This window comes from Engystomops pustulosus, chromosome 3, assembly GCF_040894005.1.
Source record: "Engystomops pustulosus chromosome 3, aEngPut4.maternal, whole genome shotgun sequence".
Taxonomy (NCBI): domain Eukaryota; kingdom Metazoa; phylum Chordata; class Amphibia; order Anura; family Leptodactylidae; genus Engystomops; species Engystomops pustulosus.
In genome coordinates this window covers 34,939,899-35,011,987 of record NC_092413.1, presented here as the reverse complement: position 1 = coordinate 35,011,987, position 72,089 = coordinate 34,939,899, and the positions used below count along the sequence as shown (strand labels likewise).

Here is a 72,089-nt window from a genome sequence, read left to right as displayed (position 1 = left end):
CCCAGCTTGAAGTTCACCCGACAGGACTCAAAGACGCTTCCTACAGAATCTTCCTACAATGATAGGCGAATTTGCCCTCTTCCTTTCAACTGCGTTAGTGTCTTTAGGAGGCTGAACGACTGAAAGTTGTCAAAGAACAAGGAGAAATACATTACTGCTGAAATTGCTGCGCTGGCACTTTGCAATAAATAAGCGGCTTTTGGTTGAAGTTTGGGCACTGAAGCACTAAAAGGTTCGCCATCACTGCCCTAGTGATGTTAACACAATAAAGATCATTTTAACCCTTTACTTCACAACTCAGTTTTATTGCTGTATTAGTTTCTATCACTCAGTGATGGTCAGTGTAAGATTCCAGAGTGTGGGCAGGGACTCTCTAAGCAGACACATTATAATCTCTCTAGTTCGGTGAGTTGACAATGTAGTTAGATTATGAGGGTACAGGTTTATATACACTTTCATTTATCTTCTAAACATAGTATTAGTGTCTGACACATAAAGAGAGAGATGAGACAGATCAGAGATGAGATGATGAGATCCATTAGATGCCTATTGCAAACAATGACACAGTCATCTCTCCTACATCTCTGCTATTTCACAACACACTTGATCTGTTGTGCCTTCCTGCTGTATCTCTCCAGATAAACAACTTATCTGTCGGTAGCTTGTAGACCTCCCCACACTGCTACTGCTGTTGGCAGGAACTCAGTGTCTGTGTATCAGTGTGCATCAGTGAGTGAACTCCGTGCTGTACTGCAGGGTCGGGGCTAGAGGAGGAGAACAGAGAGAGAGAGAGAAACTCCACAGCACGGCTGTTACACAGAAATGCATGATGGCTTCCCCAACCCAGTCAGAAGTTACAGGGTTGTGTCTAAAGGCAACTGAAATTGTGTACACCAGGACTGATAGAGACAGGTTGGAATTATCTATTTGAAATTCTGTATTTTTGTTAATAACAGTGCATTAGAGAATGTGTTATTTTGTTATCCTGAGTATATTTAAGAAACTTGTCATTGTGGGAAAACCCTTAAATATAACCTTCTTAGTGCTTTTAGTTAATCTTCCCATGCATGTTATTGAAGTCTATACCCCTATGCGCATAGTCTAGGCCTAAATTTGAATAGACAGTCACATATCTGGGGTAGCAGCTAGCAGATAATGTACCCCGGGTCTCTCTGCCTTTGCTTAGCCATCTAGTATAAGAGAATACAAAAGCAAGATTGCACTCCTCTAAGGTAGATAAATAAGAATCAAATGATAGAGACCCCTATTTATCCCTATTAGGGTGGGGGTTTACCTTTTAAAAGGATTGGTTCAAGCCTTTCATTAAAGGGGTATTGCAGGAATAATTATAATTCATATACAAATGGGTCCTTAAAATATAAGCTAATATGTAATTAGTTGTTATTTAAAATTTTGCTTCCCTTAGCAGAAAAATGCCATGGACATACACTGTAATGAAGAATTAAGACGCTACCGGCCCTTTAATCAGTCCAATGATTTCCTCCGCTCAGAGCAGACACAGGACAGAAGATGGCCGCTGGTCACATGTCCCCATCACATGTGCTGCACCTGCCTGGGCAGGTCATGTGATCACCATTAGTTGGCCTGTAGTGGGTTGGTTGCAGAGCATCCAGTATGGCCAATGTTGTGGTTAGACATCATCTCAGTGAGGTAATGTGCAGTTACACACATCATTACTATGGTACCTGAGCAGGACAGTCTGTTATATCATCACTGGGAGCAGAGCATAATCAGGAGGAGGAGATCCTGAGAACTAAAGGATCATGGGTAATTTTTTAGTGGCACCCATCTTGGTGATAACTCTGCCTACAATAGAATGAAATTATTTACGTTACATTTTGTGACTAATGACATTGGGGCTTATTCACTAAGGGTCCGCGGCCGCACTTTTGTAGGATTTTCCCACGTCTTTGGGGATTGCATGGCTGTGACCGGTTTAACAGGGGTTTGTGTTGCACGCAATTGGATTTTGGTGCGGCAGCGCCGGCTTTCATACGACAGAAATCGGGGGAGGTGCCGTTGGACGATCCGACTGATTCGGACTGAGCACTGGAATGAACATTCAAATTGTGTCACAAGATCAAACACTTACATGCGCCAGGAAGAAGAAGGTGAACTCCGGGGACCTGTGAGGGGAAGCGACACATGCAGGATACAGGGTGCACGGTCTTAGTGAGTCGCAGCACAGTGCATTCTCGTTGGACAATGGACTTTCGGTGAACTCCTCCGGACGGGTAGGTAAATGTGCCCCATTGAGTTTTTATTATATTCATTTATTTATAGCATTATGGGGTTTTGTATCAGACGTTCATCACAACAGTTAGAAGCTGTTGTTGTAGGTTTTACTTCATGATTAGTACTCGGGGAGACCAGGGTGGGGTGATTGGAATGGCGCTAGCTGGATGGAAATCAGCTCCATTCATATGTACAACAGTACATTACCTACTACAACTTTCCCTACTCATTATATACCCCTGTTATTCACTGCTCCCTGTGTTTGACAAAGACCACTAGGTCAAAACACATTGCAAAAAAGTGCAATTACTTAATTCAGTTTGCATTAAAGGGGTCCTTCAGCTGTACTCTTTACACTATATCAGAGTGGCTATCCAAGTCCATGCTGCACCCGCCCTACTGGTGTGCTGCCGCACCTCTTTTAGATTAATCGATTAAGCAGCATCTCCTTCTTCAGATCAATGCGTGTAACATGTTTTGCTGAGAGGTGGACTGAGGCTTAGCCATGACTGAAAGATTTAGGCTCAATGTGAAAAAATAGCATAACCAAGATATAAAATGCATCTGTATAATTTCCAGAAAAGAAAATCCACAATTTCTATTCCTGCAAAAAAGAAGTTAATAAGAACCGATATATATTGTTCACCTAAGTAAAATATTAGTAAATGAATCCTACTCTGCTGACCGAGACAGATTAAAGTTCAGTGAGAATTAAACATTATATTGTATAGCGTTTCACAGGTTATCGCAGATTAATGATTGAACATGAAGTCCAATAAATGAGAAGCATTTTCATAGGTCTAATGTTTTATTGATCTGTTCTAAGAAGGTCAGGCAATTATAGATTATGGCGGCCTATATTAACAGCAGATTTAGCTGTAACCTCCGCCTTTCATAAACTGCTTGGCTAATGTAGATTTTTTTGGCTGTGATGATGAAGTGTGTTTCGAGAAAAGTTATTCTTAGGAAGTGTAGTATAAAGTTCATTCATGTGGTGAGCTGTACTTTAGATGTAGAAAAAAACACCAGATGCAGCAGTTTTAAAAAGTAACTGCATACATAAAAACACTCCCGATTTTGCAAGCTGGTCCAAAGAGCCACAGAACAAAATTACCTGATTCAGCTATTCTTTTACTCTGAAATAAGGAAGTTCATTACAAGCAGTCCTCGGGTTACGTACAAGATAGGGTCTGGAGGTTTGTTCTTAAGTTGAATTTGTATGTAAGTCGAAACTGTATATTTTATAATTGTAGATCCAGAAAAAAAAAAATTGGCCCCACTGACAATTGGAGTTTAAACATTTTTTGCTGTAATGGGACCAAGGATTATCAATAAAGCTTCATTACAGACACCTTACAGCTGATAATTTCAATCTGGGACTATAGTAAAGCATTCAGAAAGCTTCACCAGAGTTCAGAGGGGTCTGTCTGTAACTATGAGTTGTCTGTAAGTCGGGTGTCCTTAAGTAGGGGACCGCCTGTATTGGATCCAGAGACAACATAGGGCCAAAGTCAGCACTGGACATATTGGGCAAGCGTCGGGGCCCAGGGCTCCCGGGGGGGGGGGGGGCACATAAGGCTGTACATAAGGAACCCATGTGGGTGAAGGTGGCTGTATCTAATGAATCCGTAGGGTGTGAGAAGTGCTTTATATAAAATAACCATGAGGGGGCTATATATAAAATAACCAAGAGGGGCTGTTTGCTCTGTCGCCCAGGGGCCTACTGAAACCGGGAGCCAACCCTGCACATAGGTATAAACTTTTGGCCTATTGTACTCTAAGAACTCAACTAAATAACATTAAATTTTGGAAGACTTTGTACCAAAGCTGCTTCAATTCCCTGTCTGTTAACAATACTTCCAAAATAGGTCACAAGTAGATACATTTTTTTGTTTGAGTTCTAAATTTGTCGTAATGAATTTTACAGATTCATGTCTAGGATCCCATCTATGCTCTTTTTCATTTTGGTAGCCTAAGCTTTGATACCTGGCACAAACCATGGACTGTTTGTGTTAAAACATGTCCAATTTAAAGTGAATCTTCCAGCTCTGACATCACCCTATATAGTGTAGGACACATTATGACCTGTTAAGAGATATGTTCCTTTACATTAATGAACTGTGATTTTAGAGAAGATTCAGATGTTTATGCAAATTAGGTACATTAGTGCACTAGCAGTGGGGCCATGAATGGTTGTGTATCCAATTTGTATATCCATCTTTCCATCCATCCCTGGTGCACATAGAGGCTCATTTGCATAAATCTAAGAACTAGATTTTCTCTAAAACGGCATACAGCTGGGAAATGGGAAAAATATGTCTCAAATGGTTATAGGGAAACTATCAGAAGTTTCCACCATGCAAAGCTTCAGAGAGTATTAGGAAGCAACCCTGGTGATTTGTGTAACTATATGCTTATGGGTATTGTTAGTAGCAGCAGGACATCTACTATTTGCTTTTATGGATTATGAATCAAACATACCTTGAGAATGCTGTAGCTACACCGATGCTGAAACATATCTTGTTAAATCCCTCAACTGAGTGGTTTTATTAAAAAACAATTATAAAATTATGATAATGAGGCTCTGTTGCTCCTGTGGCTGCCCCTGCACTCTCCTTTTACCCTAATTATGCACTGCTCCTGCCTTGCCCTCCCAGCATTAGACAAGAATACGTCATCACTGTTTTGTCCCTGACAGGCAGAAGTAATCAATTGTTGCACCATCCTCCAGCTGCTTTGTACGAGTCATCCAGCTCAGGTTGATTAGTCCTGTCTGGACAGTTCAGGCAGCTCCTGTGTATGTAGAAGTAATGTGTTTATGTACCGCAACCATTCTGCACCCAGCTTTCCCAAAGTCCTGAATTTTGTGATTGTTTTTTTTAGCAAAACCACTCTATTCAGGGATTAAGCAATATATGTTTCTGCATCAGTGTAGCTACAGCATTCTAAAGGTATGCTTGGTTCACAATGCATAAAAACTAACGGTAGATTTCCTTTAAACCTGCATTAGAATTGGCATATATGGTGAACTTGGTGCACTTGGTGCTTATCTGCAGGGACAATAACTAATGCTGCCTGCAGTTTTACTTAATGAAAACATTTGATGAATTTTCCTTACAAGCTGCCCTACACAATGATAGTTTTACTTGTTGGATCTTTACTTGGATGACGAATAATTTTTTTAAAGTCTTTTTCCGATTTAAGGCCTCACTAACACCATGGTAATTGACCAAAATGGAGTGACTCAGTACTTACTTATACAACTAATAGAGTTTGAAATGGTTTCTTATCGTAGCAAAAAACATATACATTTTTGCTGATTTAATACACTTTTTCTTGCAGAAACTGGAATTATACATTATTTGCTGTTAAATATTTTCTTATTTCCCTGCATGTTTGATGGAAACTTTATTTTTCAGCAACATTGAAGGATAAATGTTGTTTCTCAGCATGCCTCTACTTAGACTTGGTTTCATTAAAATATTATTGCTTTCCACATCCTTGACCTCCATTTTAGAATGTTGTGTTTGCACTTATGCAAAAATGTTCTGATTTTGATGATATCTTACTGAGAGTTATAATTACTTGGGGGCTAAAGTAAGAAAGATTATTTTAATACTATATGTTTTCTTCTGTGCTTTACCAGAAATGTCCAGGATTAGAAAGACGTGGCTGCTTTCTGTAAAAACACATGTTGTCTCTGGTATTGCATTTTAGCCTTACTCACTAGCTAATCTAAGTTGCATAGGTTGTAGGATGCTGTGAATCACTACCTCCCTGTGGGACCATTGTTCAGTTCAGTAACCAGGTTTTCATTATGGCAGTCCAACAGGGAGACTCCGAGCATCATAAATGAATGTAATGCTGTGACTGTGAGTCCTAGACACAGAGCTATGTTTAGTCTGAAGCATACTGACATGCCCTTAGCCACGCCTTTTGCTCCACCTCTTACCACACCCCCTTTGAATTCACAAACCCATATCTCAGGTCCCAGGTGCACCTGTGTGCCTCTCTGTGCCCCTTCTTCCCTGCTGCAGCCCTGCTTACCTGTCCACGTTCCACCGACAGTCTCCTCGCTCCGGTGTGCACGTGCCGGCATTCTGAGATTTATAGGGCCAGCGCACCGATAATTGGCGCTGGACAGTCGCCCTTCCTGGATTCCTGGCCCCTTCCTGTGTCCCTTGCAGGATCTTTGTGCCTTAGAGAAAGCTTGTTCAAGATGTCTCTTGCGTTTATGGTGAATTCCCGTTGTGACCTTGGTTTTGTTCCTGACTTTGCTCCTTTGCTGCCAGCCCTGACCTTCTGCTATGTCCCCGACTGACCACAACTCCATGCCTGCAGTCTAATTCTGTACCTTGCCTTGGCCATCGCGGTGGACAAAGTCGCACCTGTGAAGTAACCTGGTGGTACTACGCTGCATCTACTCCAACCACTGGTGAAAACTGGGTGCCACTTAGACTCCACTCCCAGGTGTCATCTTACGTCATAATCTGTGGTGGTCCAGTGGGTCCACTCCCCCTGGTTCCTGACAATCCCTAGGTCCAGGATCATAGAATGCTCTCCTTCTTGTAGCATCCTCAAATACAATGCATCTTTAAATTTAGCCTCATTACAATACCCCACTGACTTTAGTTACCCTTACCGATGCCCCCTTTTTGCCGCATTAACGGCACTCTCTATTATGTTGGCCCCTAACATATTATGTTGTGTTAATTTATCCCTCTTTCCCCACTTATGTCCTCCCTTAACGTACCCCAAATTGGCCCCTACACCTTCATTTCACATGTGTCCACCTCACATTGTAGCCCCTCAACTTCTTTCACATTGTTCCACCATTACCTCCCCCGCATATTGTTCTTCCCCTGACATCTGCCCCTCACTTTAGGATAGGGGGCCTCAATGTGAAGCTCCCAGTCCTCATCTTTTGCTGTGTAAATTTAAAAAAAACAAAAGTCTTCCTCTCCCCTTCTATCTTCTCCGCAGCTGTTGTGTGTGGCTGTCAACCCGGTAGGCACAATCATGTCTTCACATCATGCCTGCTGGCTTCCGCTGTAGAGGCCAGATCCTAGAGGATTGGGAGGTATGAAATAGGATACATTTTCCATTAAGAAAATGTTCTACTAGAGGCAGATAGAGTTGAAATCTGGGACATGCCTCCCTCCACCCTGGACGGTTATGTGTGTGGTATTTTTGCTACTACTGATAGGCCTTATTGTAGATGATCCCAAAGCAGTAGCCCTTTTGGATTTCATTCTTATGATTTTTTTTTAATTTGTTGGGGGGACATTTTAATTTTTTCTTCAGGCTTTGTCCTGATTTGGCTGCCAATTCTTATTTCTCTTAAATTTTTCAGGAGGAAGGGGGGGTTGGTGCAATTTTGATTGTCTTCCTTCTGCACCAAAATGCCTCATCCCTGCCCTGCTGGGGCCCACTAAGTAACACCATTGACCTTTTATAAAAGCATCGCAGGACGTGCGCTCTGGGTGCTGCTAGCTACGCCACTGACCAAGGCTATTAATATAAACAATTATAATATCCTAGGAAATGGTGTGTACTGTACGTACAAGCAGGGGGCTAAGGGAGCTAATAGTTTCATCAACGAAAATATTTTTAAGTTCATTTAAATTTCGCTAAGAATTATTTAACTGATATTTCGGCTGAACAATTTAAGATAAAGCCATCTTCAGACAAGCATATTTAGTTTATGAAACACAGATTGTCCCTCTTTCCTGGGAGGTACCCTGTTCTCCTGCCTATTGGCTCTGAGGTTCTGTAATGCGGGTAGTGTGATGCATTTTTTTGACATCCTGGCTTGTGATGGACAGACCTGTCGAAATTCTAAAAGACTGCTTGGGTTTGGTGCCAGTAATGATTGCAGGTGTTACATGCTTAAATGCCCCTGACAGTGGCAAAGTTAACGCCCGTGATGGGGGCAAGGGTTGTTTGAGTCAAACCTGCATCCAGTTCCAAAATTCTAATTAGGTTTGGGGCCAGCAAAATTCAGTACTAGCAAGAACTTTGCGGTTCAGATCCACTCACTCACATGACTTTTACAGCTGGGTTTGGATAAAAAAAGATATGTTTACTGCCATTTATATCCCCCTTTGAATTAATGGCTACTTATTGTGATCATATCTATATCTACTGCACGGTTAATTGTGAGCCAAGCAAAGATCTAAATATAAAAATTTTATGCCTATACTAAAAAGCATCTCCTGAACAGTAAAATCTGTGTTCCAATAGAACAGTAATAACAGGGAGGAGGGAGAGACAACCAGATGATATACTTTTAGTACACTTGGTTGCTTGGAAATGTGCTTATGCTTGATGTGCTTATGCTTAAAGGGGTATTCCGGGAATATGAACGTCTGACACAAAAACCCATGATGATATAAATAAATGAATACAGCAATACTCAGTGTCATTAGTCACAAAACGGAGCTAAAATAATATGATTTTATGATTTACAAAATTTATGGTCTCTCTAAAGTAGGTGGAGTTATCACTAAGATGGCCGCCACTGGAAACTACAAGACCCATGATCCTTTAGTTCTCAGTAACTCCTCCTCCCTCTTATGCTCTGCTCCCAGTGATGATGTTATAGACTTTCTTGCTGTTACCATAGTAATGACGTGTAACTGCCATCAGCACACACCGGCCATACGGGATGCACTGCAACCAACCGACTACAGCCAAACTTAGTGGTGATCACATGACCTGCCCAGGCAGGGTGCAGGACATGTGATGTGGACATGTGACCAGCGGCCATCTTCTTTTCTGCGACGGACCGTGCGGAGGAAATTAACGGACTGATTAAAGGGCCAGTAGCATTTTAATTCTCTATTACCGTCTATGTCATCAGCATTTTCTACTAAGGGGAGCAAAATTTTAAATAACAACTAATTACACATATTTTGAGTGCCCACTTGTATATGAATTATGCTGATTCCTGGAATACCCCTTTAAGGCTGCATTCACACGAACCTCAGGAGGACATATATATGGCTGGAATTTGCATCCAGATATATGCCCCTCCCCCCCAGTCATCTATGGCTCACTGTACTATGCCCTGGCCACAAAAACGATAGAGCCTGCTCTATCGCTGGCCGTAAGAACGGCCGTATGGCTCTATTTTCTATGGAGAGGGCAGGGGTGGACAGCGACTATGTATATATGACATGTGCTAGTCAAATTTTACTCATCTATAAAACCTCCTAATGTGTTGTACACAAGTTTTGGTGTACAAGTGATCCACACATCCAGACCAGTTACTGGGTGTAGCACATGGCCAGATGAGTGTGTGCTCCTCCCCCTCCCCTCTCCATTCAAAGCCGAGTGGCTGCTTGGTGTGGTCAAGTTGCGTTGAGACACTATGGGGCTTATTTATTAACCTGTTAACGCTCAGCGTCCGATATAGCGAACCGGCATCGGGAAACACGGGGTGCCGGCTGTGACTGATAGCCGGCACCCCAGTGTAACACCCGCGATCGGAGTTGACTCCGATCGCGGGTGCTTAACCCGTTAAGTGCCGCGGTCAGCGCGACCGCGGCATCTAACATGCATCTGGGGGGTCTTTCCCCCACGATCGCCCCCCCCCGAACCGTTTTCGGGGGGCGCCGATCGTTGCTATAGCAGCTCTGGGGTCCGATCTGGACCCCAGAGTTACCTGCAAGAATTGCCGGTAAGATGGCGTCTGTGACGTCATCTTACTGGCACAGTGCCAGCCTATGCAAGTGTATAGGCTGACACTGATAATGCTCTGCAATACATGAGTATTGCAGAATATTATCACGAACAAGCAATCAGAGGATTTCTTGTTCATGTCCCATGGTATAAAAGTGAAAAAGTAAAAAAAAAAATGTTATTCAATAAAAAAAATAAAGTAATAAATCACTAAAAATGCCCAAAACCCCCAAAACATATAAAGAGACATATAACTAAAAAAAAAGTCTAAATCATAACACAAACCCCACATATATAGTATCACCGCGTCCGTAACAACCCGTAGAATAAAAGTAAATCATTATTGAACCCCCACGATAAACGCCGTAAAAAAAAACTGCTATAAACCTTCCAAAAATTATGATTTTTAGCTATTCAATCCCACAAAAAATGCTATAAAATGTGATCAAAAAACCATGTGTACTCCGACATGATACTGGTGCAAAGTACAACATGTCCCGCAAAAAATAAGCCATCAACCAGCTCCGTAGCCAAAAAAGTAACAATGTTATGCCACTTGGAAGACGGCAATACATAAATGATAGATTTTTCCCCACATTAGGGTTTTGTTTGACAAATTTAGTAAAACGTAAGAAAATATATTCATGTCTGGTCTCCCCGTAATCGTATCGACCCATAGAATAAAGATAACATGATTATTAATCTATACGGTGAACACCAAAAAAAAAAGAGTAAAAAATCCAGTACAGAATTGATGCTTTTCTACTCCTGCCCTCAAAAAAAGTTCCTAAATTTTCAACAATAGGTGATACTAACCCCAAAATGGTAACAATGGAAAAAGCATCTCATCGCGCAAAAAAAATGGCATCACATGGCCCCAATAACGAAAAAGCGAAAATTTTATAGCCTTCAAAAGGGGCCAATGAGGAAACTAAAATCCTGGCAGCTGCAGGGCTCTCCTTCCCTTCTGCGCCTCGCTGTGCGCCCATAAAACAAGTAATGGCCACATGTGGGGGGTCTTTGTACTCAGGAGAAATTGCAGAACAAATTGTATGGTGGGTTTTCTCTTTTTATATTATGGAAATGTGTAAATTTTAGTGCTAAATGAACGTATAAGGGAACAATTTGACCATTCTAAATTTCACCTCCATTTTGATTCAATTACTATGAAGATCTCAAGGGGTTAACAATCTTCGTAAAAGCGGTTTCTGATAGCTTGAGGGGTGCAGATTTGAAAATGGGTTGGTTATATAGGGGGTTTTGATGCTAAATATGTAAAATTTCATTCAAAACTGTATTTATCCCCAAAATAGTCAATTCTGAAAATCCGGAAAAGCGATATTCTTTTTGTAAGCCGCGTGACATCAAAATAAATTATCCAGACATTTCAGAAATTATGAAAATGTAAAGTAGACAAATGGGAAATGTTATTCAGCAACTTATTTAGGTAGTAAATCTATCTGCCTGAATTTCAAAAATGGCAAATTTTTCAAAAAATTTATCATATTTTCTTTTTTTTTTTAAATAAACGCAAAACTTATCTGCCAAAATTTACCCCTAAAATGAAGTACAACATGTGGGGAAAAAACAATCTCAGAATCGTTTTGATAAGTAACAGTGTTCAAAAGTTATAACCATATAAAGCGACGCAGGTCAGAATCCAAAAAATCGGGCTGAGCCTTAAGCTACAAAATGGCTGCGTCCTTAAGGGGTTAAGGGTCCGCAGATCTCATTTCTGTTCATGGTATTCAGGATTTGCTGGGACGGGTATTTAAAAGGGGATTCTGTCGCACGTGATCTCGGGGGTGGGCCATCGGACGATCCGACTGATTTGCACTGACCGCGGAATTTAAGATTAAAATTGTGTTGCAAGCAATGCACTTACATACACCGGGGAAGAAGATGGTGAACTCTGCTGTATCTCAGTGGGGAAGCGACAGATGCAGGATATCGGGTGCACAATGTTAGTGAATCGCGGCACAGTGCGTTGTCGTTGGACAATGCACTTTCGGAAACTCCTCCGGACGGGTAAGTAAATATGCCCCTATATGTTCACCAGATCGTGACTGGGTGCCATAGACCAAGTAAATTAATAGCAAACCACCAGTAATTGCGATTATTTCCCCCTTCGCACCACCTCCATGCCACGTGGAGGATAGAGCCTCCTGATGTATTCTGCAACACCGGAGGGGCGGGGACTGCATAATATTAATAATTCCTTTATTTATATAGCACACATAGATTACGCAGCGGTACATAGAGCTTGCCAAATTGGCCCCTGTCCCCAATGGGGCTCACAATCTAATCAACCTACCAATATGTTTTGGAGTGTGGGAGGAAACCGCAGGACCCGGAGAGAACATACAAACTCTTTGCAGATGTTGACCATGGGACTTGAACCCAGGACCCCAGCGCTGATAACCACTAAGCCACCGTGCTGCCCCAATCATACATCACGTTCCATTGTATGATAAATGTCCTCCACAGAAATATTTTTACCTCTTTCTGTCTGAAACAATGAAAAAACGTAGGACACATACATGACAGAAATTTGTAGTGATTTAGGGGGGCTCGGCTATTGGAAGGTGGACCTCATTAGTCTGGTTGAGAGGTGAAGATAAGTTATTCTGGTTTACTGAACTCGCTGTGAAGTTTGGGAGCCTCTACTCAAATTTGGGAACCTCTGCACAAATTCAGTCCCTGGTATCAATAGTTTTTAACTGGCAAAGTAAGGCTTCTCGTCTGGGCATTCACATTCTGTTTCATTAATCTGCCATATATAAAGATTTCTTCAATTAGATGTTATTAAAATTGTTCCTGTGTGAAGATAATTTCTCATAAATGTAGTCATATGGTCCCTTAAAAACAAGACTGTGTCCCTGGATACGACCAGCTCTGCTGGAGGGATTGCACAAAGAAACAATAGTTTTTTGTATATGAAATGTCTGAGAGTTACTGCTTAACCCACATCCGTCCTGTAGTAATGATCGCTGTAGCCAGGTGGTCAGACAGGGCTCGATAGCGCATGTCTGGCCACTGCTGCTAAAACGTGAGGTGGTCGTATCCAGGGAAGCCATCTCATTTCTAAGGGACAACATGGCGACATATATGAGAAATTATCTTCACACAGGAACACTTTTTCTAATAACATCCAATAGAAGAAATGTTTACATATAGCAAATGAATTAAATTAAATGTAAATGCCCAGATGGGAATTTAATACAGAAATTGTGGTCAGACAGGAGCCAAATACCACAGCCTACGGAATATAGTAGAGGGTGAGATGACAAAAAAAATGTAGACATAGATTGTGTAAATTACTACAATGCTAATAATTTGCAGGCTAAGAGAACGGAGCCAACATATTTTCTTCAGGGTGTGTACATTACCACAAAGTCATGGTCACTAGTCTTCTGATGCTATAAATCTAGGTATGTGCCTCCAGCTCCTGCGCTGGTGACGGGTATCATGTATTAGAGATATATATATTACATCTTCTTTCTTTACGCTTATGTTTTCAATGTGTTTTATGTGTAAACTTCCTCTTTATATAACGCTGAGTGTGAGACTTTCTGCTAGTTATGGTTCCAGAGTTCCACTTCCTTATGACTGGGCTCTATGCCAGGCTAATATTTGTAAATAACAGTGCCAGGTACTGCTCAGCCTGGGCAAACAGGCTGAATGCTGATTTGTTGAGCTACAGATGGCAGTCGCTGGTTCACTACGAGGGTGAAGACTGTTGTGATAAGTCTGGAGACTGGTAGGGATATATAAAGCCAAGATGACAGTGCCCTCAGTGTAGTACAGGAAGAAGCCAGGGTGGACTGAGAGCTGACGGCTGCGGAGCCTAAGAGGATGGCCAGGACAGAGCCATGTGTATGTAAGGTATGTAAGAAGTGGCTTTTTACTTGATTTTACAGGATTCCAGAAAGTTTTTGTTCTGTTTGAACTTGACATTTCTTTATGTATAAAAGGGTTAAGTTAAAATGTAGAAACACTTCCTACAAAACTGCACAGCGTGACCAGAGGGGGTGTTTCCTTAGAAAAAGACATCCAATGTAAACGGAAAATGAAAAGGAATGTATGATTCATACTTTTACTGCAGTTTTTCAGCATGTTTTACGTCTTATTTTACTGTATGCCATTACGTGTAGTGTACTGTAGTGTGAATGTATTATGTGTGTTATACTGTTTGTCTATTAGGGATCCACATAGAGACCCCTTGTATCTACTTTGTGGTCCACAGGGGGAGACAAGTACCCTGGGACAATGATCAGGTATCAGTGCCCCTGTACACTTAGAGATTTGCATAAGGAACAGTACAGCTACTCAGTTTCTCCCGTTAGTAAGGACTTTGGAATTTTCCCTTCTTCAGAAGGTGTGTCTTGTCTTATTTATGTATATGTGTGGGTGTTTTTATAGACGTGGGGTAAGACTGCCAAAAACAACAGAGATCAGAAGAACTATTTTACAATATTTTTTTCTGCTAAGCCCAAACCCGCAAAGAAAAGGCACAGCCAACCACTATTACAGCAGCAGTAAAAACGTCATCGTGTACAGTGAACTTTTGTACAAGGATGTGGTGGGACATGGCAAGAACGTAGAGTACCATGCAAAATGTTCCATATTCTATACACTGTGACACACATGAAACATACACATATACATACTGTAACTGTATTTATATGCAAACCAAATGGAAATGTAAAAAGAGAAACTTAAAGGGATTGTCCACTTTCAGCAAATAATTGATATTGTTTATGTAAGGAAAAGTTAAACAATTTTTCAATATACTTTCTGTATCAATTCCTATATTTTCCCAGATCTCTTTGATCTGCCCTTCAATAGAAAGCTTCTATGTTTACTGCCAGTGGATAGAAACCTGTCCATGGTCTTGCGATGGACACACACGTGCGGGTGGCTCATGCTCGTGCACCTGTGTGACGTCACATGACCATGGATAGATTTTTATCCCCTGGAAGTAAACATAGAGGGAGTGGCGTAACTTGAAGCTGAGGGACCCCAGTGCAAAGTTTGTGACAGGGCCCCGACTATAATCTGTGGTTTATAGTACTAATCTTCTCATATTGGAAAGTGAGACCTTATGGGCCCCCAAAGCCCACCTTTCACCTTCTTCCTCCCGGTGTATGTAAGTGCATGTCTTGCGACTAAATTTGCGATGTTAAATCCCGCACGTTGTCCGAATCCGTCAGATCGTCCGAAGGCCCACCCCCCGATTTGTGTCGTGTGAAAGCCGGCGCCCATGCGCCAAAATCCGATCGTGTGCCCCAAAAACTCCTGTTAAATGCGGCGCAACATGGAAATTGTCGGGAAACCCGACTAAAATGCGGTCCGGGGACACTTTGTAAATGAGCCCCATTGTCACATACCTACAGCAGCACCTGCTTACCAGCTTGACAGCAAATCAAAGAAGTAGCAGCACTCCGTGTCCAATTCGAGGGTGTTTATTCACCAGGTGAAAGTACAGCAACGTTTCAGCTAACTCAATGTAGCCATTATCAAGCTTACCAGCTTGTTTCATATCAAGCGGACACAAGCTGCAATATTTGGGTCTCTGCAGGTATGTAGATTTCAGCCAGAATTCCAGCATTTGGATTTGGCGCACCCCCTTCCCCCAACGATAACACCCACAGTCATTACCGAGTGTTAAAGAGGTTGTATGTTCTCTCCTTGTTGGCATGGGTTTCCTACGGGTCCTTCGGTTTCCTCCCACACGCCAAAACATACTGGTAGGTTGATTAGATAGTGAGCCCCATTGGGGACAGGGACTGATTTGGCAAACTGTGTGCAGTGCTGCGTAATCTGTGTGCGCTATATAAATAAAGGAATTATTATTATTGTTAAAATTAAGAACTTTCCAGCAAATAATTCAAATTGTTTGTGAAATGAACAGTTATAAAATTTTCCAATATACTATCTGTATCAATTCTTCACGGTTTCCATGATCTCTGCTTTTTGTCTCCCTGCTGTCATGCTTCATTATTTTCTTCCTGTAGAATTATTAGTATTATTATAGTAGTAGTAGTATTTTCTTCCTGGTCACTTGATTTTATATAGGTTAATGGGTCGTTATATCAGAGAGTACCGTATATACTTGAGTATAAGCCGACCCGAGTATAAGCCGAGACCCCTAATTTTACCACCAAAAACTGGGAAAAACTACTGACTCGAGTATAAGCCGAGAGTGGGAAATGCATTGGTCAAACCCCCCCAGTAGTATACAGCCTGCCAGCCCCCAGTAGTATACAGCCTGCCAGCCCCCAGAAGAATACAGCAGCCCCTAGAAGTATACAGCAGCCCCCCTGTAGTATACAGCAAGCCCCTAGTAGTATACAGCAGCCCCCATGTAGTATACAGCAAGCCCCTAGTAGTATACAGCAGCCCCTAGTAGTATACAGCAGCCCCCCTGTAGTATACAGCAGCCCCCCTGTAGTATACAGCAAGCCCCTAATATTATACAGCAGCCCCTAGAAGTATACAGCATCCCCCAGTAGTATACAGCATCCCCCCTGTAGTATACAGCAGCCCCCAGTAGTATACAGCAGCCCCCCAGTAGTATACAGAAGCCCCCCTGTAGTATATATCAGCCCCCTGTAGTATACAGCAGCCCCCATGTAGTATACAGCAGCCCCCATGTAGTATACAGCAGCCCCTAGTAGTATACAGCCTGACCCTAGTAGTATACAGCCTGCCCCTAGTAGTATACAGCCTGCCCCCATGGCCCTTAAAAAATAAACTTATATACTCACCCTCCGATGTCAGCGCGGCTCCCCGATGTCGGCGCTACTTACCGATGTCCCCGATGTCAGCGCGTCCCGTCTTCTTTCTTCTCCACGGCTCCTCTTCACTATTCCCGCACCCATGTTTTCTTCTAGCAGCCGCTGCTGACGTCATAGTATGCGCGGCCATGAAGAAAACATGGCCGCGTCGATGATAGAAGAAAGAAGAGTGGCTAATTTTTTGGGGGTAATAGACTCGTGTATAAGCCGAGGGGACGTTTTTCAGCACATTTTTTGTGCTGAAAAACTTGGCTTATACACGAGTATATAAGGTAATCATATGTGTGAAGCTAATGAGCCATACACCTGTGTGACATCACATGACCGTGGACTAGTGTTTCAGGCGGTCCGGAGCCATAAGCAAAGGGGGACATGACTTTGGCATGGGGGGACCTATAACGCTGGCATATTTATATAGTAGTATTCATTTATATAAGTGGGGCTTCCTGTAGTGGCTCTCTCTTCCTCTTTCTCTTACCAGAAGACCATGGAGAAACATGTCTGCTGCCTGGGGGAGTATAATACTGGGGTTATATCACACTGTAGTAACCACATATACCTCACACATCATGTACTAGTGTAGAATCAGCTTCTACATCATATATAGAAGGATTTTTACCTCAGAAATAGTAGTTTCCATCCATCTTATATATGGCACACATGACTGCATGTCAGCTTATTACATTATACACTGTGGCTATGGCGGTTTACATGGGAGCAATCTCTTATAACATTATGTGAACATGATTGAAGGAGTGTCACTGCACCCAGCCACCTCACACGCTACAGGCATGGCCACTGTATGTGGAGGCAGTTTGCTTCTTTTTATTATGGATTTTTATAGGAGTGTTATTATTATGGCTGTGTGCAATTAAATGGGAGTTTTCTTAAATTATTCTCACATACTGTCTGAGAGGTTACCTCATGTAATTCATGTGGTCTCCATGTCTCTTCTTATTGCAGCAATGTGGAGGCTGTTGGTATGGGTGATTACAGCAGCCATGGCTGGTACATCACATATTACAGCAGACATGGCTGGTACATCACATATTACAGCAGACATAGCTGATACATCGCATATTACAGCAAACATGGCTGATACATCACATATTACAGCAGACATGGCTGATACATCGCATATTACAGCAGACATGGCTGATACATCGCATATTACAGCAGACATGGCTGATACATCGCATATTACAGCAGACATGGCTGACATGCAACATCCCCCACCGGGGCCTAGCCCTTGAGGTGAGGCCTGGAGACAGCCGGGGCCCGCGGTACCGGAGTGGCTGGCGGTTGCGGCCTAAGCACGCTATTGTGACGGTGCTTGGTACGGGGGAACCGGAGGGCTGTCCTACAGCCTGGCAGGTCTCCAGCAGGGTGGTGTTGGCAAGAAATGATGAGGGAGAGGCTGCTATAGCGGATCTCCCTGGGGCAACCCCTTTATGTCCCGAGTGTGAGTCTCTGGGTGATGGACAGGGTGCCGGTGATGAAGGCAGCCGTATTAGCAGGGACCAGACGGAGACAGAAGTTGAAGAAAACAACTTACAGTTCTTTATTTGAACCGGCAGGAACCGCAGCAACGTGCCTTTAACAGGTAGATGGAGTGCTGAGATGTGAGTTGGAGGGAGCCTCAGGAGATAGTTCACCAGCCTGGATGTAGAGGGCAGGCTGGGAGGCAGCTGTGTCCTGGTAGGAAGCTTCAGCTTTATCCTGTAGGGCTTCAGGTATCACCTTTAAAGGTAAGATGATACCCCTTTTCCTCACTACACTAACTCTAGTCTACAAGATCTTCTCCTCTTCTCATCTGGGAGAGACTTCTCTCACTAACTCTCTACTAGAATAATCTCCAGAACATTCCTGGCCAGGGGGTTTTATTACCTTCCTTTGGTCAGGTGATGGCTGCTCCTCCAATCACATCTCAGCTTACAGAGCACAGAATGTAACACAAATCATTGGACAATAGCATCTTGCATCATACAAAATACTTAACCTCTGCCTTGCCAGGCAGGATTCACCACTGCAATACCCCGATGTCCTATCAGGACCATGTAGTGTAAGGTGATTACATGCAGGTGGGACGTATTCGCAAACACTACCTCGCCATTGCATCGGCGAGGGTGTTGCATACCCCGGGGGCAATTGAAAGAGCCGCCCTCGGCTCGACTACAGATGTATTGGGGCACAGAGGGGGCTAAGGGCACCTCTGGGAAGTGCAGGCTATGTGAGGTGTAGGGACAAACCGTCCATGGTCCTGGAGACAGGCACCTGGGTTGGTGTCGGACTAAGACAAAACATGTAGCTGTATGACAGTTGGTCGCTGACGCCATTAAACCGAACTGTACAGTAGGAAAGGTGTGGTGTCATGTCCTGTAATCCACTCCTTGCACCAAGGCCTGTATATTTGTTGTATCAACGCTTCTTCCCTGGCGGCAATTATATAGTGTGTATATCTGCATTGCGTTAGCATATGCGACACGAGTACCTCCTGACTGGCATCCTTACCCATGTATGAGTGGCATCCAGGTGCTAACTCTGTAACACCCCCGGTCCCCTAAAGACCCGCAGTTTACGGACTACCCCCATGTGCAAACCTCGGTTTGAGGGATCAGGTAGCGGTCAGTGTTTTACACAAAAAGACGGTCCGACACAGCCACACTACAACCTGTAAAGCCTATGAAAGGGTTAATGCAGACTACTGGCATATATGAAAGTGTGCAAACAGGTGGTAAATTCACATTGGCTTAGGAGCCCAATCTTAAAACGTTCTTAAAACGTTACAAACGTTACAGAGGTAGATAGGCTACTCAGGGTAGCAAGATAGCAAATGTCTCTTTTCCTGCAAAGAAAAGGCATAAAAAGTGCAAGCAGAATGTCCATACCTAAAAGGAAAGGCATTAAGTGCAAAATGATAATAAATTACATGGCAACTTTTCCTTGGAGTTGGCAAAAGTCTCACAGAAGGTCTTTAATGACAAAGTCCATCTTCTGGGTACAGCCCTTGAGGTGGGGAAAAGTGCACTGAGAAGCAAAGTGTCTCCTCTATGTATAGAGGGACAGAGTCCTTTGAAGAAATCTCTGCTGTGGCAGAGGAAGGAGTGCTATCATAGCACATGACAATAATCAGTTCAAGGTATGTCTCTTGACTGAGATAAATAGGGATGAGAGTCTCAGGAAAGTCTCTGGCTCTTTGGGGTAAGGACAGAAATATACATATGTACATAGTGCAGTACCTGAAGTGGGCTACAGCCCTTCAGGGGTTACTCTGCATCTTCGCTGGGTTCAGCAGGGACAGGATCCAAAGTCAGCAGGGAATCCTGTGCATCCTCAGCGGGAGTAGGTGCCGGCTGGGGACACCCGGTGGCAGTAGCGGGTACTGCAGGTGCAGCAACATCCTCCGGACCTTCAGGGGGAGGAGCGCTGTCGCCCGGGGTGTCGGCTGTTCCAGCCGGGGGCTCAACTGAGCCAGGGACCACGGAGGGGTCCAGAAAGAAATAAACTGGGACCTGCGGCAGCGCCGCAGCTCCTTCCAGCTCCGGTTCTTCCGGGGCCGGGTCATCACCCCATTGGTAACCGGCAAGGGGAGATGTGGGCCTAGACGGAACCTCCGGACAAGGTTCGCTAGCCGGGATGTCTTCTCCCACAAAAGAGCCGCGGGACCTGGCAATGCTCCCGGCAGGGGAGACGGTGGGGGTGGCGCCCTGGATCATGCCCGGCCCATGGATGGCAATGGGACCCGTACTCACGATTACCGTGGATGGGGCATTCACATGGGTCACCGCCCGGGGACTCGCAGCCGAGGAAGAAGAGGTGTTCGGAGATTCCGGCCACTCGTCGTCCTCATACCAGTCGTCGTACGGGAGGTAGCGGTCCTCATCGGAGTCGGGAATCCGGATTACGCCAGCCGCCCATGGTCCTCGAGGTCCTTCCTGCATGGAGAACTCGATGCACTCTCCTGGCTTCAGATTGTGCAGTCTCTCCGGCAAGTCAGGCCTCTTGACAGACCGGCGGGGAATAAATACCTCCCGTCCGGTGTAGTCCTGGGTGGCGAAGCCATAGCCACGCTGCTTATCGAAGAACCGGACCATGCCGGTGGTGCGGTTCTTTTCCACCCAAGCTCCAGCTGTAGACCGGCCGGCCATATACCGTTGGGCCTCCTTCTCTCGGCGTCGCTGTTCCGAGACAGCGTCTCGGAGTCGCCGGCGGGCGGTCTCACCTCGGCCTTGAGGCTGCGGAGGTGCCGGTGCTGGGGCTCGTGGCTCCGGTGCAGGCTCGGATCTCCTTGGGCGACAGGTAGGTGCCGGAGGATCAGGAACTGCCGGAGGATCAGGAACCATCACAGCGGGACTGGCAGGCCGCACAGCGGGAATGGTAGGCCTCGGAGCAGGTGGAGCGGCAGCAATAGGCCCTGGCGTTGGCTCGGCAGGAGTCGGGGCCTCCCCACGTGGCGCCTCCACGTGGGTCCGTGGTACCAGCATGGTAGCCGGGAGAGGCACGAGGAACCGCCCGGGTGGTACCTGGTGCTGTGTCACCGTTTGAAAACACCTCCTGGTGACGAAGGCCCGGGTCAATCCTCGGTGCAGCCGATGTCCAGCGGAGGGTCTCCGGACCGGCTGGGCAGAGACCACGACCATAGTCTCCATTACTTCGTAGAACTCCGGCTGCTCCACAGGGGGAAATGGCGGAGGACCCCACATGGTGCCGACCTCACTCTCCAAGATCAGCACGAGTACTGGCGTTTCTCTGAGGCGGGGCAGGAAGTCCGCCTCGAGCCAGTGGGAGGAGTCCAAGTCCTTCCCGCCAAGAGCTGTGGCGGGCTCTAATTTTTCCTGCGCCACAGGAGGCGGGGTTCGCGCCATTCCCGCGTGGGCGGAGTTTTGTGAGTCATCTGGGTTTCCCGCCAGTGAAGGTTTTGGCGGGCTTGAATTATTTGCTGCGCCACAGTTTCTGAGGTAAAAATCTTCAGGCGCGGCAGCGCCGGATGTAGCAGAGCTGGTAGAGTTCTTGCAGGGATTAACCTCTTAAGTGCTGGAGCGGCGCTCGACAGCACGTGGCAGCAGTATAACACAGTTCAGTCCAGAAACACACAAGTACTTGGGCCTAAACCCAGATGGCAGCAGGGTTAGGCAGCACAGTCTTTTTAATAAAGGAAAGTCTTTAATGCCGTAATAAGGCACAGAAGTATCAATCCTGTTTGTGACGCCACTTGCAACATCCCCCACCGGGGCCATGCCCTTGAGGTGAGGCCTGGAGACAGCCGGGGCCCGCGGTACCGGAGTGGCTGGCGGTTGCGGCCTAAGCACGCTATTGTGACGGTGCTTGGTACGGGGGAACCGGAGGGCTGTCCTACAGCCTGGCAGGTCTCCAGCAGGGTGGTGTTGGCAAGAAATGATGAGGGAGAGGCTGCTATAGCGGATCTCCCTGGGGCAACCCCTTTATGTCCCGAGTGTGAGTCTGGGTGATGGACAGGGTGCCGGTGATGAAGGCAGCCGTATTAGCAGGGACCAGACGGAGACAGAAGTTGAAGAAAACAACTTACAGTTCTTTATTTGAACCGTCAGGAACCGCAGCAACGTGCCTTTAACAGGTAGATGGAGTGCTGAGATGTGAGTTGGAGGGAGCCTCAGGAGATAGTTCACCAGCCTGGATGTAGAGGGCAGGCTGGGAGGCAGCTGTGTCCTGGTAGGAAGCTTCAGCTTTATCCTGTAGGGCTTCAGGTATCACCTTTAAAGGTAAGATGATACCCCTTTTCCTCACTACACTAACTCTAGTCTACAAGATCTTCTCCTCTTCTCATCTGGGAGAGACTTCTCTCACTAACTCTCTACTAGAATAATCTCCAGAACATTCCTGGCCAGGGGGTTTTATTACCTTCCTTTGGTCAGGTGATGGCTGCTCCTCCAATCACATCTCAGCTTACAGAGCACATAATGTAACACAAATCATTGGACAATAGCATCTTGCATCATACAAAATACTTAACCTCTGCCTTGCCAGGCAGGATTCACCACTGCAATACCCCGATGTCCTATCAGGACCATGTAGTGTAAGGTGATTACATGCAGGTGGGACGTATTCGCAAACACTACCTCGCCATTGCATCGGCGAGGGTGTTGCAGATACATCAGATATTTCAGCAGACATGGCTGAAACATCAGATATTACAGCAGCCATGGCTGATACATCACATATTACAGCAGACATGGCTGATGCATCACATATTGCTGCAGACATGGCTGATACATCACATATTACAGCAGACATGGCTGGTACATCACATATTACAGCAGACATGGCTGATACATCAGATATTACAGCAGACATGGCTGATACATCGCATATTACAGCAGACATGGCTGATACATCGCATATTACAGCAGACATGGCTGATACATCACATATTACAGCAGACATGGCTGAAACATCAGATATTACAGCAGCCATGGCTGATACATCACATATTACAGCAGACATGGCTGATACATCACATATTACAGCAGACATGGCTGATGCATCACATATTGCTGCAGACATGGCTGATACATCACATATTGCTGCAGACATGGCTGTTAACATATTACAGCAGCATCAGGAGTCCTGGTGAGCTGGAGGTGTGTGATATGGAGGAGAGGGGGTGAGGATAGATATCAGCCATTACTGTGCTCTCTATGAGGAGGTGACATGTATCACACAATGGAGAGCGAGAGAGGAGCAGCTGGGGAATGAGAGAGAGCATAGATCACATGAAGTATGGAGCTGACACTACCTCTAACAACCTGTATATGAGTGTATGTGGCCTCCATCTTAGTTACTGACCATGAGGGATGCAGGTTATTGTCCCTCCCTGTGTATGGGGTCTGGTGTTATGTATAAGACTTCCATCTCACTGCTCCTCTGTATTAATGGCACTTTATGGCACCTGGTAGTAAGTGGCATATGGAGTCACCCTTGTTATGTAAAGTTTTGTTGTCTGTTATGTATTTTTTCTAAGGCTATTACTTTTGTACCCTGAAGTGTAGATTTCAAATTCAGTACCATGTATATATTATATAGGGGTGGATGGTGCTGTTGGGAGGGGAGTACATGCACCCTCAGTCTATATTGCTGAAAGAGCTCTGTACTATAAGATTACATGTGCTCATGTATATATTACATAGGGGTGGATGGTGTTATAGGGAGGGGAGTACATGCACCCTCAGTCAGCTTTGTAGTATAAGATTAGATGTGCTCATGTATATATTACATAGGGGTGAATGGTGCTATAGGGAGGGGAGTACATGCATCCTCAGTCTATATTGCGAAGGAGCTTTGTAGTATAAGATTACATGTGCTCATGTATGTATTACATATGGGTGGATGGTGCTGTAGGGAGGGGAGTTCATGCACCCTCAGTCTATATTGCTGAAGGAGCTATGTACTAGAAGATTACATGTGCTCATGTATATATTACACAAGGATGGATGGTGCAGTAGTGAGGGGAGTACATGCATCCTCAGTCTATATTACTGGAGAAGTTTTGTAGTATAAGATTACATGTGCTAATGTATATATCATGTAGGGGTGGGTGATGCAGTAGTGAGGGGAGTACATGCATCCTCAGTCTAAATTGCTGAAGGAGCTCTGTAGTATAAGACTAAATGTGCCCATGTATATATTAAATAGGGGTGGATGGTGCAGTAGTGAGGGGAGTACATGCATCCTCAGTCTAATATATATATATATATATATATATATATATATATATATATATATATATATATATGCGATGGAGTAAAAGACTATATGTGGTCATATATATATATATATATATATATATATATATATATATATATATATATATTACATAAGGGGTGGATGGTGCTGGACCGAGGAACATGGTGCTAGGCAAAGTATGCCGAAAAAAAGATAGGACCTGTCAGATCTTTTCCGGCTACGGAACAGTATGTTGCCACACATGTGCGGAATCGTACCACTCCTTAGGGTGCCGCGTGCCCATATCGGTAGATATATTGCCGTATATACGTCCCCCAAAGACTGTGTGAATGAGGCCTAAGAGTATTCATTCCCATAAAATGTATAGGGAAAGGACTCAGCACGTAGTAGGATGCTGTTGGAGTAACTGCTGCTCATAGTTCTGTAAGATGCTCCGGGTGGTGCCGCAGCGGTCCTTGGATTTGGAAAAAAATTGGTGGTGGTGGAGATTCACATGGTTCCACACATATATTTACACGGTTAATTTTAGCCTCTTGCTGTAATGTGTCCCGAGAAGTGGTGGCGGATTGCAATTGCTTTAGGTTATTGGAAGTGGTGTAATGTAATTTTCAACTAGAACTGTTGGCCTGCACGATAATTTATATTAGAAGAAGGAAGTCTGGTCAGAGACTGCAGCGAGAGGTTGGGAAATGCACAAATACCCCCCCCCCCCTCCTTACACCTATGCTCTTCTTGTCTTCCGGTCTATATTAATGGTATACACTCACCGGCCACTTTATTAGGCACACCTGTCCAACTGCTCGTTAACACTTAATTTCTAATCTGCCAATCACATGGCGGCAACTCAGTGCATTTAGGCATGTAGACATGGTCAAGACAATCTCTTGCAGTTGAAACCGAGCATCAGTATGGGGAAGAGAGGTGATTTGAGTGCCTTTGAACGTGGCATGGTTGTTGGTGCCAGAAGGGCTGGTCTGAGTATTTCAGAAACTGCTGATCTACTGGGATTTTCACGCACAACCATCTCTAGGGTTTACAGAGAATGGTCCGAAAAAGAAAAAACATCCAGTGAGCGGCAGTTCTGTGGGCAGAAATGCCTTGTTGATGCCAGAGGTCAGAGGAGAATGGGCAGACTTGTTTGAGCTGATAGAAAGGCAACAGTGACTCAAATCGCCACCCGTTACAACCAAGGTAGGCAGAAGAGCATCTCTGAACGCACAGTACGTTGAACTTTGAGGCAGATGGGCTACAGCAGCAGAAGACCACACCGGGTGCCACTACTTTCAGCTAAGAACAGGAAACTGAGGCTACAATTTGCACAAGCTCATCGAAATTGGACAGTAGAAGATTGGAAAAACGTTGACTGGTCTGATGAGTCTCGATTTCTGCTGTGACATTCGGATGGTAGGATCAGAATTTGGCGTCAACAACATGAAAGCATGGATTCATCCTGCCTTGTATCAACGGTTCAGGCTAGTGGTGGTGGTGTCATGGTGTGGGGAAAATTTTCTTGGCACTCTTTGGGCCCCTTGGTACCAATTGAGCATTGTTGCAACGCCACAGCCTACCTGAGTATTGTTGCTGACCATGTCCATCCCTTTATGACCACATTGTACCCAACATCTGATGGCTACTTTCAGCAGGATAATGCGCCATGTCATAAAGCTGGAATCATCTCAGACTGGTTTCTTGAACATGACAATGAGTTCACTGTACTCAAATGGCCTCCACAGTCACCAGATCTCAATCCAATAGAGCATCTTTGGGATGTGGTGGAACGGGAGATTCGCATCATGGATGTGCAGCCGACAAATCTGCGGCAACTGTGTGATGCCATCATGTCAATATGGACCAAAATCTCTGAGGAATGCTTCCAGCACCTTGTTGAATCTATGCCATGAAGAATTGAGGCAGTTCTGAAGGCAAAAGGGGGTCCAACCCATTACTAGCATGGTGTACCTAATAAAGTGGCTGGTGAGTGTAGATAGGACTTATTTGCATTCCGGTGTTTGATGAATTATACCTATTGGGCTTAGATGTACAGAACCATTATCTAGGCAGAGGAACATTACGTTTGTATTTTAATAAAAAAGGGTATATTAGCCCCCATGTATTTATTGGAATCATGGTTACTCTTTTATGATTCCCTGCTTCACAGTTTTTAAGTGGACTATTATTGCTGTCATTACTGTATAGTCAGTTACATTTCATAGAGTTGGGTTATACTATTTTACTTGGACATTTCCTGGTATGATTTGCAAATACATCTCTGAGAACTAGAATTTATTGGCTCGGTGGGGGGCTGAGTCCATTTGAGGTGTCAAACGGCCTCTTCTGTGGCGGTGGAGGAGTTGGGTGGAAGTTGCAGGTGGACTAATTTTTAACTAATACAGGATGTTAAACATCATGGTGGTGAACAAATACAACGAGACAGCCAGCTCACCCTTATGGTTCTCTTTGCAATCCTCTCGGTGCATAGAAACACTGTGTAAGCCTTCCATGAAATAGCAAACCAACATCCAAGAGAAATCCAGCACAGTCACGGAGGATGCATAAAAATTCTGTTTTCTTTATTTCATCATTGTAAAGTCCATATCAACATTTTAGCAGCAAACGGACAGCATGGAATAGACCTAAGAGTTTCGCCTTTACTACTTAGTCATGGTCCTGCGACCATGTGTTTTGCGTTTGTTTATACTGGAGACATTGGGGCACATTTACTAAGGGTCTGTCCGATGCATTTCCGTCGGGTTTCCTGAAGATTTCCTATTTGCCTTGAAATGCCCAGGAGTGTTTGGCGCACGCGACAAGATTTTGGCGCATCAGCGCCGGCTCTCATGCAACACAAATCGGGGGGTGTGGCTGTCGGACAACCCAACTGATTCAGACAAACCGCAGAATTTAAAATTCTAATTGTGTCGCAAGATCAGCACTTCCATGCATCGGAAGAAGGTGAACTCCGGCAGACCTGAGCGGGGAAGCGACACATTCAAGAAATCGGGTGCACGCTGTAAGTGAATTGCAGTAGCTCCGAATCCTCGTCGGACATTTCGGACCGGCAGCGCCAACGGGATGAGTAAGTAAATGTGCCCTAGTGTTTCCTCTTGAGTTGTTATGACGAAGTGAGGGTCATGTACAGAAAAAAACAATGAAGCTTCCTGTAGAAATCTTCGGAAGAAATGCTGGGTCCGAGTGTGTCCTCTCGGGGGAGGCTTTCCGCTCGTGTAAGGCAGGATAGACCACAGAACAGAGATTCTGTTTGGTCCGTTCTCCCAGGAAGATGGACCAACGGAGTATACTATACACGTGAAGTAGAAGATCTCGACTATTTCTATCTTATTGAATCACTACGCGTTTCGGCTCCGGAGCCGAATAAAATAGAAATAGTCTACTTCCAGTCTGCTTGTGGCAATTGGACGTCGCAGCGCCGATTCCGACGAGATCTTCTACTTCACGGGTATTGTATATAGAACTCTTCGCCAATCTCCATCAGCTGCATAGGGATGAATGGAGCAGAACGGACATGCACCGTCGTCTGCTCCGCTCATCTCGGAAGTAACGAGCAACGAGGGGACCAACGGAAGTACCAGAAAGACTGACAGAAATCAGGGGTATGCAAAGCTAAGAGGCAGGGAAGTTCAAGAGCTTCAAGTTAGCAAGAGCATTCGTTGTCCTGTGGTAAGCAGCTGCTTGTGTGTGACACCTGTGAAGTCGCCCCTGATTCCTGGGGAAAGAGAGAAAAGGAGATATCCTGCTGGATGCTTTGTAGAAAATATAGACACCCTATTGATTGTATGTATTGTGTGACCGGCGACTATCCAGAATACAATATCAGTTCCTGAGTCTCTGCTTCCTGGTGCTGAAAGAACAGAGCATGGGACTTCTGTCACAAAGTCTTGCGATGCACCTTTCAGTTTTTGCTCATTTTTTGCCTAGCATGATCATCAGCACAAAAAGTCCTGAAGACTGCTGCACGATGTTGATGTTGACTTCAGAGCACAACTCTCTATCCATGACTGTATACAACCAATTACATTTCACTACAAAGTTGATTTTTGGCATGATGCCACAATGCTGGGACATTAAAAAAGCTTGAGGGAGGTTCACATACCAGTAGTGGTTTATTAGGTCAATTTCTGCTGTCAGGTTCAGTTTTTTTATCATCTTGGGCTAGAACAATGATAACTCTGTATTCATCTTCCTCCTACCAGTCATCTAAGAGCCAATTTACAACTCTATATCAACACCATTTTTACAACTGTTGATGTGAGCCAAAACCGGGAGTGGTTAAAACCAAAGAACGGGTGCCAATCTTTCCATTATTTCTTATCTCTGCGTAGTCTCAACACCTGGTTTTGGCTCACAAAGCAAAAAAAAACCTGATGACAATACATGACTTGTAGTAAGCAGATGCAAGCGGTTCATGAAATATACTGGGGGATAAGGAGTGTAGTGTAAATGTACATCTGGCTGCTTGGCTTGAAATCAACTTAATTGACCTCTAAAGCCTCATCTTGCACTAACCATCATGCGTTCTATTATACAGGGCCATCACCGGCACCTGGCTTTCAGATGCTGCGGGGGGGGCCCAGTGGGAGGTATGTCCCAGAACTTTAACTCTATTTGAGTCTGGAAGAATGCCACCAGGATTGAAGGTTGTAACCAAGCACACTGACATACTGGTGTGTGCCCCTCTGTCAGGATCTGCTCTTCTTTAGCTTCTTATGCCCTGTTTCTTCAAAGACTTTCAAAGTTATGCAAATGTTAACAGAGCCTGAAGCCTCTCAAGCTCATTTGCATAACCATTTTTTCTTAAAAATAAGGGCATAGAAAGCATAAAGAAGAGCAGTACCTGCTAGAGGTCAGTGTTTAACACAGAGTTCAGTGCTCCGTAATGACTAATCTTTCCCTTTTGAATTGGATGGAGTGTCAGGATGCAGGCTTATCCTGCTGCTCCACCCATAAGTGAGAACAAGAGCTCCATTTTCCACATTGCTGTAGGTCCCATTCTCATGATCAGTAAAGGCTCCCCGCTGCTGGACTGCCACCGATCACATAAGATGGTACAACCCCTTTTATTATAAATAGGAATATATGTTTGACTGAACTTAACTCTGGATAAAACACTACCAGTACAGTAAATGTAGCAAACCTGGCAAGTATTGACTTACCCAGAACTATCAGATCCTTTGCAAGATGACCCTGCTTATTTTACGATAATTATCCCCTTGGCCCATAATCCATATGGAGCTACCCCTTCCCTAGACAGAAATCTGATGGACACTGGAGATGCAAATTAGAGAACAAAGTTATAGCTAGTTCAGCACCGAACAGAGTTAGGATATTGTCTTGTCTTACAGTGTCACAACATTTAAGAGCGCGAGGACTGACAGACCACTCTTCAGTTCTCAAACCTCTCTCATTAGCAGAAAGAATAAAAAAGTCTAGTCTCACCTTTGCTGAGGAGCATGTTGTGTGGACAAAGGAGAAGTGGTCAGCAGTTCATTTTAGTGACGAAAGCAAGTTTAATTTATTTGAATCTGATGAGAAACATTGGGGCAGATTTATCAAGTGTATGAAAGTCAGAATATTTCCAGTTGCCCATGGCAACCAATCACAGCTCAGCTTTCATTTTACCAGTGCTCATGAACTGTGATTGGCTGCCATGGGCAACTAGAAATATTCCGACCCTTGATAAATCTGCCCCATTATGTTCATAGTGGGGAAAGACTAAACCCAAAGTCTGTTAGGAAGTCAGTGTAAGGTGGTGGAGGAAGTGTCATGGTTTGGGGAATGTTTTCTGCAGCAAGAGTTGGACCTCTCATACAGCTACATGTATGAATGTGAATCAAAGTGTGCATCTGAACCTTTGTCAACAACAAGTGGTTCCTTCCTCACATTCTTCACTCAATCAGCCAGCAATTCCAGTCCAGATCTAAACACAATAGATAACCTCTGGAAAAATCCTTGGTGACAAAGCAATGACCAAGAAATCCACAACAGTCACAGAACTGTGGAAAAGACTGGGAGAAGAGTAAACCAAAATCACACCAGAGCAGTGTAAGAGACTAGTGTCCTGTGGCCACAGATGAACTTCAGTCATTCAAAGCAAAGGCCTGTGCACTTCCTACTAATCGGTGACTGATTGTTCTCTGATTTTGATCTCCATTGTACATCCTATTGAGCACATAACGCCCACTTCCACATTGCTACTGCTAGGGCAAAGAGACATGCAAGTGAAATATCCCACCTTATTCAAACAGGAGATTTCAGGCCCTCTCTGTGCATCTGTATAGGTATTTGGTAGTTAATAAAGTCCTTTGCTTACAGGAACCTTTCTGCTGATTTACGCAAGTAATTTCTCTAAGCTCTGAAGGTATTCATGAAGATAATGCAATCATAGCTAACAGCCTTGTATAAACCTTTGGCTGTCACTGGGCTGCAGCTGCGCTGTATTTGTTTCATGAACTGATAAGGATAGCTTTCTGATGAAGACTAGCAGAGATGAGCGAATCATCTAAGATTTCATTTGTAAAAGCTTTGTTGAATTTTTCATAATATTCGATTCGGGTCTGTATCATATTAATCCGAAACTAATGTCCGAATTATCATCGAAATTGGTATATAACCCTTATAGTCCTCTAAAACACAGTTTTTTTGTAAAAGTTTTTATCTCGTTTTGTTAATTTAAACAAAATATATATATTTTTCCTCCTGAGCTCTGAGATGTATAACAGTACAGGCAGTCCCTGGGATACATACAAGATAGGTTCTGTGGGTTTGTTCTTAAATTAAATTTGTATGTAAGTCGAAACTGTATTTGCATTGAGTGGACAATACTAGTTGTAACGGGTCACGCAGACAACGGAATTAAAAGTCTCAATGGGAAGAGTCCGGAGGGAGGAGTCTGTGGACCAGTGGACCCTCTGGACCACCGCGGGAGATGGTGTGCGGCTCGCGGTGGCAGCCAAGGTACAGGGATGTGCAGGAAACAGTCCAGGCCTGGGATGACAGCAGCAACACAGAGGAACACTGGTGACACTGGCACGGACTGGAGACCACTGGACTGGAGACAGGAACACCAGGAGCGTTTTGGAACTCTGGAGACAGGAGACACGGAGGCATCTGGAAACGCTGGAAGACAGGACACACCAGGAGTGTATGGGAATGCTGGAGACACACAGGAAACACAGGAAAGAGTCTGGAAACGCTAATGGGCTTTCTCTTCCACAGGAATGGTTTAGGGAAGCCTAGCATGGAAACCATAGGAGATCCTAGGAGGGAAGATCCGGCAGGGAGTGAAGGGAGGTGCCGTATTATAAGGGAGAGCCGGATTAGCAGGAGCCAATCAGGAGGAAGCTGGCCCTTTAAGGCTTGAGAAGTCCGCGCGCACGCCCCCTAGTGGTGAGAGTGCGCAACTGCAGGCAAGGAGGCGTGCGGCCTACACGCCGGGAGCCGGAGCACAGACAGGAGCCAGGAGAGGTAAGTGAGGGCAGGAAGACGGGGACCGGCAGGCAGCGGAGCACGGGTGTACCCGCGATCCGCAACCTGGATTGCGGGAGCACCCGTGACACTAGTGTGGGTACACCAACAAAGTGACGGCCGTTTCGGTCACTCTGCAGGGAAACGGCCATGATTTTGTTGGTGCACCCGCACTAGGATTGTCTGGCGCCGTCTTGCATACGACTCAAGTTGGGCGGCGTGGACGTCGGACAACCCGACTGATTCAGACAAACCGCTGAATTAAAAAAAAAAATTATGTCGCAAGATCAGCACTTACATGCACCGAGAAGAAGAAGGTGAACTCCGGCGGAGCTCAGCAGGGAAGCGACACATGCAGGAAATTGGACACACGATCTTAGTAAATCGCGACAGCTCCGAATCGTTGTGCCCCCATATGTCTGTTGCTCAAATGCCAGAGTTTTCCAATGACTGGTTTGTATGTACTGCATGTGCACTGTGATGTTTTATTTTTCACTAGAAATACCACAAAGCAGTTCAACAACTGCAGTCACATTACTTTTCTAACACTCATGGAGGCCTCTGGGACCAGAGTGAAATGTAAATGATATGTATACTTGTGTCAGAGAAATTATTTTCAGTGTAATTATAATTAGTTTGTGTATGATCACTTATTCTATGGACATCATACATAGAATACATAGACATAATGAGGGATATTTATCTGAAGTGTCTAAGAGCAAATCTGTTCTAGTTGCCAATCAGAGCTCAGCTTTCATTTTCCCACAGCTGTTTATAAATGTAAAGCTGAGCTCTGATTGCTGTCCATGGGCAACTAGAACAGTTTTATCTCAGATACTTGTGATAGATCTCCCACCAATGTGTTGTCCGTATCAGTCATAGAATATTAAATCAAAGGCAAACCTAAAAACAAAACAAAAAACACAAGAGCATTTAAATCTCTATAGGTTCCTAATGATTTTTTACTTCAAAGTGTATGCCATTTGGTATTACAGTCAAGATACATAAATTATTACTTATCATGAATTATACATTGGATTTATTCTTCTATGTCCCCTTATTAAATTCAGTGTATGATATGCACAATTTTTGTTCTACATTAGCAGAATGGAACAGCCAATGGAAGCCTATGCAAGAGAGAATACAAGGAGTCCTTCGAGGAAGCCCCCCTGTACATACCTGTGCTTACCTACCTTGGTTATGGAATATTAATCTTATTCGGTTACTTGCGTGATTTCATGAGAAGGTGGCGATTAGAACAATGTCATATGGCTGAAGAAAGGGAAGAACAAAAAGTAAGAATATTTTATGCATAACACAATGGATACAAGTAAAGATGAACCAAACTTTGAAATGTTACTTTACTAATTTTTTGATTTTCCTTCTGCCTTGAAATTCTGTACTATGGTTGCCGTCTTTGTTGTGATCCGGCTCTGGGGACTATTCTTCTGTTTGTTTTGTCTTCATCTTTATATTTTGCATTATGGTGCAGGGAGGGAACATCTCCTAGTTATTACTCACTGCCTAGGGTAGATTGAGGCAAGAAGGTAGGGACACTTGGGAGGGGGATACGTCTCAGGAACCACTGTCTCTGTCTGTGACTTCGGACCATGAGTCACACCTCTCTGTAGAAACTTGTTTGGATGTGTGCTTCTAGGCATGGATGCCGAAATCCAAGCACCACCCCATATTAAGGTGTAAGGTTAATCTAGAGATTATTGGTCTTTATAATCTTCTACCTTGAATAATCCAATGCCATCACTCACACAGATATAAGTGGATAACATTATACTAAATCTTTTCCCACAAAAGTGTTCCTCCTGATCTGGAACATTTTGCCAGCAGATAGGACACTATGTACAATCTGCTCAATATCAGCTGCTCTATAACATGCTGTCTACAAATAGTATACCGTGTACAATCTGCTAATCTCTTCCTGCTCTATAACATTCTACCTGAAAATATAACTCGATATACAATCGGCTTAGGTCCTTCTCCTATAGAACATGCTGCCTTCAGATCTGGCACTATGGAGCACATTTACTAAGGGCTTTTCAACGCATTTTTGTGTGACTGTTCACCTTCTTCATGGCTAAAATGGCATGCACAGGTATATAAGAAGTTTGTACAGACTGCCCAGCATTCCCTGCTCTATAACATGCTGCCTGCAGATACAACACTAGGTACACTGCCTTCAGCTCAGCTCCTGCTCTATAACATGCTGGCTTCACATAGGACACTATGTACAATCCCTTCAGCTCAGCACATGCTCTATAACATGCTGCTGCAGATAGGACACTATGTACAATCCGCTCAACTCAGCTCCTCCTGCTCTATAACATACTGCCTGCAGATAGGACAATGGGGCTCATTTACTAAGGGTCGCGGATCGCACTTTTGGTGGACTGTCTTTTTCGGGCATTGCACAGCTTGGACAGGTATTTAACAGGTTTGCCTGGTCAGTGGCTCCTCTGAAATTTTAAACTCTTTGTTTAAGTTATCAAGTCTCTATTAAATTTAACAGGTGTCTGCACTGGGATTGTGTCGCACGCGATTGCTTTTTGGCGCAGCTGCACTGGATGTAATGCAACACAATTTAGGGGGTGTGCTGTCAGACAATCCGACTGAGCGCGGAATTTAACTTTCAAATTGTCACGCATCCAATGCACTTACATGCACCAGAAAGAAGATGGTGAACTTTGTTGGACCTGAGCGGGGAAGTGACACATGCACATCGGGCGCACGATCTTAGTGAATCGCGGCACAGTGCATTATTGTCAGACAATGCACTTTCAGGGAGCTCCTCAAACCGGTTTAGTAAATGTGCCCCAATGGGGCTCATTTACTAAGGGTCCGAATATCGTCAGATATTCCAACGATTTCGGATTTGCGCGTGTGATACAAATGTGAAGCATTTGGAGTGTGAATGATAATTACATCAATTAGAATGTGACAATGTGGCCTATTAAGTTTCTAATAAGGACTTTACAAAATGGAGTAAAACCTTGTCCTTTGTCTCATCCATGATGTGACCACGCAGTGTTAAAAGCGAGAATCACGCGCTGCACAGGACAATAACAAGTCTTCTGCACATACCAGCGCGTGATCATTGATACATATGTTACAAAATGATGATGTGACAGTATCTAGTACGGAATAATACCTTTGTTCATTTCATGTTACAAAATGATGATGTGACAGTATCTAGTACGGAATAATACCTTTGTTCATTTCATGTTACAAAATGATGATGCGGCAGTATCTGAAATAGATAGTGCCTTTGTTTATGAAATGATATAAAAGCAAGGGGATCCTGACAGGGGGCAGGGACTTTTCCAGACTCTCGAGTGGACGCACTTCGGTCTGTGATGTTGATCCGGAATTTTCCTTGCCCTGTCGAGGTCCCCCGTCAGGATAAGTGATGCTACAATATCCGGTAATGTATTGATGCTTACTTTCTAATTAATATGTACTCAGTATATAAGCAATAATTGTTAACCTGTTATTCAGCAAATAAACATATTACTGTTTAAGATTAAGTTTGTATTGACCGTAGTTCCTTCCTAATTAGTATATTAGTGAGCGCAGTAAGTAGGACGCTAGGTCCACCTTATTTTTGACAGGCAATACATTAATTGGCGTAGTCAAGGCAGGATCCTGTATAAAACGCTGTGTTAACGGTCCGTGAGAACAGGCCCAGGCTGGATATCTCACTTACTGTCTGGAACTTCTGTTGAATGCAGCCCTATTGCACGGGTCGGCAGAGGTGAAGGATAGGTGGGGTTGAAGGAGCGAGTGGAGTGGGCTCACGGATAACGCAGCATATACAGGAAACTGAAGTTAATTTGGAAACCAAGACCCTTGCAAACATTCTGACATTATAGGGTGGTTGCAAAGGGGATAGGGAACTCCTGTGCAAAATTTGACCAATTGGCGTTTTGCCAAAATTCTCGATCTTTTTGGCACGAAGCCAAGATCCGAAAAATGTTCAGGAGACGTAAAAATCAAGCCCCAGAAGGAATAGAAGTGCCCGGCTGGTCTGAGGCACCCTATTCTATCTTAGCACAGGAATTAGGAACATCAGGGTTAGCAGAACCTTGGGAAAGTAAGCTCAAAACTTGTGAACCCGTAGATCTAGTGAAAACGCTAGAAGAGGTCCCTGTTAGGTCAGGTGATGCAGTAACCCCTTCATCTAGTACACATACTAGAGGAGGTCCCTGTTAGGACAGGTGATGTAGTAAGCCTTTCATCTAGTACACATACTAGAGGAGGTCCCTGTTAGGACAGGTGATGTAGTAAGCCTTTCATCTAGTACACATACTAGAGGAGGTCCCTGTTAAGTCAGGTGATGCAGTTGCTTTAGGCAGACATTGTTGGATATTGACAAGTGCCTACAGAGTATGCATGAGCGCAATCAACAACTTCATAGGAAAGAGTCTCAGTTAGAGCAGAAACTGAGTTGGGAGGGAAGAAGGTGGTGTTGGAGTGTAATACCTGCCTTCTGAATGATAAACTACAGCATTATCAGAGCATTGCAGAAAATACTGCTGTAAAAATAGCCCAGAATAAATACAGGAAAAGAAAGGGCAAAGTTAACAAAAACAAGGTGCACAAAATTATTGCAGAAGCCTCAATAGATTGGAATCCAGATAAGTGGGATGGGGATGTGTGGGATTCTTCCTCTAATTCAGAATGGGAGGACCCCCCAGACCCTGTAATAGACCCCCCCCCCTTCCCCGAGTGTGTTAGCCAAACGTATCGGAAAAAGATTAGAGAGAACAGGAGAAAGTGAGATACAGTGGTTGGTCAGAGTAAGTGAATATGGAGGAACGGGAGTAATGCTGGATGAGGGAGATGTGGGAAAGTTTATCACTCTATCCAGAGACCCTATTACACAGTGTTCTTTTAAGACCTACTTTGTGGATACCGGAATAAGGGTGCAGAATTTACTTTTAATTCTGGCTCACTGTTTCCAGAACAGGTATCCGGCAGAGTTAGATTTGCCGTTGAATGAGAAACCCTGGTATACTATAAGGGATGGTCTTGAGAGACTAAAAGAGGAGGCAATGCGTAGCGCCTTATCTGTATTAGGGATGGAAGATGATTTTCTGAACTACCCTCTCACAGCCAGCATAAGAAATAGTCACACCTCCAGCATATAAAGCAGTCATTTTAACCCTTACGGTAGCAATGACTGGAGAAGCTATTAGCACAGTGTTGGCCAGAATGAGAAAGTTGCAAGATATGAGAGATTCGAAAGAGCCTGCAGCCCCCAAACACTCGGGGAACAGTAAACCTTATAACTCAGATTGGAGGAAAAAACAAGAAGGGGATTCTAGTAGGGTCTTGAGGAAAGATATGTTCCAAGCTCTGCTGAAAGCTGGGGTGAAAAAGGAACATATCGATGGGAAGGAAACTCAGGAATTATAGAGAATGTATAAACAAAAAGTATTATCAGTAAAAAAGGCTAGCACAGGAGAGCCCCTAAAAGAAGGACCTTCTTAAGCCATAGGAAATTTCTTGGACAGATTATCAAGCTGTGTATCCTTGGGAGGAACTGGCGGCCGCGGTTGCAACCAAGGTAACACAAGAAATGGAGAAAAAGTAATTAATCACTGATTTAGGATCAGATAATGAAACAGCATGAGTAGCCAGCCAAACCCCTGTGTTTATAAAAAGAGATGATCACCCCTATGTTAATCTTAGCATCCACTGGAACGGGGGTAATGTTCAAAGAGTCCCAGCTTTGATACGGGGACGGAGGCTACTTTAATATGTGGAAATCCCTACAAATTTAAAGGTCCTAAAGTACAAATAGCAGGATTAGGTGGTAAGGTGATTACAGGGGTACAAACCAAAGTGGCCCTTAAAATAGGCAACTTGCCCATTAGAAACTACCCCGTTTTGGTGGTCCCGATACCAGAATACATTATTGACATTGATATTCTTAAAGGGATAACACTACATTTGAAAGAAGGAAAATTTGCATTTGGGGTAAGAAAAACGGAAAATTAAGCATGTCCGTTATTGGAAGGGAAGGTATAAATGCCCCCAATACATATTCTCCCGGCTTCTAAACTAGTTGCCCTGAAACAGTATCAAATTTCCGGGGGATACAAATAAATTCTTGAATACACCCCTACTACTGTTTTTCATGTTGATGCTCATGTACCAACTGATTCACTTGAACGTTTGTTTAATTCCAAAGCAGATAAACAAGCAGCGATCAGAACAGCAGACACTTCTTCCAGAAAGAAAAGCAATCATGGCTTCAGGGTACACAACAAAAGTGGACACTTGAAAAAAAAAAAAAAGCTACTTACAGGTGGACCCAAGATAGAGGAATTCCTCTAACACTTGACATAATTAAAGATACCATCCAGAATTGCCCAATATGTCAACATACCCAGAAAAGAGAAGTTCCCCACACAGTAATGGGACACATAGGTCGAGGACAACTACCAGCTCAAATTTGACAAATTTATTTCATTGGCCCTCTGCCAGAAAGCAGGGGATGCAGATATTTGTGTACGGCAGTGGATACATACTCAGGATTGAGGGTAGGATTTCCTTGTAAATCTGCCACTCAATGGAGTACACTGAGAACTTTGGAAACTGTTACCCAGTATTCCCAGAGTCCCGTTGCAGATGCAATCAGACAATGGGTCACATTTTACTGGAAAATAAGTCAAAAAGTATACACAAGACAACAACATCCACTGGGTATATCATATGCCTTACTATCCTCAAGCAGCAGTGTTAGTGGAAAGGATGAATGGGTTGCTTAAAAGCACCCTAAAGAAGCTAAACCCGTCAGACAGTGCATATGGGCAATGGAGGGATCACCTTAGTGAGGCTCTACGGATTTTAAATAATAGGCCCATTACTGATTCAATGACTCCTTTAATAAGGATGTTGACCCCTAATATCACTGTAAAAGTTAATAATATAGTAGATTCACTGCTGTATAAGAAAATTCAGGAGAATGCAGTTACACCCATTCGAGCTACACCACTGTCGGCAGGTTTGGATCTCAGCTCAATGGAGGTAAATCTTATCTCCTCAGGTAAGGTTAAGGAAATAGCCACTTGTTTAGGATGTAAAATTACAAAAGTTCACTATGAGCAAATAGTCACAAGATCTAGTTTAGCTCTGAAAGGATGTATAGTGTTGGGAGGCGTAATTGATGAAGATTATCAGGGTGAGATGATCAACTTGGGTACAGAGAAAAACCAAACAATTGCCCAGTTATTGCTTATTCCCATCAATAATGCTACTCCAAAAGAAGGGTCTGTCCCATTAGAAGTTAACATAAGGGGAGATAAAAGTTTTGGCTCTTCTGATGCTACCAATTTTGGAGCTAAAATATGGGTTCTAAATAACCAAGGACCGCCCTCTCCCAAGTGATAGCAGTGGGGAAAGCTAGAACCTTGTTGATCATGAGACCTGGAGTAGAAAAATGGGAATATGTTCCACAGGAAAAATGTTACTTGAGAGAATGAGGAAATATAATGTTTGTGTTTCTTTCCCTTAGATGTACCTAACTATTGGAATCCTTGGAGGCGGGTATTTGGCCGGAAGTAAAACCTGAACGCCTGGTGCCTTATTGGAAAAGACTAACATCACCACACTAGGATGGAGCTGGAAAGGAAATCCTACTAATCGAACCTAGGATAATTTCACCTGTTTTGCAAAGAAAACATGTTTGGTTGCTGATATATCTTTTGAACAAGGACAAGGTTGGAGAGGACCACCGGAATCCTCCAGCAACCTTTTTAGGCCTTGGTATTTGATGTACCAGGACAATTTGAATACAATCATTGATTCTAAAGTACAATTAAAATGTTGTGAACAACTAGCAAATTAGCCATGTGCCATTGAGTGATAAGCGGCTAGTCCTAATAACAAAAGTAGATCCAGGACATATTAAAAGAATACCCTCTACTTGTGCCAAAGTGGGACCAAAACAAAACAAAAAAAAACTGTTATAATGACTACAGTGACATTTCTTCCTCTACCTGAATGTAACCAGAAAAGAAAAAGAAGAGCTTGGTATGATATTTTACTGGGAGGATACGGTGCAGTAACCGGTACTCTCAATGGATTTGATATTGAGACTATAGCCAACAAGCTAAGCCAAGCTGGAAAAGGAATTCAAGATGCATTGACTCTACGGTGACAATGGATGCCTACCATATGGCACCCTTGGCGATAAGCCATTGATGTGGACACTTTTCTATCAAGGACTGTTAATAGAACTGATAATATTTTAGAGGGTTTAGAGGTTAATACTGGCACAGTTTTGAATTTCACTCTATGTACTATGCAAGTAGTATACTATATACAACAGCATGATGCTATACAAACTAAGTTGATGACTGGGAGTGAAGCAGTGTGGCGAGAAGTGTTTAAAACTGCCATACCGAGTCAATCCTGGCTCAAGATTGATGCTCCAAAAATTGTATATATATATATATATATATATATATATATATATATATGGTATAATCAATGTATACAATGTAACCAAGGTAAAAACTATGTGTAAATCTGTAGTAATGTTTATACTGTTGGGGCCCCCAGGATCTCAGCACTATTGGATGCCAGAGTTCCAGGGGACCTACATAGATTCACAGAATTATACTCATGATTTATCTTTTTGCGATGACACATTAGAGGGACAGCTTTGTGGATTACAATCCAAGACTTATGAATCATGCTTGTTACAGGGTTCTATTAATGTATGTAAATTTACTATATTGCCATTAACCTATCAGTTATTAGTTGAAGTAGCCCCTCAAAAAATATGTGTGGTCACTAATGTTCCTGTTATTCCAAGAATGGAAACGCCCTTTGAAGGATGCATGAAAAATGTATCTGTGTTAGTTTGGAATAATGAAACTTTCTTGTTAATTCATTATCACATCATATCCAAAGATATAAAATGGACTCCACTTACTCTAGAAGTGCAGTCATGGGATTTGAATTTGACTAAGTTAAAACAACTAATCCAACATTCAGAGTTTGGACAACAATTGATTCAACAATTGAATAAGAGTGTGCAATACCATACTGTCACAACAACTATAGTAGCTGATAAAATAGTTAAGATGGGTTCTTCCATCCAAGAAGCTACATCACATCACTGGTGGGACATTTCCATGGGATATTCTCCATCTGCAGAGAGGATGTTAAATTGGTTGATACATCCTGTGATTGTAATTGCTATTATTGTAATTACATTATCTGGAATTGCTATATGGCTTATAAATTGTTTACCAGACCACGAGTTGTTATGGTCAACTACAGAAACGCTAAATAGTCTACATTGTCAAGGACCGATTGTGATACAAATGTGAAGCATTTGGAGTGTGAATGATAATTACATCAATTAGAATGTGACAATGTGGCCTATTAAGTTTCTAATAAGGACTTTACAAAATGGAGTAAAACCTTGTCCTTTGTCTCATCCATGATGTGACCACGCAGTGTTAAAAGCGAGAATCACGCGCTGCACAGGACAATAACAAGTCTTCTGCACATACCAGCGCGTGATCATTGATACATATGTTACAAAATGATGATGTGACAGTATCTAGTACGGAATAATACCTTTGTTCATTTCATGTTACAAAATGATGATGTGACAGTATCTAGTACGGAATAATACCTTTGTTCATTTCATGTTACAAAATGATGATGCGGCAGTATCTGAAATAGATAGTGCCTTTGTTTATGAAATGATATAAAAGCAAGGGGATCCTGACAGGGGGCAGGGACTTTTCCAGACTCTCGAGTGGACGCACTTCGGTCTGTGATGTTGATCCGGAATTTTCCTTGCCCTGTCGAGGTCCCCCGTCAGGATAAGTGATGCTACAATATCCGGTAATGTATTGATGCTTACTTTCTAATTAATATGTACTCAGTATATAAGCAATAATTGTTAACCTGTTATTCAGCAAATAAACATATTACTGTTTAAGATTAAGTTTGTATTGACCGTAGTTCCTTCCTAATTAGTATATTAGTGAGCGCAGTAAGTAGGACGCTAGGTCCACCTTATTTTTGACAGGCAATACAGCGCGCTCTATCGGATTTTGGCGAAATTGTGCCGGCTTTCACGCAACATAAATCTGGGGGCGGGTCGTCGAACGATCTGACGGATTCGGACAAACCGCAGAATTTAATTTAAAAATTGTGTTGCAAGCCATGCACTTACATACACCAGGAGGAAGATGGTGAACTCCGGCGGACTTGATCGGGGAAGCGACAATGCACTTTCGGCATCTCCTCCCGACAGGGTAAGTAAATGTGAGCCAATGGGGGGTCATTTACCAAGGGCCCGATTCGCGTTTTCCCGACGTGTTTCCCCGAATATTTCCGATTTGCGCCGATTTCCCCTGAATTGCCCCGGGATTTTGGCGCATGCGATCGGATTGTGGCGCATCGGCGCTGGCATGCATGCGACGGAAATGGGGGGCGTGGCCGAACGAAAACCCCACGGATTCGGAAAAACCGCCGCATTTAAAACAAAAAATGTGTTGCAGAGCTTGGACTTACCTTCACTAAGAATAAGCCGGTGAACTTGAGCGCGTTCCGATGCTTTTCAGCGCAGCAGCGCCACCTGGTGGACGTCGGAGGAACTGCCTTAATAAATCCCGTCCGGACCCGAATCCAGCGCAGAGAACGCGCCACTGGATCACGAATGGATCGTGTAAGTAAATTTGCCCCAATATGTACAATCTTCTCAGCTCAGTTCCTGCTCTCTAAAACCCTTCTCTAAATTGGACTGTATTCTATTTGTGAAAAACTTACCTAATGCTCCATAGGACTTTGTATTTGACATAAAAAAATCTATTGTCTGAGAAATATATTCAAAATTATAATATTGTGTTTTAAAGGATTTTGTGCCTCTTTACCAAGACTTTGAAAATTTCTACACAAGAAATATTTACATGCGAATCCGTGATACTTTCAATCGACCTATATGCAGTGTCCCAGGACCTCAGTTTGACCTCATGGAACGAGTAACGGATGACTACAATTGGACTTACAGGTGATCAGTTTTACATTTTCTGAAGCAATAGGTTACATTACATTCTGGTTGCTTTTCTCATACCCTGTAGGAGAAAGTTGTGACCTCTCTTCTCATATTTCACTATTATTTTTTCCCTCTTAACAACAGGGTCTGGAAGAAAGCCAGTTTGTCCTCATGTAGGCAGATTAAAATTACAGGGTTATGTCAAACCCATTAATTCCACTTCTTGACTTTAGCCAAATATCAGTTACAAAACTTATTGAGCCTAAGGGTAGATCTCATTACAATGTACAAATTTATGAATGGACGGTACAGGAATGTTTCCAAAGATATTTTTATTTGTAGGCCTGTGGCCAGGAAAAGGGGGCATCGTATTCACCTAGAGGAGAGGCAGTTCTTTCATCACCATAGACAGGAGGCATCCTCTACACCTAGAGGAGAGGAGGTTCTACCATCGCCATAGACAGGGGGCATCCTCTATGCCTGGAGGAGAGGCGGTTCTGCCATCACCATAGACAGAGGGCATCCTCTACACCTAGAGGAGAGGCAGTTCTACCATCACCATAGACAGGGGGCATCCTCTACACCTAGAGGAGAGGCGGTTCTACCATCACCATAGACAGGGGGAATCCTGTACACCTAGAGGAGAGGCGGTTCTACCATCACCATAGACAAGGGGAATCCTGTACACCTAGAGGAGAGGCGGTTCTACCATCACCATAGACAAGGGGAATCCTGTACACCTAGAGGAGAGGCGGTTCTACCATCACCATAGACATGGGGCATCCTCTACACCTAGAGGAGAGGCGGTTCTACCATCACCATAGACAATGGGAATCCTGTACACCTAGAAGAGGGGGGTCCTACCATTACCATAGACAGAGGGCATCGTCTACACCTAGAGGAGAGGCAGTTTTACCATTGCTAAAGACAGGGGGCCATATTTCTGCCTAGGCAGCATCGACAAAGTGCTTAGGTTTGGCCAAAAAGGGGGGGGCACTTCTTATGGGTCAAAAAATTCCCACAATTCCACCCCATTCCTGGGCAGTGCAGTGGTAGTATTAGTGGCAGCATACCTTTTTTTGTCTCAGCCTCAGGTTAGACACACTTGTCTATGGCATCAGAGGGAAGTAAACAAAACCCATGTGCCTGTGCTCCACTTAGGCTTGGGTATCGGGGAGACAATCTATATATTGTGACACACGCAACCCCACTCTGCTTCCCCAACAGGAAACATGGAAACAGACATATATATATAATATACAGTATATGTATCCATAGTTGTTGGGGGGGGGCGGTGCCCCAACAACAATGAGAACAGAGCACATGCCTTCCACTTCCCCCCCAAAAATCATGGATGCAGACATACTGGACATTCTATTAGTGAAGGTAGGCAACTGCTGGACATGTTATTAGTGAAGGGAGGCCGCTGCTGGACATGTTATTAGTGAAGGGAGGATGCTGCTGGACATGTTATTAGTGAAGAGAGGATGCTGCTGGACATGTTATTAGTGAAAGGAAGCCGCTGCTGGACATGTTATTAGTAAAAGGAGGCCGCTGCGGGACATGTTATTAGTGAGGGGAGACTGCTGCTGGACATGTCGTTAGTGAGGGGAGGTCACTGCTGGACATGTTATTAGTGAGGGGAGGCCATTGCAGGAAATGTTATTAGTAATGGGAGGCCACTGCTGGACATGTTATTATTGAGGAGAGGCCGCTGCTGGAGATATTATTATTGAGGGAAGGCCACTGCTGGAACATGTTATTAGTGAGGCGAGGCCACTCCTAGGACTTGTTATTAGTGATGGGAGGCCACTGCTGGACATGTTATTAGTGATGGGAGGCCACTGCTGGACATGTTATTATTGAGGGGAGGCCGCTGCTGGACATGGTATTAGTGATGGAAGCCGCTGATGGACATGTTATTAATGAAGGGAGGTCACAGCAGGACATGTCGTTAGTGAGAGGAGGTCAATGCTGAATATGTTGTTAGTGAGAGGAGGCCACTGCTGAAAATGTTGTTAGTGGCCACTGCCGGAGATGTGCTAAGACCGTGACAAGTTTTGAAATGTGAAATAAAAGCTGGGAGATTTTCATTAAATATCTTGACACCCTCACTGAAATACTTAGGTCTTAAAGTCAGATAACGATCTTCTGAGATGAAGGTGATTAGGCAGAGTGACAATCTTCTTGTGCCTGTTGCATTGCAGAACATCTATCACTAATCATTGGTTTGGCTTGATAATAGGCACACCGGAAAAGTCATTAAGGATGTGATAAATATGGGGTCATACAACTATCTTGGATTTGCTGAAAATAATGATGAATCCTTGAGCACAGTGATGAATGTATTGAAGAGATATGGTGCTGGGGTGTGCAGTACTAGACATGAAATGGGTAAGTAGAAAGAAGCTGAAGTACTATATTGATTGTTCAGCCTTTTCAGAGTCTGGTTAAAATGTAAGCACTAATCCAAAATCCTTGTTAATGTTACAGATATCCTACTGTAACATTATCTCAGGATATCCTTAGAATCCTTATTCAGTTTAAAAGGGGGTGGGGCTCCTCTTTAAAATGACAGAAGAACTGTGTTTCCCTGTGCCATGGTACAATAGATATAGCTGTTGGAAAAGTGCTCCACTAAAGCCTTGCAGGTGAAGGCAGCATAGAAAAGGGGGAGGATGGAGCTGCAGAGAAGGAGGAGCTAACAGATGCGATTTGCTACAAGCAGCTATATGGACAAAAGCTGCTATGGCTAGACGTGAGAAATTGGCACCAATAATTTTAAAGGCAATAATCACAAGAAATTCACAATGGAATTCAGGGTTTGGAGAGTTATGATGATGTTCCAGAATTTAATCACATGACTCAATAATCCTTAACCCATTTCACAGAGCAAAAAATAATATAAGACCCGTTTTTTAGGGGGGGAAAACACAGAGGATTGCAGAAGTATTCTGCAGCTCTTCACAGTATCTTCACACAAAGTCTTAAAGGGTGTTCCCATTCCAGCAAATAAATGTTATTGGTTGAATAATGAAAAGTTATACAATTTTCCAATATACTTTCGATAAACTGTTCTCAGTAGCTGATGCAATAAGATTAGACCATAAAGCAGAATTGAATGAAAATATTTCCGCTGCTTCAAAGTTCTTTCACGAAGTTGCAAATAAAAACAGATGGAGAAAAAAAGCAGTACCTTTCAGAATTTTCGAGTAGAGATATCCTTCTATTGTACACCCATTTCCTCAGAAAAGGACGCCACTTATTGACCATATTTGTCCGGCTCACAGGATAATCCTGGTCCTGGCAAAAAGATCTTCCTCGGCAACCACACTGCTCCCGTCTTAGTTCCGGCTGCTGCTTGGTCACTTAGTTCCTCCAACGGTAAATAAGAGTGCACTAGTGCAGGAGAGATTTCTGGCACCAATAATAAAACTTCTTTTATTATTATACTCATGAATAAAAAGGCCTTTAAGAAAATTAAAATGCAAATTCGGCTACTGCCTGACGGCTTCTTCCGGGGCTTCCACACAGGAAACACAACCTGCTATATGCAAGGAACAAGGGGACTGCTCACATGACCGTAGGTTGGTGCCACCTGTGGTTACGTGAGCAGTTCCTGTGTTTCTTGCATATAGTGAGATGTGCTTCCTGTGTGGAAGCCCCAGAAAAAGCTGTCAGGGCAGAATAAGGCCTAACTTGCTGATCAGTGGGGGGTCTCAGTGCTGAGATCCCCACAGATCATGAAAACGAGGAGTCTATCAGACCCCTCGTTGCTCTGTCAGACTAATGGAGCAGATGGCCGCGCATGACCGTTCTGTTCCATTAATCTCTATGGAGCTGATGGAGATCGGAGATCTGCAATTTCCTTCAACTATATAGAGATTAATGGAGCAGAAGGGTCATGCGCAGCCGTCTGCTCCATTAGTCTGAAGAGGAGTTCGACAGAGGTACATGGGACCCCATCAGACCCCTTTTTATCAATAACTTTTGTGCATATAGTATTAATAAAAGAAGTTTTATTATTGGTGCTAAAAAAAAACCTCTCTTGCGCTAGTGCACTCTTATTTACCATTGGAGGAACTAAGTGACCAAGCAGCAGCCAGAACTATATGACGGGAGCAGTGTGGTTGCCGAGGAAGATCTTTTTGCCAGGACCAGGATTATCCTGTGAGCCGGACGAATATGGTCAATAAGTGGCGTCCTTTTCTGAGGAAATGGGTGTACAATAGGAGGATATCTCTACTCGAAAATCCTGAATTGGAGTCCATACTGTTTTTTCCCCATCTGTTTTTATTTGCTACTTTGTGGAACAACGTTGAAGCAGAGGAAATATTTTTATTCAATTCTGGACTGGGAGAAGTGTTTGTGGACTTTTACTTTGTACTTTGTGCTTTTTACATTAGTGTGGTTTTTGGAATCGATAATTTTTCTATTGTATATCATAAAGCAGAGAGCTCCATTCTATGTGTAGTGGTCAGACCGAGTTAATGCGGATCATCTCACTCTCTTTCGAATAGGAGCTAAGCTGCAGTAACTCAGTTCTGCCACAACACAGGGACTGGAACTGTTTGTTTTCTGTTTTTTTTCTCTTTATCAGCCGCAAAGAACATCAGATCATTGGCTGGTGCAGGTTGTTGTACCCCCACCAGTATGATATTGAATGAATCTGTTATTAATATGATTAAACCAGAAACCCCCTTGAGAAAGATGTATCTTTATGTGTGTGATTTAGATGCTGTTTTGTTCTTTTCTTCAGGGCAAATGGATAAACTCCAAGAGCTAGAAAATTTGGTTGCAGAGTTCCTTAAAGTAGAAGCAGCGATGGTCTGCAGTATGGGTTTTGCCACAAATTCTACAAGCATCCCAGCTCTAGTTGGAAAGGTTGTGACACTCATCATCTACTACCATATATATATCATTAGTAGCGTACAGATTTCTACATAATTGTTTTTCCAAAAAGTCCCAAAAAAAAGTCTCACAATGCATAAAAAGTCCCAGCACACACACCACCAGGGGAATGGAGTAACTATGACACTTTTTATGGGACTTTTTGAAAAGTTTTCAAATCATGAATGTGGCTTTGCACAGTGTTGCACTAGCAGTAGTTCTATGTTTACACCAGGTTAATGAAGAGTCTGGGCGACTATTAAGCAGGGCAAAGTCCCAAAAGACATCAATGCAAGTTTTTTTTTGCCAAAAAGCCCAGGAAAACTAATGATAAATAACCCTCAATGATACCAAATATATATTCTTTTTTATTATTTTAAATATATTATATATATTATAGCAAATTTAAATATTTTATATATTATATACAGGCGGTCCCCTACTTAAGAACACCCGATTTACAGATGACCACTAGTTACAAACAGACCTCTGGTAATTGGTCATTTACTGAACTTTAACCCCCAGGCTACAATAAACAGCTATAACAGATATCACAGGTGTCTGCAATTAAGATTTATTGTTAATCCTGGTTCTTAGGACAACCCAAAATGTTTAAAATCCAATCATCACAGAGACCAAAAACAATTTGTCTGGATCTACAATTTTAAAATATACAGTTCTGACTTACATACAAATTCAACTTAAGAACAAACCTATAGAACTTATCTTGTACATAACCCGGGGACTGTCTGTATATTCTTTTTATAGGGAAAAAAAAGCTATTATTGTGTTGACTTTTCTCAATGGGGTAGGAAGTGATCGACCATGATTGAAATTTTAAAAATATTGCAAACCTATTACTAGGTTTTAAACATTGTGATTTGTGATGGTCATGATATTATTGTGAAAATGATTTATTATATTGTAAAGATAATGAAACACATGAAATATGTGGCATATCCAGCAAAATACTAAACATGAGATACAAATTGTAGATCATGAAATGTTTCGTAGCCATAAATAGTGGATTGTTCCTAGATTTATTCGGTCAGTATCTTTATTTGGATAATGACTTAAACTCATCTTTTTTTGATAAATGTGTTTACAGGGCTGTCTTAACCTTAGTGATGAATTAAACCACACTTCTCTGATTCTTGGAGCGAGACTCTCTGGAGCCACAATACGAGTATTTCATCACAACAGTAAGTGTCAGGGAAAGAACAGAGAAGAGGTCAAAGCTGTAACTTCTGTACAGTGCCGAGTGGCCTGCACTGAGTCTTCTTGGTGAGTAGCTTTTCTCATAGTGGACCTCTGCACTGTATACTAGTTACCAGTTACAGTTATGCAATAATCACAAACATAAGCCTGACAACTGACAACTACTAAAGGTGGAGGCCATCATTAAAGGAAACCTACCATTTGATTTCATGCATTATGAAGCAAACATACCTTTAGAATGCTGTAGCTACACTAATGCAGGATCATATCTTGTGTAATCCCTGAGTTAAGTGGTTTTGCTGAAAAAACTATTATAACATTCAGGACCTTTGGAAAGCTAGGTGTGGCTGGCTGCCTACATAAACACATTACATATGGAGCTTTTCATTACACATGGAGCTTAGTCAAGAAATGACTAATCAACCTGATCACCAGTAATCAATCACTCATACACAGCAGCTGGGGGATGGTGCAGCAATTGATTATTCTGTCTTCAGGCACAACCCAGGGATTACATCATCCTGTGAAGCAGTGAATAACTAATGTGCTAGGAGAAGGGCTGCACCATTCACAGAAGCAACAAAGCTTCATTATCAACATTTTATAATTGTTTTATCAGCAAAACTACTCAGCACAGGGATTAAACAAGATATGATCCTGCATCAGTGTAGCTACAGCAGTTTCAAGGTACGTTTGCTTCATAATGCATCAAATCAAATGGTAGGTTTCCTTTAAGAAATGAGCAATCAAAAGCAATGAATGAGTGATTATTATACAACTCATTGGGGAAGATTTATCGATCAATTTATTAAAGTAATTTGTAGATGGATGAGAAGAGTCATATTTTTCCTGGGATTAGTCACTTTTAGAGGCTGCAGGGAGATTTCACTTAAGATGACCCTATCTTTTATTCTATAATACTTATTAAAAAAGTCAATTTCTATATATTCTCTTCAAAGGGATTGGCCACTTTACCTCATGTGTTTTGTAATGTGTGTGTAAGCGTGGGGGGCAGGACAATAGGTAATTTACCAATATACATCTATGAATAATTCTGCTCCGCTTTATTGATATGTAAAGTGAAGCCTCCTGTCTTTTACCATCAGCCAGAGATTCCTGACCATAAAATGGCTGCAGATAGGGGGTCATGTGATCTCTGCGATTGTTTATGGAAACATAGAGATTACATGACCCTCCATCTGTAGCCATTTTATGGGCAGCAATCTCTGGCTTACATATCAAGAAAGCGGAGCAGAACTCTTAATAGATGTATATTGGTAAATTACCTATTGTCCTGCCCCCACATTTACACACACATTACAAAATGCATGAGGTAAAGTGGCCAACCCCTTTAAATAAATCTAATATATAGGACAACTGAACGTGATCATTGGAATGTATTAAGAGTCCAACTGATGTGTCCAACTGATGAGTCATTAAAATAAGAATGAATATGTATATATACACCTTAAAAGATCAGAATGAGTTATTACCAGTTGTGAAGTGGTCACAGGGGACAATGGGCTCTTAACTGAATGGGGACAAAAAGCCACTGTACAACACTTCAGTCTCCATTGACATCTTACAATGTAGGCATCTTGAAAGCATCAACCTTATCTATTACACAAAAAGATTTGTACATGCCCCCTTCCACTTAGGTGATCATTTACCTTTCAATGTAAAAAGCAACAGTAGGTCAATATGTAGTCAAAAGACACTGTAGGAAAATATGCAGCTTCAATGGTTACAGTATTCTCTTTTTACACTATTCAGAGATGTCCATGTAAATAGAGAACTCTCACTTGCAACTTAGATAATATTATAGAGGTAACTTGCATACATAGAGGAGAGGCCCTGTATCTTTACAGCCTTTATATAGGCATTAACCCTTCATAGAGCTGAGCCCCTGTATGTAAACAGCCTTTATATAGGCATCCACATTGCATAGAGCTGAGATGCTGTATAAAAGCTAATTTTTTAAAAAAAGGATAGTTCATATTCTGTTTGCAAAATGCATATATATGCTTTTGGGATTAGGGGGATAAAGATATATTTGGGCCGCTGTTCCTTATTTTCTTAGGGCCTATAAATGAACCTGACTGCTAGTACTGCATCAGGGGTTATGCGAGGGGTCACCAGGAATGCTATTTTTATCTGGTTCCAATAGTCTATGCTATGTTGATTTTAAAATCATCTTTGTCAGCATTCTGAATCATTTTAGTAGTTTATATAAGTTTATTTAACATTACCCCGGTCCCTGCCAGAAGCAGGTGGTGAGTTTCCAGGGAGGGGGCAGCTGTAGCATGTGTGTGCCTGTGTCTCAGTCTCCCCTCCATATCACTCTCCACTTTCTGTCATGTGCATTGAGCAGGCAGGGGAGGGGGGTGGTGTTGAGTAGATGAAGAATGCACGAGGAAACACAGGCTGCAGTTGCCCCTCCCCCAGGACTCACCACATTCTGCTGGCAGGGAGTCAGGAAATAAACTTATAGAAAGTACTAAAATGATTCAGAATTCTGACGAAGGCATTATAAAAACAGCATAGCATAGAATATTGGAATCTGTCACCAGGAATGCCATGTGTAGCTGGTGACAGAATTCAGTAGCTTATATTTTGTTCACTTTTAAGCTTCTCATGAGCCTGTGTGTTCTTACTGCAATGTTTAGTATATGTCATTCAATATTTATTGTACTAAACAACAGGCAATGATATGATGAGATATGAAGGTTCAACCAGCTTTTATCTGCTTATAAATTGTATATATTTCTTATGTGTTAAGATATGGAGAACCTGGAGAAATTACTGCGGGATGCTGTAGTGAGTGGTCAACCTCGCACCCACAGAGCCTGGAAAAAAATTCTTATTGTTGTTGAAGGAATTTACAGGTAAAATATTAGTGAATGTGATGAAGATGGTGGCTGCTTGGGTTTTAATGTACAAGACGGTATGAAAGCTCCTAACATTATACATCATCCAAACAATGTATTTCATCCCAGCTGGCAACTAGCCCATACATCATAGATATTTCTTAGTTTTATTCTATTTTAGTCCTATTACTCTGTTGGACAAAGTGAGATACACCTGGGGTCAACGCCAATGCGCAAGAGTTGAGCCTCTTGCCTCAGAAAGCACCACATCCAGCAAGGTGGCAGCAGCATCAAGGGTGCAGCTGCCTGCTACATAGCAGGACCTGACACTTAAAAACAGTGGGACACATTTACTTACCCGGTCCTGTCACGATCCGGCGGTGCGTTGTCCGACGAGTATTCGGGTCCGGCGCGATTCACTAAGATCGTGCGTCCTGCAGGTGTCGCTGCTACGCCGAGGTCCGCCGGAGTTCACCTTCTTCTTCCTGGTGCATGTGAGTGCTTGATCTTGCGACACAATTCGTCTTTTAAATTCCGTGGTGTTTTCGAATCCGTCGGGTTGTCAGACGGCCACGCCCCCCGATTTCTGTCGCGTGCAAGCCAACGCCAATGCGCCACAATCCGATCGCAATCCAAAAACCTGGCCACAATCCAAAATCCTGGGGCAATTTGGGCCAAAACGGAAATATTCGGGAAACCCAACGAATGTGCGGCATTCAAGCGACCCTTAGTAAATGAGTCCCAGTGTCTCCTAACACCTGATGTCAGTATGGCTGTGAGACACTGCATGGAGAACCTAAAAATTTTACGTAATATATATCTCCAGAAACGGTCAGAGTGGGGCACCGTTCCATAGCTCGCCTCAGGCAGCAGAGGGTTTATTTTCACCCCTGCCTGGGCATGGAGATATACAGGATCTGTAAAGTATCCAGTGTCACATTTACCCACAGATGTTGCACGTGTAGAACCTGTAAAATGGTGGTGGTGTCCCGGCGAGTTCCATAAATACTCAAATGATTATGACCACAGAGATGTTCCACACTAGGGGTGGCTGACTGTCATATCCAATGACTCCCTAGACAAGTTGGTACCAATGTGTAACAATCCAACATCCAATCTTAATTCTGTCTACCTCATGATAACTGTGGAATAAATTGATTGAAGTGAGTTGGCAAAAAGTTGCATAAAATTGGCAAATGGAATTGTGAGGACAGGATACTGAAGTAACTGCAATGACAAACCCCCTTTCATAGTATATAATGTCCAATAACTATAATATTACGCTTGTACAATAATATTACAATATTATACTAAATCCAACTCTGTTTAATTCCTCAGTATGGAAGGATCTATTGTCCGTCTTCCAGAAATCGTAGCAATAAAGAAGAAGTATAAGGCTTACCTATACTTGGATGAAGCGCACAGTATTGGAGCGGTGGGGCCTACAGGACGGGGTGTGGTGGAATACTTTGGAGTCAATCCAGCAGATGTTGACGTGCTGATGGGGACATTTACAAAAAGTTTTGGAGCCATGGGAGGATATATTGCTGGAAAAAGGGTAAATGTTTCTCTTGGAAAAACAATAATAAAATATGTATAAAGAATAGAGATGAGCGAGCACTAAAATGCTCGGGTGCTCGTTATTCGAGACGAACTTTTCCTGTTGCTCGAGTGCTCGTCTCGAATAACGAGCCCCATTGAAGTCAATGGGAGACTCGAGCATTTTTCAAGGGGACCATGGTTTGGGAATAAAATGTGTTATTTAATTGAAAAAGAATGTCTTCTGATAAGTTAGCAGATGTATGCAAACATCTGCAATCTATTCTTCACTGTTCCGCACGTATATTATCTCCCGACAAGTTATCAGATGTGAAGAACAGTGAAGAATAGAATAAAAACAGTGAACACAGTGAACACAGGATCATTTAAGTGAAAAACGCAGTGAAGAATACAGTGAAGAATAGATTGCAGATGTTCTGCATATTTGCTTACTTGTCGGGAGATACGCTCCTCTTCTTCCACTGAAGTCTCCGTGCTGCCCCGATGTCTCCATGTGCTGCCCTGATGTCTCCATATGCTGCCCCGATGTGTCTCCGTGCTGCCCCGATGTGTCTCCGTGCTGCCCCGATGTGTCTCCGTGCTGCCCGATGTGTCCATGCGCTGCCCCGATGTCTCCATGCACTGCCCCGATGTCTCCATGTGCTGCTCCCCGGTGTCTCCATGTGCTGCTCCCCGGTGTCTCCATGGGCTGCTCCCCGGTGTCTCCAAGTGCTGCTCCCCGGTGTCTCCATGTGCTGCTCCCCGGTGTCTCCATGTGCTGCTCCCCGGTGTCTCCATGTGCTGCTCCGATGTGTCTCCGTGCTGCCCGATGTGTCCATGCGCTGCCCCGATGTCTCCATGTGCTGCTCCCCGATGTCTCCATGTGCTGCTCCCCGGTGTCTCCATGTGCTGCTCCCCGGTGTCTCCATGTGCTGCTCCCCGGTGTCTCCATGTGCTGCTCCCCGGTGTCTCCATGTGCTGCTCCCCGGTGTCTCCATGTGCTGCTCCCCGGTGTCTCCATGTGCTGCTCCCCGGTGTCTCCATGTGCTGCTCCCCGATGTCTCCATGTGCTGCTCCCCGGTGTCTCCATGTGCTGCTCCCCGGTGTCTCCATGGGCTGCTCCCCGGTGTCTCCAAGTGCTGCTTCCCGGTGTCTCCATGTGCTGCTCCCCGGTGTCTCCATGTGCTGCTCCCCGGTGTCTCCATGTGCTGCTCCCCGGTGTCTCCATGTGCTGCTCCCCGGTGTCTCCATGTGCTGCTCCCCGGTGTCTCCATGTGCTGCTACGATGTGTCTCCGTGCTGCCCCGATGTCTCCATGTGCTGCTCCCCGATGTCTCCATGTGCTGCTCCCCGGTGTCTCCATGTGCTGCTCCCCGGTGTCTCCATGTGTTGCTCCCCGGTGTCTCCATGTGCTGCTCCCCGATGTCTCCATGTGCTGCTCCCCGGTGTCTCCATGTGCTGCTCCCCGGTGTCTCCATGGGCTGCTCCCCGGTGTCTCCATGGTCTGCTCCCCGGTGTCTCCATGTGCTGCTCCCCGGTGTCTCCATGTGCTGCTCCCCGGTGTCTCCATGTGCTGCTCCCCGGTGTCTCCATGTGCTGCCCAGATGTCTCCATGTGCTGCTCCCCGATGTCTCCATGTGCTGCTCCCCGATGTCTCCATGTGCTGCTCCCCGGTGTCTCCATGTGCTGCTCCCCGGTGTCTCCATGTGCTGCTCCCCGGTGTCTCCATGTGCTGCTCCCCGGTGTCTCCATGTGCTGCTCCCCGGTGTCTCCATGTGCTGCTCCCCGGTGTCTTTGTGCTGCTCCCCGGTGTCTCTGTGCTGCTCCCTGGTGTCTCTGTGCTGCTCTCTGGTGTCTCTGTGCTGCTCACCGTGTTCTTCAATGTGTTCTTCACATACTATTTTGGTTGCACCGTTTCGCGCGTATCTTCCGACAAGTAAGCAGATGTGCCGAACATCTGTAATCTATTCTTCATTGTGTTTTTCACTGTGTTTTTCACTTAAATGATCCTGTGTTCACTGTGTTCACTGTTTTTATTCTATTCTTCATTGTTCTTCACTGTGTTTTTTAAATTAAATGCTCGATCTCGAGCAGGGGAAATACTCGTCCAAGCAACGAGCCGTCTCGAGTACCTTAATACTCGAACGAGCATCAAGCTCGGACGAGTATACTCGCTCATCTCTAATAAAGAACACTTTAGTGACACAACTGATATCTTCAGTAAAGCTTATGGTATGCTGCTTAGTCAGTCTGCCATCAATAAAATTTGGAATCAAATTATACCCTGTTACAAGTCTCCTAATCAATTTATTCCTTTAAAGACGTTTGTCCATGAAAGAAAGTTCTCAAATTATAACTCCCTTGATGTTTAAACAATAAAGATTTTTAACCCCTTACTTTAACATTTTACTCAGTTATATTCATGTTTTAGTTCCTATAACTCAGTGATGGTCTCTCTAAGCAGACACTTTATGCTATATGCTGACAAAGTGCTTAGATTATCATGGTCCAGGGTTTATTTACACTTTTATTTAGCTTCTGAACATTAACTAGTATCTGACACTTAAAAAGAGAGATGAGACAGATCAGAGATGAGAAATGATGAGATCCATGAGATGCATTTTACACACGACATCCTGCTGACATACCTATAACAGACAATGTCAGCTATACTATTCTCAGCTATAACACACACAGAGTCAGCCCTGCTATGTGCCTCTTTCCACAAGCTATAAAGATCTTATCTTGTCTGTAGCTTGTAGAGTAAGTCTGTGCATGCTTGCTTGCTGTCTATGTGTGAGCTTGTCTTGTGATGGATGGGCAGAGATCATTCTGCATTGTGCAGATAGGAGAAGCTATTCATGAGAAGAATCTGCCCTGCCTGACCATAATCAGGAGATTTACAATCGAATCCAGGGGCAACCAAAATTGTATATCTGTGAAATGCCTGTATATTTGTTAATAACATTGAATTAAAGAATGTGTTATTTTGTTATCCTGAGTATATTTATGAATCTTGTCTTCATGGGAATCCCCCTTTAAAAGCAGAGGTGTCAAACTCATTTTCATGGGTGGGCCACATCAGTCTTGCGGTTGCCTTAAAGGGGTCAAATCTTATTTTAGTTCTGTATAAATCTAGCTACACCAAAGTTAAGCAAGCTGTTAAGTAGTTACATTTAAACAGTGTCACCATTAGTATTAACCTTTGAAGGGCAACCAGAAAGCCCAGTGACAGTGCCTGGTACCCAGAAGCCGTGTCACACTGCCTGCTCCCCGGTAGACGACTAACAGTGCCTGCTCCCCGGTAGCTGTTACAGTGCCTGCTCCCCGGTAGCCGCATCACACTGCCTGCTCTCCGGTAGCTAGGTCACAGTGCCTGCTACCGGATAGCCGAGTCACACAGCCTGCTCCCCGGTAGCTGTTACAGTGCCTGCTCCCCAGTAGCAGCATCACACTGCCTGCTCTCCGGTAGCTAGGTCACAGTGCCTGCTTCCCCAAAGCCGAGTCACAGTGCTTGCTCCCCGATAGCCGAGTCACAGTGCCTGCTCCCCGGTAGACAAGTCAGAGTGCCTGCTCCCTAGTAGCTGTTACAGGGCCTGATCCCCGGTAGCTGCATCACAGTGCCTGCTCCCTGATAGCCGAGTCACACTGCCTGCTCCCTGGAAGCCACGTCACAATGCCTGCTCCCCGGTAGCCGAGTCTTACTGCCTGCTACCCAGATGCCGTGTCACACTGCCTGCTACCCAGATGCCGTGTCACACTGCCTGCTCCCCGATTGCCGAGTCACACTGCCTGCTCCCCGGTAGCTAGGTCACAGTGACTATTCATTTATAAAAAATACAAGAATAATGATTCTTTAATAATTTATAGAAGATATGAATAATGATTAATATATAAATCTATGTTGTAAATTTATTTTATCTGCAGGATCTTGTGGATTATTTAAGAAACCACTCACATAGTGCATTTTATGCAGCACCTATGTCCGCATCTATAGCTGAGCAGATCATAAGGGTGACGAAGTGCATCATGGGACATGATGGGACTCTGTCAGGTATTGCTTTATTTGATATTCTTTATAAATATATTTCTCAATATCTTTAGATGGAGGGAATTCAGAAATATGAGCTTCTGTGTAGTTCGTACCTAGTTTCCATGTTTAAGTGAGATTTTAAATATTGATATGTGCATATAATTTATTAGTCCTGAAGGTTAAGGAGACAATTATTTAAATAATAAAAAGTAATTGAACTAAATTATTAACAATATTTTCATTATTTTTATATTGATGACCTATCCATCTTTATCAAATACGAGAGGGAACAACTCTTGGCACTCCTCTGATCAGCTAAATGAAGGGGCAGCTTCCTCTTGGGAAACATTTTGGTTCTTTCGCATATCTATCCCTTTAAAGAGAATAGGACAATGCTGCAAAATCAGGTACAGTTGCTTTACACCATACTGTACAATGCCTGATATGCAGAAAAGAGATTTCAACTATATTGAAAGGGATTGTCCAGCCACATCAAGTGCCACATAGAGTTTGATAGGGTCCCAGAGGTGGGACCCCATCAGGTCACAAAAACCCAAATGTAACCCACATCAATGGAGCACTGAAGAAAGTAGCTGAGAACTACACTTGGCTATCTCCATGCCATAAAGATGAATTCAGGGGTACAATGGACCCCCATTCTCGTAATCCATGGGGGGCCCACGTCTGGGGTCCCCGCCGATCTGCAAATTATCCCTTTTTCTCTGAATCAGAAGAAAACTTCTTGTGGGACTTGATGTGGCTGGACAATCCTTGAATAGTTTGCAGATAAAAATAGTTTTTTGGCTTACAAGGAATTTTATGATTCTTATAGTAAAGCACCATACATAAAACCAGAGGCCTGAGCATAAGTCGGTAACTTTTGTTTCCTGTAACCTGAGATATCCTTATTCAGTTTGCAGTAAACATTACAGCAATATTAGGTGTCTCTTATTTATTGACTCAGAAGTAGATAGAAAAATGTCATTTTTTATGGAGTGCTCATGCCAAAAATCATTTTATCATCCTCTTCTGAGAAGCTCAAAGTGAGTGACATGGCTGCTCTACCTGTCATTGCAACCGGCCACGGATTTAAAGTTTTAAAACACGGGCCCTTGTTTATGAAATAATAATAATAATAAGACTTTTTTTTGTTTCCATAGCAACCTATCATAGGTTTCAGTCTTCAGCTGCTTTAAAAAAAGAGAAAAGCTCTAATTCCTTCTTTTGGCCAAAATACTTTTAATTTAACACTTGCAATTCAGAGCTTTGCTCAAGTCTCCCCCTTCCCCCGATCTAATGTGCAGCAGATCATTTTTGCAGTGAAATGACATTATGAAATTAATGTTACTGACCATAGACTGGATAAAAGCCAATAATAGAGAGGAATTGCTAGAACCCCCACCAATTAGGAAAATGGGACCCCCAGCAATTCAGAAAATGGGGGCCTTGTTCTCACTAACATGGGTAGCAGCAGGTTGAATATGCATCCATCTGCTCAAATTTTAAGGGAATGTTAGAAATTGACAGCAAGCCTTGTACTCAGCAAGGCTGACACTACCATACGGTTAGATGGAGCGGCAGGACACATGCCTGTCACTCTCAATCTCACAATTAGTGAAAATAGGCTCCACATTCTCATGATAGGTGAAGGTCAAAACCCCATCAACCAGCTTGTTATCCCCTATCCTTTGAAGTTAGTACAAACCTCTTAAAGGAAACCTACCCTAAGGAATCTACTTCAGTAGTAGATCTGATGGTAGATTCCTCTCGCTGCTTCTATCCTAATCTGTAATTTATTAATCCTGGAACCTAACTTGTTAAAATACTGAGGTGTGTACCAGCCTGGCTGGGTACTGAGAGCTAAGGCTACTCCACTCCCCAGTAGCCTCCGCAGTTAATTTACATTTTACTAAAATAAAGTTTTTAACAAGTTAGTTTCCAGGATTATTAAATTACAGATTAGGGGATAGGCAGGAGGAATCTACCATCCTTTAATTCTTAACCATTGAAATTTATCTCTTGGTATAAATGCAGACCTTCAGAAATAAATTTAAAAAAAAACTTTGTTACTTGAGAATGCAAAATGAGCCGTTTACTTTTTGTCTACCTTTACTTAATCTGTGATGAGATTTTCATTTCTCCGCATCACTCTTGGAAATGGTACCTTCTCACTTTTGTTAAAACAAGAAATATTGTTTTTACACCGTTGTCTTTGGACAATTTTGAGTGGAACACTTATAGATACTTCAGTAGGGTAAGTATAAGACCCTGGTAGTGTCACCCATATTATCCTTACCCTAATAAAGTTTCCAGTTCACTTCTGGGAGCCACAGTTTACATGAATCAAGGCAGCAGGACTCAGGAGTTCCTGTAACATCCAGTGTCCTGCTTGCTTCCAGTGGTGGTGGTGGGGGGGGGGGGGTTGCATGTTCCTTACTGTATGCACGCTACCTCCATCATGACCACTCCCATATCAGTGGCTAAATCCTAAGTCCTGTAGTCCGTGGGTCATGTGACCGGCAGCAATCGTTAAACTTTATCAGGGTAAGTAAAATACCCTTCTAGGGTCTTATACCTACCATGTTAACATTTCAAACCCCTTTAATGTTGGTTGACCTCCATATTTGTATATTATTGCAAACATACAGTTGACCATACAACAAAAAAATTATATTTCATCTGTGTATCATCCAAACTAAGTTCCCATCTCTTCCTTGGATGAATAGTAACAATGTGGTATCTTCATACAGGTCACACTTTGTAATACAGTAAAACCTCCCAAATTGCATTAGAAACTGTTCTTCCTGCAGGTTGGTCTACTCAAACAACATGGCTAATATACATAGTGGGGCAGATTTACTTACCCGGTCCTGTTGCGATACCGCGGTGCTTTTTCCGACAAGGATTTGGGTCTGCCGCGATTCACTAAGCTCGTGCACCCGAGTTCCTGGATCCGTTGCTTCTGCGTTGAGGTCCACCAGAGTTCACCTGCTTCTTCCCGGTGCTTGTAAGTGCGTGCCTTGCGTCACAATTCTAAATGTTAAATCTTGGACGTTGTCCGAATACGTCTGGTTGTCCGCGGGCCGCCCCCGATTTCTGTCTCGGGCAAGCCGATGCGACAAAATCTGATCGCATGCGCCAAAATCCTGGGGCAATTTGGCACAAAACGGAAATCGCCGGGAAACCCAACGAAAATGCGTCCGACGGACCCTTAGTAAGTGAGCCCCATTCTGTCCCTGGTCTGCAGGAGGTGGTCATGATAGATGAGCCATAGATGGACATTTGGGTGGACAAGTATTTTAATATTGTATTTTATAGTCATTTATGATAACATCACTGTAAACCCCTTAGGGAAGCAGAGAGTCAAACAACTTGCGGAGAACACCAGATACTTCAGACAGAAATTACAAGCCTTGAATTTAATTACTTATGGAAATGAAGACTCCCCTGTAGTCCCTGTGCTCATGTACATGCCAAGCAAAGTAGGGTAAGTACTTCGGGTAATCATTAAAGTAAACTCCTAATGACAAGTTCATCATGAGATATAATGATGTGTAGCCAGTGCTTCCCGGTGGACACAGAGCTGCAATAATTTACTGAAGCCTTGTAGACTATCGGAAAATAGGACATTTATGTCATACCTTATAGTAGCTGCCGTAGTATTGTGATCATTTACATGGTATCACATGGAGTCATATGCTCAATGTGCACCAAGTGTCACAGCAAAGTAAACTCAGCAGATTGAGATGCTGTTTTGTGTTTGAGTTAAGGTCTTCAATGGGCGGAACCACTAAGTGATTGACAGTTATCTCATATTAAACACTGATACAAGCCAGGGTATGAATCACAGAGTAGGACCGCCGACTGGACCTTGAAGCCCACCATGTGTTAAGGTTTAAAATGCAAAAGCAGAAATTATACGTAATCGTTCACCACAAAAATGACTACCAAACTGGTGTGCTCTGCTAATCCTATAATGAACAGCTTGCGGATTGGACTGTGTTTTTAAACTAAAGGGTTTTTTTTTAATAAAAGCCACATTTCAGCTTTCAAGTCCTGCTCTTTGAAGATAAAAGCTGGACTATGATTGGTCGCTATGGGCAACAAATCCGATTTTACTTTTAGACACATTCATGAAAGTCTCCCATAAAGTGGAAAAGTTGAACAGTACAAAATGAAACATTGTATAGAGGTCACATATTCTTCTCTATAGGCCAGAAAAGAAGCCACTCTTTAGAGAATTAGGCATATAAAAATATAGTCTGATCTGCAGTTAACGTTTAATAGAGCTGGAGGTGCAGAGCAGATTGCACATAGTGTCCTATCTGCGGGCAGCATGTTACAGAGCAGGAGGAGCTGAACAGATTGTACATAGAGCCCTTTCTGCAGGCAGCATGTTATAGAGCAGGAGGAGCTGAGTAGATTATACATAGGGTCCTATCTGCTGGCTGTATGTTATAGAGCAGGAGGAGCTGAACAGATTGTACATAGAGTCCTATCTGCAGGCCACATGTTACAGAGCAGGAGGAGCTGAGCAGATTGTACATAGTGTCCTATCTGCAGGCAGCATGTTATAGAGCAGGAGGATCTAAGCAGATTGTACAAAGTGTCCTTTCTGCAGGCAGCAGATTATAGAGCAGGAGGAGCTGAACAGATTGTACACAGTTTCCTATCTGCAGGCAGCATGTTATAGAGCAGTAGAAGAACAGACCGAGACATAGAATTGAGGGGAAAAATCAGTATAACTCATCAGTTATAAATGTATATCTCTGTTCTTACCAAAGAGGTGGTGCTATTAGTGATTGACAGCTATCTCATACTTATAGGACTGCCTCCATGACTACTTAACATAGAGAGAACAGGGATGTTTGTATATGAATCCTTAAAAGTCCACCCTAACACTGTCTATGGTCTATACTTCCTCAGCTCTTGGTACTCTTTCGGCACTTGTCCAGTATCTTATTGGCTCAACTCTAGGAAAGTATTGAGGCCTGCTCGTGTGGGTCACTAAACCACCAGTCTATGAGGACCATAAGGACCGGTGGGTGGTTTAGTGATTCACATGTCTATAACAGGCTCTCTCTCACTGTCTACATGAAATAATCTAAGAATATTATACATCTCTTAATGAATGCCCAAGGTCACCAGCAAGGGGTGTATACTTCCAAGTGTTCTACACTCATTTTACTATTCTACCACATTCTTCACATTATTGGCTTCTCCGCTCAGCCTGCTCATTACTGAATTATACAAGGGGAAAGCTTTGTAGAACAGAAGTTCAATAGATGAAGTTTAGCCTTTTTTTTACTATATTTAATAATGAGACCTAAATACAGAAAAGAACAAAACCGCATTTCTGACATCTACGACATCTGAAATTTCATTTCCATCCGCAGGGCCTTTGCGCGACACATGCTGAAGAAGAAAATTGGTGTTGTCATAGTTGGTTTCCCAGCAACTCCTATTGCCGAGGCTAGAGTGAGATTCTGCATTTCAGCCGCACATACCAAGGACATGTTGGACAAGGTGTGTTATTTCATTCTCATAGCTGACACTTTTTTTTGTAGTTTTATGAAGTGACCTTTATTCTGTCTGCCATATGATGCCACATGTTGTGCCTTAGAGAACCTGTCACTATGTACAAAATACTGAATTTTTTAAAATAAATTTCCCCTCCTATTGAAAAAGCTATAACCTCCAGAAGTCTTTTTGTAAATTAGCTCCTATTATCTAAAGGGGCAGTAACCGACCACTATCATACAGCATGCAGAGTCACACCCTCGGATGAAGAAAACGTCAAAACCCCTTAGTTATGATATAATTTGCATAAAAAACAAATCATTTGAACAAGTGCAATAAAGAATGGAATGGGTAGAAACTTTATATCTTGCCACTGATGCCCTATTTGCTTTTTTCATTACCGTCTTTGTTACTCCACTCCTTTCAAATGCCATAACTTTTTTATTATTGCTGAGCTGTATGAGGGCTTGTTTTTTTTCATAATAATTTGGACTTCTAGTGGCAGCATCTGATATTCCATGCAATGTCATGAAAAGTATTCCAAATGCAGCGGAGTTTATCGGAAAAATCTATTTGCACAATTTTCAGTTTTTTATGGTTTCATTATACAGTCCAAATGATACATACCTTGTATTCTTTGGGTCGATGGATACTTGGCTCATGGAGATACCAAATTTATATAGTTTTGTTTTAAATACATTTACAAAAATTGTAATCTTTTGTACAAAAGAAATTGTCCGAATCCCCATATTCTGAAGCCCATTGATTTTTCATACTTCGGTGTAGGGACCTGTGTTATTTGCCTCTTTTACGGGACGAGCCAACGTTTGCGGAAAAAAATGCAACTTTTTAGCGACTTTTAAGTTGCAACTTTCACAACCGCTTTCAGGTGATAACTCAGGGAGCACTGAGACAATGGCAAAAACTAGACAATGGCGAAACTTTGAAGGGAGTCTGTTTTAGGCGCAAAATAAAGTCTCAAATGAGCACAAGCACCATGAAAAGTAAAAAAAAAAATTAAAAACAAAAGAAAATAGAAAACATTAATACCTGTGCCCTACAGTTTTTGGAATACAAGGTCAGATTTTATTTAAGAACAATACAAGCACCACATTGATGGGATTAAAATGACACACACACGTTATGTAATGCAGAATTTGTACTTACATGGATTCTATTTAAGGTATCTTTTTTTCGGGACAAGCTGATGTTTTCATTGTATGGACTTTTGAACAGTTTTTATTCAACGATTTAAGCGTGGCAAAATAGCCAGTGTTACGTTTTTCTACAATGGCATTCACCACATAGAACAATCATTGTTATATTTTCTTAGATTGGGCACTTTGGGATCTGAGGATACATGTTTATGTTCTCTTTTGTTCATTTATATACACTCTAGGTAAAGGGGGTCTTTTGAATCTTTACTTACATTTCTAATGTTACTTTTACTTTTTCCGGCCCCTAAGAATGTTTGAACTCTACTGAGTCTGATAATATATGCAATATACTGCAATGGTACTCTAAAGTATATTATATATTTATTGCACTACTACCCATTGACATGTTATAATATATATAATAGGAAATAATAATAGGATAATAGGAATTGCTGTATGATGGCCATAAGAGCCTCTTGGAGATCCCCAACTGTCATGGCTACTGATGATCCCCATTATCACCAACAGTGACCCGATCCTCTGATCACAGGAATGAACTGACATGCTAAGTTCATTTCAGTGATCAGAAGTTCGGCTCGGGAGTTCTCTTCAGCGGACATAGGGAATTTCACTGACCGCACTTGCTCGTGGGAAGAAGCCTAATAAATATCTTCCACCTGTAGGATTGAGGATACATACACTGCCATACAGAAAATGGTGGCTTGTGGTCCCCCTCGTTTATAGGACTAGTTGTAACTCAGACCCCTATAGCGCACTGACAGGGAGACATATACAACACAGTTATCATACCAGTTTTTACGGAATTACCTGATACTTTTTATATTCCATCATTTCTTTAGCAGAATAGAAACTTTTCAATATTGTCCATTTACTGATCTACATGTGTTTTCCAGGTATTGGATGAGCTTGATATAATGGGTGATATTCTAAACGTCAAACATTCCCGTCATTCTAGAACAAATCGTACTGTGGTTTATGATGAGACTAACATAGAACTTGATGCTTGAGACCAACCTCACACTTGAAATCGCCACGACCATGACCTCCTTTTTTATGTTCAGCTTTTTACTGTAAGCGATCTCCCGTGCCATTGAATGTTAGTATGGAATGTGTTTTTGAAATGTAATGTTTCCTTCAATAAAGCCAATATTTTTCAGTATCCGCTTTTGCACATTTCTTCTTAATAAAAGTGGTAAGAATAATAGTCTTGGAACTTTTGTACAGTAGTATCATATACCGGTGCTTATGTTTGCTACTCTTCAAATAATCATCGCTGATACCAAATGGTTAAAAATTGTTCTTGTTTTTAAAGGTTTTTTTTTTTTATTTTTTATTTTTTATCATTTTTTTCCTTTTCCAAATATGTCCCCAAAAGGTCAAAAGAGACACAATAACACAATAAATGTTTCTTATAGCACCATTTCTTCTCTGCTGATTCCTGCAGAAAGTGATTTATGTTGTACAATAACATCTGATCTAGGTCATCTCCGTTCCAACATCTCCCAAGGCTGCATCGACTCTCACTAATGTGACGCTCGTAGATCCTGGTTCTGCTGCAACTGAGTCACACATTCACAGTAATGGAATAAACAAGCCACAGTTCATACTCATACTAGTTTTACAATGGTTTTATTGCAGATGTAAATGAGACTTCAAGTAAATAGTTCTACAAAACTTTTGAGGAAAGCAGAATTGTGGTAGGTAGAAGCATACTAGCTTCCAGCATATGAACCTGCAATTGTTTGCAGGCACACAAGGTCCATTTACATGATGACAATAAAAACAGTTCAAGCTGCAAACATGGGCAGGATTAGGACCTACTTCGAGAAGAACCAATCGCAGCCTCATGTAATGTATCCGCCTCCTGCTTTGTTCAGGGCATTCCTCGACGTCAATCAACTCATTTTACCTAGAGGGTTGGGTCTAGTTCTCACTCCTCATTGGACACTTAGAATCCAGTAGGAGGGGCTTCATCTTTAAATATTCAGCATTGTCACACCGCGATCACTATTAGCCCAAACCCCTGATGAAGCCAGTTCTCCGGCGAAACATGTCAGGGGGCTAATGTTAGGATCAAAATCTTTTAATTAGCAGTGTGTCTTCAGCTCCAGCTTCTCTGACATGATTGCAGCAGTAGTTTCAAGTGCTAGCTTGGTGTGTGGGAAATAGGGCTTAGTAGTCCAGAGTATGTGACAGCGTTCACGAATCGACACTATACCTATCAGTTAGGTTAGAGGGTGAATTTACTAATCAGCATATTGGGTATACTCCACATAGGTGTGACAATAAATGTGCCTCTTAGGGTAATCACATCGCCAGCCTTTACAGTGAACAATAAAAGCAATAGGCTGTTATGCCAACGGCTACCTATTTAGGGCATTAAATCATACTATTCACATGAATCATGATAAAGGTTACAATAAGCACCTGTATTACGATTAGAGACAATACCGCTATTGATTACCCTCTATAGCACTCTAAACTGTCTCGCTTATAGCCCACTCCCCACAACCCCACGTACTATACTACTCATAGTGGGAATACCTAGCACCTTATAGTATAGAATAATACTAAACGGGTCACTATAGGCCCAGAGAACTGTGTCACACTGTGTATTTAAACCCCATTTGTTTTTCATGGAGCACCTAGTAGCAATGCTACCACTATTTTAGATTATAATAATAAAAGTGACGTTTATGATCTAGCTATTGTCCGGATATGGGTATTTTTTCTGCCAATGGCAGTTTTGGATAAAAAACTATTTTGAGTTTGGCACCTCGGGCAGTAGGCTCACGCACAAGGACATAGAAATCCCAGCCCATAGAAATTAATTTCAATGTGCATTCTGTTTAATCAATGGATAGCACATGGACAAAAATATCAGCTATGTGCAGGAGGGCTAGATCGAGGTCTAAAAAACTCAATGTTATTAGTCAAAAATGAAGCTAAAACAGTTTGATTTAATGATTAAAAAATGTTATGGGCTTTCTAAAGTAGGTGAAGTTATTACCAAGATGGCCATCACTGGAAACTACAAGTCCCATGATCCTACAGTTCTCAGTAACAGCTCCTCCCTCTTATGCTCTTCTCCCAGTGATGATGTAACAGATTTTCTCACTCTTTTACCATAGAACTGATTTGTAACTGCCATCACTGCACATTACCTCACTGAGATGATGTCTAACCACATTACCGGCCATACTGGATGCTCTGCATCCAACCGACTACAGACAAACTTAGTGGTGATCACATGACCTGCCCAGGCAGGTGCAGGACAATTTTGTCGATTCCTGAAGGTCGGATGCGAGAGTTGTTCTTTAGGTGGAGGCAGCAGTTTGTAGTGATACAGAGAGGAGAATTCATTATGCCTTCTCCAACAGTTTTCTGGTAGAGAAGGCACATTAATCTCCCAATTCTGCCAGTTTCCCTGCTTTTCCAACCTAGTATCGGAGTGGGGAGCAGATATGGTGGGGATAACTTGCGGAGACTATAGCAGAAATCTCAGACCAGGTCTTGGGTCCAATGGTGTCAGTATCTACGAAGAAACCAGAGCCTCTTAGTAAATACAGGAATTTACTAATTTTAAGACTAGCGTTTAAAACATCAGTCTCAATGAGTTCCCCCAGAATCTCTGAATGTTTTGAACAAATGGCTGACCCTGTGCACAATTTAACAAAATTAAACACTGAAAATAGAATATAGAAAAAATAAATGTGTAACACCATCTGCTGCGCATATCCTCCCATTTACATTTTACAAAGTAATAACTCGCCAAATAAGTTTTACAGATACATTTGCTGCTTATTCCTGTTTGGGCGTTGAAAACACGTATACTTAGGCAGACGGAACACAGTAAAGTGAGCGGATACCTAGTCTATTGTTAGACATTGTGTTATACATGTCTAACCTTACATTACAGTATGTGGCTGTACAGTTACTACAGTAATCACAGAAATAACTGATGACACAGAAAATAAAGACTTCAAAAAAAAAAATTATAATATTCACTTCAAAATAAAAGCAAAATTAAAGAAAAGTTTCTTGTTAACTTCTATGTATGACAGAGTTTAAAAAGGCAACTACGCAAAGTATGTATAGAAATATGTTTACACATCTCAATGAGGTGGCTCCAGACTATTGCTGCCTATGGCCATGAGGCTGCCATAAAGCATATCACTAAATGGTGTTGATAGAGCTCAGGGAAGATGGCAGCTCCCATAATAATGCTTGTAATGTAAGGCAGAAGATGCACTTATGAATGTATTTTGTACTTAGCATTCAGTCCTGCACTAGTTTGAACTCTGCCTTATTACACTCCTGGTATTTTAAAGAGAACCTGTCATCAAGTCAGGTAATTTTTACATGTTTCAACAGCCTCTGGTATGTTGATTTAAAAAATGTCTTTGTTGTGCATCTTAGTTAATTGTAAGCAGGGAGAGGCTGAGGGAGAGGGAGGGCAATGAGTGAGGATGGAAGGAGGAACAATTGAGTAGAAGACTACTTATGCCATATGAACTACCCTCCCCCGGGGACCCACCACACACTGCTGAAAAGGACCCAGGTATAATGTTAAAGAAACAATGAAAAAACACTGGACTTAATCAGATACACAACAAAGGCATATTGTTTGAAATCAACATGACATAGGCTATTAGAACCAGTCATCATGTAAAAATGACACCCACTGTGTATGGAAAGGGTTCGGCCTGTGAGCTCTCTCCATACTCCCCCTACAGCGCCAGGAAGTTATACTACGTGCATGAAGGAGTTAAGTTAGCTGTGATGGAAGATGCCTCCCCAATTCACTCTGATATCATACAAGAGGTTTTTTTTTTTTTTTTTAAATCGCTTTATTGGCACAGAAATGAAACGGTGCAACATCACAAAACAAGGATCATTAGCTGAGGTACATCAGATATAACAACATATATCTTTACACAATCATTTGTCATGTGTGATAACATCTGTACAAGAACAGCGATCCAGTAAACCCCTCCCCAACCCATACATAGAACAGTAACCAACCTGGTCGAGAGGTGTCAAGAGATAAATGGAGTTAAAGAAAAGGTAGTAACAATGGTTAGGCAACAAGGTAACCCACCACCCTATTTCTGGAGAGCAAGGAATCCCTCCTGTTGACAGTGCACAAAGGAGTGCAGGAAGGGTGCCCAACTGTAATATGTAAAATTATAATAATATGACCTCCATCGAGTATTGCATTCACTGAAAAGGGACAAGAGACTCTCTCAGATTGCAAACATTAAAAAGAGTATCTGGGGAAGAGCACCAAGAGCCCCACACCTTTCGGAACTTATCCGGGCAGCCGCGGTGTTTGTACACTATATTCTCATAAGGCAGAGTCAGATTAACTAGTTTCTTCCACTGAGAGACAGTAGGAGAGCGATCAGCCATCCAGCGTATGGCAATGGCCTTACGGGCCAAAAACAGAGCTTCCTTCAAGAAAATAGCTTCATAATGGGACCAGTCATCCTCCCGGGTAATTCCCAACAGGCATAGGGCCGGCGAGGTAGGGACCGGTTTATTCAGGATAGCAGACAGCAGAGAAACTACTTCTGTCCAGAATACGGCTATGTAATCACAAGTCCATATTAGGTGGATGAAATCTGCCCTGTCCACATGACATCTGTGACATCTAGAGTTCGGCAATCTATGCATATGAAACAGTCTGACTGGAGTGATATAGCATTGATGGATGATGAACAGCTGAATTAGTTTATTATTGGCTGCCGGTGATACCGAGGTGTGAGACTCCTGGGCCGCCCCCCAGTCTTCATCCGATAGTGAGGGAATGAGAGCCTCCCATCGGGCTCTGACTGGTAGTGGGGGACCCTCCATCAGCTCAGAAAGGAGGTGGGTATAGATAACAGATACCAGGCCTCTAGGACCCTGAGAGCGTAGAATTCCAATCAGTGGGAATGAGGAGAAAGCAGTCTCTGTCGGAGGGAACTGAGCCAGAAAAGCGTGCCTTAGCTGTAGGCAATGATAGACTTCCCTATCTGGAACATCAAAAGCGGATCTAATTGCCTCCACAGAGAGAGCCTCCCCATCCTCCCCAAGAAGTTGAGCAATGTTCACTAGACCCCTGGCGGTCCAGTATGAACCATCTTGCAAATCTGAGAGATGGAGCAAACCTGGGTGGGACCAGAGGGGAACATGAACAAGGGTGCCCAGTGCAGCTGATAGTTTCTTGGCATGAGACCAAACCTGTCTGGCCAGCCTATGCAAAGGAAGAAGGTGGTTAGGCTTATAATCAACAGGCTCCAATACTGGCCACAGGGAGCGTAGGTGGAGGAACCGGGCAAGGTGACTTTCAGCGTCAGGCATCTGCCCAGGTGACACCCAACTACGGAGATAGCGAAGCTGACCCGCCAGGTAATACAAGAAGGGATCCGGCAAAGCAGCCCCCGCCTGTGCCTTAGGGCGACGCAAAGTGGACAGACGGAGTTTAGCACGCCCACTCCCCCAGATGAATGAGGTGAACAAAGAGTCCAGCTGCGCAAAAAAACGTCTGGGCACTGGGATATCCGCATGCTCTAGGGTGTACAACAATTTAGGCAATGCAATCATTTTAAGTAAATTTATGCGTCCAGCCACAGACACAGGCAGGAGCCTCCAAGTATTTACCTTATCTTTTAGATAAGTCACCAAAGGGGCTATATTTAGAGAGAAGGAACGGGAGATGTCCCGTACAATATGTACACCCAGGAAATGAAATCCCTCCACTATTTGAAGGCCGCAGAACTCAGGACCCCAACCATAACCCTCCCTACGTAGTGGCATAAGAAAGGACTTATCCCAGTTAATGAGGAGGCCTGAGAAGTCACCAAACCTATTTATAATTGAGATGGCCCTGGGAAGGGTGGCAGCAGGGTTAGCCATATACAACGCTACATCATCGGCATAAAGGCTAATTCTATTTTCCCGTGCCCCCACTCGTACCCCCTGAAGAGCGGCATCACGGCGAATCCGGATGGCTAGGGGCTCCATTGCAATTGCAAACAGGAGCGGTGAAAGGGGACAACCCTGCCTGGTACCTCTGTGGAGGCAAAAAGAGGAGGAAAGTAAACCATTCACCAGCACCTTGGCAGTAGGGGAGCTGTACAGTATAGACACCCACTTGAGAAACCTAGGCCCGAACCCGAATCTTTCCAGTACTGCCAACAGGTACGGCCATTCTACTGAATCGAATGCCTTGGCCGCGTCTAGCGAGGCCAAGGCCCAATCTTGTTGTTCCCACCACCCCATTTGGGAAATAACCTGGGCCAGACGAATATTATCGGACGTGCACCTGCCAGGAATAAAGCCTGCTTGATCCGGATGTATAATTTCCGTAATTACTCTTCTTAAGCGATTGGCCAGGATTTTAGTTAATATTTTATAGTCATTATTAAGGAGTGAGATTGGCCTATATGAGCCACACTCCTCTGGGTCCTTTCCCGGCTTCAATAACACCACAATAGTGGCATCGTTGAGGGTGGGTGGGAGGCAACCCCTATCAAATGCTGCTCGGTACATGGCCGATAGGTGTGGAGTGAGAGATGTTGCGTATTGTAAGTAGACCTCTAAAGGGAGACCATCAGGGCCCGATGCCTTACCCTTTGCCATAGATTGGAGAGTTTCAGTGATCTCATCTTCGGATATAGGGGCCTCCAACAACTCAACGCTCTCGGGAGAAAGGCCGGGAAATGTAAGTTCATCTAAATATTCAGCTAGTTCAGTAGTTGTGTGTGAGAATTTGGATGTGTAAAGCTCCCTATAGAAAGTAGCAAATTCAGAAAGAATGTCATCTGAAGACGATACTGTTGGGCCTGCTGTGGATTTAATGCGTAATACCGGGGGGGAG

At 43.2% G+C, this 72,089-nt stretch overlaps 1 protein-coding gene and 1 long non-coding RNA gene across 3 annotated transcripts; both read left to right on the top strand.

Moving 5' to 3' along the window:
- The first annotated feature begins 13,574 nt into the window (after positions 1-13,574).
- On the top strand, positions 13,575-65,384 carry LOC140121168 (serine palmitoyltransferase 3-like). Of its 2 annotated transcripts, none has more exons than XM_072140453.1 (12): positions 13,575-13,824; positions 33,047-33,235; positions 42,842-42,996; positions 45,227-45,375; positions 47,741-47,865; positions 48,980-49,073; positions 51,869-51,974; positions 53,295-53,514; positions 57,422-57,548; positions 60,879-61,014; positions 62,924-63,053; positions 65,119-65,384. In XM_072140453.1, the coding sequence occupies exons 1-12, from the start codon at positions 13,795-13,797 to the stop codon at positions 65,230-65,232; spliced, it is 1,575 nt and encodes a 524-aa protein (XP_071996554.1). In that variant the 5' UTR covers positions 13,575-13,794; the 3' UTR covers positions 65,233-65,384. The 2 variants fall into 2 exon arrangements, with proteins under 2 accessions (XP_071996554.1, XP_071996553.1); XM_072140452.1 differs by having other exon boundaries at positions 33,044-33,235.
- On the top strand, positions 33,245-41,928 carry LOC140121169 (uncharacterized). Its single transcript, XR_011854038.1, has 2 exons — positions 33,245-39,006; positions 39,475-41,928. It is a non-coding gene; the product is annotated as an uncharacterized lncRNA (long non-coding RNA).
- Positions 65,385-72,089: the final 6,705 nt, after the last annotated feature.

What these genes read in the sequence shown, in the direction of transcription:
- LOC140121168 (XM_072140452.1), top strand. Translation starts at nt 13,795, where the DNA reads ATGGCCAGGACAGAGCCATGTGTATGTAAG. An exon ending in AAGAAAGGGAAGAACAAAAA is followed by an intron (nt 33,236 to 42,841) that starts GTAAGAATATTT and finishes TGTGTTTTAAAG; the next exon opens with GATTTTGTGCCTCTTTACCA. An exon ending in GTTGTTGAAGGAATTTACAG is followed by an intron (nt 51,975 to 53,294) that starts GTAAAATATTAG and finishes TTAATTCCTCAG; the next exon opens with TATGGAAGGATCTATTGTCC.